At 40.6% G+C, this 62,213-nt stretch overlaps 1 protein-coding gene and 1 non-coding gene across 2 annotated transcripts; one reads left to right on the top strand and one right to left on the bottom strand.

Annotated features, from left to right (window-relative positions):
* Positions 1-16,448: 16,448 nt before the first annotated feature.
* LOC145089249 (uncharacterized) lies at positions 16,449-17,294 on the bottom strand. The gene has a single exon (XM_079027711.1). The coding sequence runs from the start codon at positions 17,292-17,294 to the stop codon at positions 16,449-16,451; it is 846 nt and encodes a 281-aa protein (XP_078883837.1).
* Positions 17,295-18,017: 723 nt separating this feature from the next.
* Positions 18,018-18,125, top strand: LOC145091203 (small nucleolar RNA R71). The gene has a single exon (XR_013702089.1). It is a non-coding gene; the product is annotated as a small nucleolar RNA R71 (small nucleolar RNA).
* Positions 18,126-62,213: the final 44,088 nt, after the last annotated feature.

The raw sequence follows: 62,213 nt of genomic DNA, 5'->3' as shown, positions 1-62,213 counted from the left end.
AGGCAGAGGTTGTTGACCGCTCAAAGTCGCCAGAATAGTTATGCGGACAGGCGCCGGTCCGAGTTCGAATTTTTAGTCGGTGACTTTGTACTCCTGAAGGTCTCTCCTTGGAAAGGAGTGATCCGATTCAGGAAGAGGGGCAAGCTGGGGCCCCGATATATCAGTCCTTTTCGGGTGATCGCGAGGGTAGGCAGGGTAGCCTACCGGTTGGAGCTACCTACAGAGCTAGGTCAGATCCATGACACTTTCCATGTGTCGCAGCTGCGAAAGTGTATAGCTGAGGAGTCGGCAGTAGTGCCATTAGAGGATATTCAGGTGGATGTGGGCCTGAACTACGTTGAGAGACCGGTGGCTATTCGGGATCGAAAGATCAAGGTTCTGAGGAACAAAGAGGTGCCTCTGGTGCAGGTCCAGTGGCAACACCGGAAGGGGTCAGAGCTTACTTGGGAGCCGGAGCGCGAGATGCGTGAGCAGCATCCGGAGTTGTTTCCAGAGTGAGACTTTGAGGGCGAAGTCTGATTCTAGTGGGGGAGAATTGTAACATCCGGATATCCAGATATGGGAATTTGAGTATTTTATATTGGGGAATGAGGAGACTCGGCGAGTTGACGCCTTAACTCGTCGAGTAGGATCGCGTTTTGGGGACCAGTTTAATGAAGGGACTCGACGAGTCGGGTATTTGGACTCGCCGAGTCGGCGCTGTCAAGGAAAACCCTAATTGTCCGGGTTTGGGACCTATTTAAAGGCCCTTATGGCCTTCAGTGGCGGCCACCTACACCTTTGAGAGACTCCTATCGAACCAGAGAGCTGAGAGAGTGAAGAATAGCCATTTTGGAGCATTCTTGAGGTGGTTGTGCAATGGAGTAGTCATTTCCAGCAAAGGGAGGTCAAGAGGGGTGTCGATTCAGAGCTTCTGAGCTTGCATCTTCACCATTGAGGTATCAAATCGTTCTCCCTTTTCTGTTTTGGGTAAGATTGGTGATTTTAGGGTTTTCTAGCTTCTTTTATGGCTTGATTTGTGGAGTATAGTGTCCCATTGAGTGTGAAGCCATAGATCTGGACCCAAAGAGGTCCAGAGAGTCCCTTCCATCCTGCTTTATGCATTCTATTTGGAGTTTTGAGCTAGGGTTGTTATGTAATGGAGGGTTTCACCCAAATGAGCTTGTAGAACCTTGCATGAGTGCCCAAGGTTCGACCTTTTCATGGTTATTGGCTTTGAGGGAGTTAGATCTATGGTTTGGTGAAGCAGATCTGACCTCAGAAGGTCAGATGAGGGTTGTCATGGGAGCAACTCGCCGAGTCCATAGGCAAACTCGACGAGTCGAGTTGGGGTTGCCCCGCGTTTCGTTGCCGAGTAACTCGACGATTGGAGAGGGAACTTGTCGTGTCTGGTCAGTGTTGACCGTTGACTTGAGTTGTCTTATGTTGGCTTTGGGAGTTTTGGTCAACAGAGGTAATAGAGGTCAGGGAGGGGTAAAATGGTCTTTTACCCATTACCTGACTAGAGAGGGAAAGAGTAATCGCCGGTTAATTAGAGTTGGGACTTCGAGTACTAATTAGAGATATTTGCCTTATGTGTTAGGCGGTGGCAATTCTGAGGTTCGCATGTGCAGATAATTGCTTTTCTGATTTCCAGGTGAGTCTTCTCACTATACTTTACCTTGAGTAGGTAACCAGAGTTATGTGACAGAGTATTTGTACGCTGTGTATGTTACGTGTTGTACTGCATTATTTCTATGTGATTATGTTGTGCATGTTTATAGAGTTAGAACCGGAAGGTTCACAGAGTCGGGTCCACTGACCCACATAGTGATAGCCTCAAGTGGCTAATATGTGTTATGTGTGGTATTTTGGGGAACTCACTAAGCTTCGTGCTTACAGTGTTTTGTGTTATGTGTTTCAAGTTTCTCTCGGGATCACGGGACGACACCGACTCGATTGTACACACCAGAGAAAGAGTCATGTTTTGAGGATCCTGGTTTATTATGCAAGTGAAAATGGAATTATGTTTTGTAATTCGATTATGAATGAGATTTTAAGCAAAGTGTTTTTAAGAATTGAACGATTATTTTTAAATGAAAAATTGTTTTGAAATTTTCGGTGTTACAAATTCCTAAATAGAATTTCAAAAATAAAACTTTTTGAGGATTATTAAAGTAAAAGTAAAAAATAAAAATTATCCTAATTTCAAAAATTTAAGAAAAATTTGAAACTTAAGAATAATTAAAAAATTAAAAATTAAAAAATAAAATAAAGAAAAATAAATATAACCTCAAAAATAAAATAAAAGAAATTTTAACAAAATAATACGCGTAAGTAAACTTTTGACTTCATTTTGTGATACTGGGATCAAAGTTGTTAGACAATCTTTATCCACTTGTCGGTACCTTTCATATTCACATCTTTGTCTGGTCGATCGTCGGTATTGTGATCCACTTAAACACGAAAAATTGTGACTATTTTAGGACATACTAATAATTGTAAGACAAAGTGATCCTAAGATCCTAGATGTTATATCTGATCCTAATTCCTTAGATACTATACCTTAGGGACCATTCATCTGACGACGACCAGGGATATTGTTGTCCACCTAAATTGAGCAGCGAGATCTATAGACAATCTTTGAGTGTTCAATTTTAATTGTACTGGAACGTGTTTCCCACTTCCTGATATGCCCCAGCCATCAAGAACTTCCAAAGTACTCCTTACACCGGGTGAGCAGACAATCATTCAGAGAGAGAACAGATTCAGATTGCTATTACTTAATGTTTCAGAGGGATTGAGAAGTAGAAGGTTGCATATGCTGTGTACCAGGTCGGATTAGAAGTCATGCAAAGGAGACAACATATTGCTAACAAATAAGAGGAATTTCATATATATAACATGCAGAGAAATAGAGTTGCATATGTTGTATACCAGGTCAGATTGGAAGTCACACAAAGGAGACAACATATGACTAACAGAAAGAAAGAAAGAAAACAATTTTCTACAGACCTAATTTATCGGAATTTACCAGTTGCCCTATCCAACCGGAATTATGGACAGAATCCGCACATCGAGGAAAAGTTAAACCACGGTTCCAAGTACGAGTTCATTTAATGTGACGAGTGGATTCCCATATATATCTCCCTGCTCAACCTATCCGAGCGTCGTATTGTAAGGCTGAACGGATCTAACTAGGTCAAGATTTGTTAAGACTAAGAATTTCTTAAGTTCAACTCTGCCTAGTCAAGTCCATTTAGAATCTTTCGTGCCTACCGACGCATCAAAGCAGAGCATAGACCCTTCAACTTTGGGTACGTTACGCAGACTTAGATTGCCCGTTATCACATGATCATATCACTTCCCAGAACATATCCCTCAACCACAGTTCATAACCAACATATTTTTGGATTTTCTGATTTTCTAATGTTTTTGGATTTTCTAAATTTTCTAATTTTTGTTTTGTTTTTTTTTATTTCTCCCCCTAAATTTGTGCATAGAAGATAAACGAAAGTAAATGCGCAAATTTAAACTATCCTAAAACAAAAATTAATCCTCAAAAAGAATCCTTTTCAAAAATCCTACAAGCACATCGAATCGAGCTTTGTTAAACGGCTTTGTGAACAAATCCACCACATTATTTGCAGTGGGAACCTGTTCGAGCCGGATGAGAAAACGCTCATAACAATCTCTGATGAAATGAATTTTGATGTCAATGTGCTTGGTTTTAGAATGTTGGACAAGATTTTTAGTGATTTGAATAGCAGCCTCATTATCACAGTGAATTGGGGTTTCTAGATAGTTCAAATCGTAGTCTAACAGCTGATGTTGGATCCAGATAACTTGAGAGCAGCACGCCGATGCAGCAACATATTCCGCTTCTACTGTAGAAGTAGATACCGTATGCTGTTTCTTGCATTGCCACGACACCAGTCTATCACCAAGGAACTGACACCCTCCTGATGTTGATTTCCTGTCAAGCTCACAGCCTCCATAATTACTGTCAGCAAAAGCATATAAATCAAATTATGAATTTTTCGGATACCAAAGACTCAGTTTTGGGCTGTCTTTGATATACTGAAAAATCCTTTTAACAACAATAAGATGTGAAAGTTTAGGATTAGCCTGATAGCGAGCGCATTGACACACTGAAAACATGATGTCGGGACAACTTGCAGTGAGATACATCAAGGAACCGATCATCGATCTATAGTGAGTTTGATCTACGGATTCGCCATCAATATCTGGAGTCAGTAGGGGTCTTTCAGCCATTGGAGTCGATGCAGGCTTTGCGTCTGAAAATCCAAACTTCTCAAGAATATCTTCAACATACTTTGCTTGGTGTAGCAGGATTCCGGTTGAATTCTGTTTGACCTGAAGCCCCAGAAACATGGTCATTTCACCTAGAGAACTCATCTCAAATCGCTTCTTCATCACGCCTTCAAATTCTTTGCAAAGCTTTGGACACGTGGACCCAAAGATGATGTCGTCAACATAGATCTGAACCAATATCTAATCATCATCCACATGCTTGATGAATAAAGTTTGATCAATAGTGTCGTGAGAGTAGCCATGCTCAAGCAAGTGCTTTGTTAGAGTTGCATACCACGCTCGAGGAGCTTGATGTAACCCACACAACGCCTTGTCCAACTCGTAGACAGGATTAGGGAACTTTGAGTTAACAAACCCAGGGGGTTGATCAACATAAATTTCTTCCTTCACCTTGCCATACAGGAAGGCAGTCTTGACATCCATTTGGTAGACCCGTGAAATTCTTGTAAGAAGCATATGCGAGAAAGATTTGAATAGCTTCCAGACGAGCCACGGGAGCATACACCTTAGTATAATCAAGACCCTCGACTTGTCGAAACCCACAAACCAACAACCTTGCTTTATTGCGTACGATTACACCAGAATCATCTTTGCTTATTACGATAGACCCAACGCATGTCAAGAGACAATTTGCCCTTTGGTAACTCAACCAGTTTCCAAACCCCGAGCTTTTCAAACTGATTTAGCTCTTCATGCATCGCATCTACCCAGCTGGGTTCATTTAAAGCCCTTTCAACGTTTTTGGGCTCTATTTGAGATATAAAGCAAGAGTAAAGACATTCATTTACGTCTCCACTCTGACTTCTGGTTTTAACTCCATCACCCAACTGGCCAATGACATTTTCGATCGGATGATTGCATTGAATTCTGGAAGGTATGTTTTGGCTGATATCATTGAGAGAAACAGGAAGAGTGTGAATGTTGAAACCTCCATCATCTGCTGATTGAATCCTATTAGATGATTCTGCTACAAACTCATTTGCAATTTCTTCAGGAAAGAGGAGTTCCATAAATGTTGGATTGACAACGGAAGCATCTCTAGACATGAACTCTCTCTCAACAGGTGTAAGAGCTGTAGCTTCAACATTAGGAGTTTCAATCGGAGCCTTAGACGCTGGACTAGTTAGTTGCGCAGATGACTCCCCCTCAGATGGAGTAGATGACTCCCCCTCAACCGTTGGAGATCTGTAGACAACCTCTTCATCTTCGTCTTCAAAAACATTCTTCAAACTAGAAGGAGATCCACTTGAATTATCTGAAGACACATTGAAAGATCTGAATAGCGATGTGTAATCAAATAACCAGTCGGGACCCACTCGAGCGTCTGTTTCATTCTCCTCCAGCCAACAAACGTCATAGGATTCAACGATCTGCTTAGTCCTTTTGTTGCAAACCCTATATGTGGTGCGCGTAGCATACCCCACGAAATAACAATCATCAGCTTTAGCATTGAATTTAGTGTTGGATTCTAAGTGAAGAAGGGTGCAAGGGCATCCAAATACACGGAAGTGGCTGATAGAAGGATTGTGTCCATAGAGAATCTCGTACGGTGTCTTCATCTGTGCTTTGTTGATTAGAACACGATTTTGCACGTAGCAAGCAGTGTTAATCGCCTCGGCCCAAAAGAAAATAGGTAGTTTGGAATCACAAAGCATTGTCCTTGCGGCGTCTTTCAATGTTCTGTTTGTCCTTTCAGCAACACCATTTTGTTGAGGCGTGTGAGCAGAGTTATATTGACAGACTATTCCCTTTTCTGTGCAAAAATGGTCAAGAACTGCATTCTTGAACTCAGTTCCATTGTCGGTACGAAGCGCCTTCACTTGTTTATTGGTTTGCTTCTCAATCATCACAACGAACTTCTTTATCAGATCAGCAACCCCCGCTTTGTTGGATAAGAAGAAGACCCACGTAAACCGAGAGAAATCATCAATCACAACAAGATAGTACGAGATTCTGTTGATGCTCAGGATGTAGACCGGACCAAATAAGTCCATATGCAATAGTTGGAGCACTTGACTAATTGAGTTGATTTGTTTGGGCAGATGTGGTTTCCGATGATGTTTGCCTTGAGCAGAGGAAACACACTTTTCAAATGTGATAAAGTCTCTGACAGGGAGGCCTCGGACCAACTCATTTTTCGCAAGACGATTCAGGTTTTTCGCGTTAGCATGACCGAGTCTTCGATGCCACAACATTGCGTTGTGTTCGGAGACCTTTGAGAATAGATAAGTGACTTGTTCAGGTAGGTTACTGTTCATATCAATAATGTAAGCATTCCCATCCCGTTTAGATTTGACTAGAATGTAACAGCCGAGATTCAGGTACAACCGATTAGCCCTTCATCTTTATTTATTTGTCATTTTGGGCCTTTGTGTTGGGCGAGTACGCTGCGCGTACTCGCGCGCCTCATTTAAACACGTCATCGTCGGGTACGCTAGGCGTACCCAAATTTACGCCGGGCATAATCGGTCCAGACCCAAAAACCCTAATTTGAGTTGTTGGCTATAAAAGGAATGAGATGGCTTGGTTCCTCAGCCACCATCCTTCAGAAAGAAACCCTAAGAGAGTTGTTCCTTCGTTCATAGCTTGTTTGTGAGTGTTCTAAGCTTTGAGGTGTCATTTCAAGGTAGAAAAAGGAAAGAGGAGTCCATTGTGGAGGCTAGAAGTTGGTGTGCAAGTGTAGATCCGTGAAAAGCAAAGGTTGGAGCTTCTTCCTAAGGTAAAAAGTTCAGATCTTGCCTTGTAGTTCTTATGGTATGCTTCATGGACCAATTTCTAGGGTTTTGGTCCCAAATATGGAGACTTTATGAGCAAGTAGTCTCCATTGGCTTAGATCTACCATATTCCAGGTCCATTTGAGTTGTATGTTCATAAAAATGTGATCTTGGACGTATATATTTAGCCATGCATGAGATCTAGATCTTTGGAGTTGAAAAGGAAGATATTAGAGAGTGTAGGAGCCTTTACAGCCATGCCAAGGTTTAAAGGTTCCGACTTTATGGATTAGGAAGCTTAATGAGAGCCAAATCTAGAAGTTGAAGGAGTGTCTTAACCATTTAAGACAAGAAATATGGTATGGTTGAATCTGGGATTTACGCTGGGCGCAACTCCCACTACGCGCATCGTAAGGGGTTGCGACCCCCGATTGTGACTTATCGATGTACGCCCCACGTACAGAAGCTGGTACGCCCCACGTACTATGGTCAGTTGACTTTCGTTGACTTTTAGGGTTTGGTCAACATGAGTCAAGGAAGGGTAAAATGGTCTTTTACCCTTCTGTGGGATAATGATAAGGGTGTAGCCTAGTCTTGAAAGTCTGTATTAATTAGAATGATATTTCATTATGATTAGGCGGGGTTGGATCTTCGTTTCGAGATTCGGAGATAGCGAGCACGTGAGATTCTAGACTTCCTGCGAGATGAGTCTTCTCACTATACTGTACCCGGAAGGGTATTTATGTGTGACCGAGAGGTCGGATATGTTATGAGATGTATGCATTGAATATGATAAGTTAACCGTTTGTATGTGCTATGTATGTTATGCTTGATATGGGCCGGAAGGCATTTTATGTTATGAGTCGGAAGGCATTGTGATGTAGACCGGAAGGTCGACGTGGGTAGGACCTGAAGGTTTACCGGGTCGGGACGAAAGTCCCCTGAGATACATGGACCGGAAGGTCATGGCCTGGAAAGGCGTATGTGTGTAAGTAGTATTTTGGGGAACTCACTAAGCATTTATGCTTACAGTTGTTGTGTTATGTGTTTCAGGTGCTAGCGAGGATCGTGGGAAGGCGTCGGCGTGATCTGTACACACTGATGGAGGATTTATGATCTTGGGATTTATATGATTTGTATTATGATATGATACATTGGATCTTTATGACTTGTTTTAGATGAAAACATGTTTTTAAGAAAAGAAAAAAAATTTGTTTTGAAAATTTACGTTGCTACATAGAATCCATTGTTCTGGGATGACAATGCCTGTCTTGAGAATCATACACTCTTTATCAGTAAAATGGGTAGAGTAGCCTTTGTTACATATTTGGGAAATGCTCAACAAGCTGTGCTTTAACTCGGGAGCGTAGTTGACATTTTCGAAGCTCAGCACTCCATTCGTAACAGTTCCGCGTTGTGTGATCTTTCCACCATCTCCGCCCGCAAAGGAAACATAATCCCCATTAAAAGATTCAATTTCGCTCAGTTGGGAGACGTCTCCATTCATATGTTGGGAGCAGCCGCTATCGACGTACCAAGGACGAACGACATTCCTCCGCAACTGTCCCTGCAAAATGAGCGGAATAATTTAGACTTAGGAACCCAGTTCATCACTATCTTGGGCTTCCCTTTTGGTTTCTTTGAATCATTTTTCAGTATTTTCAAATTTGGATCTTTATTCGTACTTTCTTCAGAGGATTTCAATGATGAATTAGAAAGGGATTTGGGCTTCCATTGATATTTAGGTTTTACAAAATTATCAGTTGGTTTTGAAATTGGTTTCTTAAAGGTTTGCCTTGAGCCTCTGGATTTTCCACCAGAGGAGGTTGAAGATCCAGAGCTGCCTTTGATGAGACCGATCTTGGCGCAGCCTTGTTCGGTTTTGGCAAACGATTGTGAGTTTTGTTAGTAAAAACCTTTTTATTCTTTTGTAAAACAGTCCTTTTTCTGCCTCTATCACCTTTCCAGTCATCATTTTGAGAGCGAGATCTTGAGGAATTTCTAATTAAAGACCTTCCCTGAGATTCATTCTCTCCTCTTGGTGACAAGTAATTCACAAAGATCCTATTTTGACAATTCCTAGCTATATGACCACCAACACCACAATTAAAACAAATATGTTTATTATTTGAACTTGTATTGCATTTTTCAGATTTATTTTCTTTACATACAATCTTACTCTTCTCAGAAGAACATGCATGAGAAATAGATTGTGAGATAAGTGAAGGTGCCTCAGTCATTTTGACTTGTGGAGTTGATGAATCTTCATGAGTATCAAAAGCATCAGAATTACCAAACAATTCATCAAACATATCGAAAAAAATTAAATTCAACAGTATCAGATGATGAGCCAACACAAGAAACATTTTCAGTCTTAACATCAGAAACACAATCAAAATTGTTCATAACAGAGATATCAGATTTAAAAACAGAAACAGATTCTCCAGCTTCACTCTTTGCCTGATCTAATGGTTGATCCGCAGAGGAAATAGAAACATTAGTACTTTCAACGTTAATAAAACCTCTTGAAACAAAACCAGCTGGTTTGCCATATCGAAGATGTGCATCCCTGTCAATTTCGTCATGTGTCATAGGGATGGATGTGTAGTTATGATTGAAAGGTGGAGGAACACTATCATACCCTAGACTCTTGTTTTGATTTTCTTTGAATTTTAATTGGGTTTTATATAAGGACTCGACTGTCTTACTTGACACAGTATAATTTTTGAAACTAACATCTGTTTTTCCACACTTAATTTTCAAAGCGTCAAGTTCTTTGGTTACAGCATCAAGTTGTCTCTAAGTATAGTCATAAAGCTCACATTTTTCACTGTATTCTGATTGAATTCTTCTAAAGTCTTTTATTTTAGCTTCTAGTTGGGCCTTAAGTGGTTTTTGTCCTTTCCTAAGTTGATAACCCTCATATCTAAGGTCCTCTACTTGCCTACGTAAGACTTGAATTTCATCACGAAGAAGTTTAACATATTCTCTACAAGCAAAAGAACAAGATGGTAGATTTACCTCGCTTTTCTTGGGCTCGGAAGAGGTAGATACCATTAGGGCAAGCTGTAGTTCCATCATCTCTGCTTCGGGATAAGCATCATTTATTCTTTGAAGCAACATCATCAATTTAAGCTAGGTGAGCATTTTCTGGCCCTGAGATATTCAAGGCTTGAATTTGGTCCTCCCAGTGAAATGATTGAGCAACCATAGCTGTTTCTCCATTGGCTGTAGCTCCTGCATTATTGTTTCCCACTGCAACCATCTGCCTGTTGTTGTTGATTCTGCGATCTGGCTTCGGGCAATCGTGAGCAAAATGACCTGGCTCGTGGCAGTTGAAACATCTCAGCATGCTTTTATTGAATCCCACCTTCTTGTCAGCATTCATGGCCCAATTGTTTTTCCCGGTCTTCTTGGCGAATTGTTTGGCTCTGAAAACATCCATGGCAATTTGCCATGTGATGTCCATTTCCTCCACATATTCAGGATGTATTTGGTCCAAATCAGCAAATGATAGCTGAGGTGGAAGATCTCTAGCTACAAAGGCATTGTAGCAGTTAACTAGCCTAGTGGCTAGAGCTAGATTTTCATCAGATTCTTTGGTTTTTGAAGAAGAGGCTTTAGTTGACACATTGGGAGTAGAGACGGTTTGTGGAATGACAAATGGCACATTTGAAGTTTGATGGTGAGGGATGGATGGTGCAGCATTGAAGGTTTGAATCTGAGGTTGTTGAACTGCGAAAGCTTGACCTGAGGAAGTCATGAAAGATGATAGAGCATTGTTGGATGAAACTCCAAGATTTGCAGTAGAGTATGAATTCACATGGTTGATTTCTCTCTGTTTGTCATCAATGTCACAGGCTTTGATGACCGCCATGATATCTGCAAGAGTGAGGCGATTCAAATCCTTGGTTTTCTTAATCACAACAACATTCATATCCCATGATCTAGGAAGAGCATTCAGAAGTTTCTTGTTGATTTCTGACTTGGTCAAGAAAATCCCTGAAATGTTCATGTCAGTTGTGAGTGCAGTGAACCTTTGCAATTGAGCTTCAAGAGTCTCTCCTGGAATGTAGTTGAACATGTTGAATTTCTGTCTCAGCATGTCCTGCCGACTCTCTTTCATATCTTCATTGCCCTCATAGACCTCAATAAGTGCTTCCCATAGAGCTTTAGCTGAAGTGTACTCACGAAAACCTTGAGCAATATCAGGAGATAATGCCATGGTTAAAGTGGCTAATGCTCTTTCCTGTTCCTCAACCAATTCAAATTCCTCATCAGTGTAGTTTTCAATAGATTTGTCAACCAATTGACCTCCAACTGTCATAGTGACTGTGACAGGATCTCTAAGAATGCTTCTCTAGATCTTGAAATCTTTCGGTTCAATGTATTTCTCTATTCTGTACTTCCACTCGGGAAAACCTTCAGCATACATTAACCTTGGAATACGTGTAGTAGTGCCCATAACACATCAAGTTCTTGAAAATGAGTTTGACTTTCAGAATCCATTTGAAATTTAAAGTAATTTAACAGTTCCAATGAGGTTTATGGTTTAAAAATTAAGCTGATTACGACAGTAAATGGAGTTTACGGTTTATGAATTTGGGACCGTAAAATTGGTTTACAGTTTAAGTTCACGGTTTTTGAGTTTACTATTCTTCGATCCTGATTATGGTTCTTGAAGTTGAAGTGTTTACGGTTGATAAGATTCCTCCTTTTACGGTCGTAAGCTAAGTTTACGGTTGGGCAGTAACCTCGCAAACAGCCTTCAAAACACGATTTTAAGATGAAATTCGTCCCTTAAAAGCCTAGAACGTAGAAACTAATGCTCGAACAGTGAGAATGGCAGCTTAAACACTCAAAATCTCGATCGAATGACTTTTTGATACCAGTTTTCGCTCTGATACCAATTGTTAGGTCCGAATCTGGATCCTTTACTAGTAATCAAACAATCACAAGTCGCGAATAACAATAAGATGAATAAGAATTGAGCTTGCACATGTTTATATCAAATAAACGTCTGGTACAACTCAAACACTAGTCGTAAACTGATTTCCATCAAAAAACCATACAAATGACCAACTCCTAGCCCTTATATACTCGACTGGACCGCAAACGGAGTTTGCGGCTGTAAACAAGTTTACGACCGTAAACGTGTTTACGGTCGTGAACATGACAAAACAGTAAACAACTCTAAATAAATCAAAAGTACTATTACAGACTCATAACCAAACAAATCACATTGAAAGCCTAGCCCAAACCATTTATCAGACCCTTCAAAAATTCTTACAACTCTTCTTGTAATTCTCTTTTTTTACATGTACCTCACTTTTTTCTCACTCAAAGCCCTACATGCTTAAGCAAGGGCACTCAACTTCAACCTTTATTGGCTAAAATAATAATTTTCCTGGATACATTTATGGTACACAATGCTAAACATATTGCATCCTTCGGGCTAAGCGAGGTCGTGTTTTTGTCCCATGATTTCACTGGAATAAGGAAGCCACAAATGCACTAGAACGTATATAGGCTCAACTAAACATTTGGGTCTTCATGCAATCATCAACATAATTCTAACATGTAATCCTAATTACTTTTTACCAAAATTTTCTTAATTAAGTCCTACGCAACATTTTTGGTATGCAAAAGATTTTAAAAAATTAAAGTTGACCTAAATTAGGACATTAGGATTCTGAATTTACTACGATGAAATCAAGCCCCTACCCCACACTTAATTTATGCAATGTGCTCATTGCATGTTATGCATGATAAAGAACAATAAAAATAAGGAGATAATTGGAACAAACTCCCCTGGGATAGTAGTGGCGAGGTTGATATCTCTTCTATTAAGCTCTTACTTCAATCGACTTTAGACATGGGAACAGCTCATCCATGTCTTGGGCATCTAATCGCATGTGGGGTAGCTCCAAATGTGTAGGAAAAATACTATAAAATCTTCAGGGATTGATTGCAAAGAATAAGTGGTCAAGTAGTGTAGCTAACAACATCAAATTAGCAACCTTTGTGGTAGATAAATGAGTGACTCGTCGATTCATATAAACGACTCATCGAGTAATAGCGCGAAATTGTTGAAATCATGAAAATGTATTGCGACTCGTTGAGTAGGTTATCTGCACTCGGCGATTCATCGTTGGGTGAAAAATAATTAACTGTATCCTGAATCCAGCTTCTATTAGACTTCAAAAACTTCCCATTGCTTCAGTAAACGTTCACTCATAAACCCTTTCGGACTGGACTCGACACTTAGACTCAATACGTCGACCTTTCTTGACTCGTTTCCATGTTTTTCTCACAAACTATAGACTCCTTATGCAAGCATTTCCTAAACCAAATTCTAAAATAAACCAAGGCAAATAAAACATCAAGCACATAAGAGTTTAAGTCCTAATTAAGAATTTAAACACACCAAAAAAAATAAAAACAAATAAAAATTGTTCAATAAAACATAAAAGAAACTAATCATCATCTTCTTCCTCATCATGGCCATGCACAGTCCGCTCCCACCAGCTCCACTCCGCCTTGCGTTAATGACATCGTCCCAAGAAGGAATGCAGGGGAAGTTACCCCCATCAATATGCGGAATATGAAAATGGTCAAAAAGCCGCACATGGGATTCGTTGCTAATATTAATACCCCTCGCCATTTGATCTTGTAGCCGCCTCATCTCGACATTGTACCAATCCATTGGTACTTCATCATTGTCCACCGGAATCACCGACGGTTCCTCTTTCGCTTCCCGTGCACGTCTCGATCTAACCCTCCATCCCGGTTCCTCGGGCCCGATCACCGGATCGTCATGTGGGATAGCATAATGACCTCCCCCATAATCTTCAATAATGCGTACCTTGCGAAAAAGAATAGGATTAAAGGGAGATGTCAAGATCTCCGTTAGTAAGCTCCAAGCACCACTAGTCATTAACCCATAAGAGTGGGCTAAACGTGTCACGAACATGCCACCATTAATTTTTGAAGTTTTGCGGTCTTTGACCGCTCCCCCCGCCAAGTATGAAGCGATGCACCATGGAATGTTGCAAAAAGTATTAGGTGTATGATGCTCCAAAGAAAGAAAACATCAAGGTTAGAAACCTTGTCATCATCTTTCCTTTGGTTAATGGTGTTCGAAATAAGACGGTGAATAAGGCGGTGTGTAGGTGATCGTATGTTCCCTTCTTGAGCCAACTTTGGAATATAAACTTTATTAGCAATGGTGTTCCACCAACTTAAACTTGTGATCCCATCCGGAAATGCTCTATGGAAATGCTCCAAAAATGTACGAAATGCACCCGTGTTGACCACTTGTTGGTCATATATCCCCAATCTCCAAGCTAGTTCGACCATAGAACAATGACGAACCTCGCCCCCAAGACAAAAACTAATACTTCCGGGGTTATAATAATCATCCACACCCGAGAAATGTATTGTGGAAAAGAACTCCAAGCACAGGTCACGATAAATCAGCTCTTGAATACGGAAGACACGACTCCATCTGTCACATGTAATGGACACTCCATTATGTACAAAGGTCTTGACTATATAAGGGGCCAACTCTTCTTCATAACAAACTCTCCCTAACCATTCCCAATCAATTGTATTGGGAGCACAAATTTCTTTTTTCTGGAGTTCTGCAAGCTTCTTCTTCCATTTAGTCCTCGTTGAATTTGAGTCGATTTGTGGAAAATGCAACCAAGGAAAATCTCCTTGACTTCCTCTAGAGCTTTGTCCCCGTGAAAACATGGTCCCTGCAAAACAAAGAACAAACAACCCAGAAGACACAGAAGAACATTAAAACAGAATCCATCTAGGTTCTCGACCGGACTCGTTGAGTCCATGACCGACTCGGCGAGTCTGATGAACTGCTCGAGTCAGTCGACGAGTCGTGCGAAATTCGACCATAAAAACTCAAAATTTGACCAAGGGTTTGTCCAGGGATGTTCCTATTATGTGTTAGAGCAAAAACATCCATCCAAAACACCACAATTAATCCAAAATCAAAACCCTAAAAATTCACTAAACTTCAAAAACGGGTGTTCTATGAAATCAACTCTTCTAAACATCTAAAAATCACGACTTTAGCAAAAATAAAGAAGAAATTAAGTACCTTGCTTGAAGAACTTTGAGAAATTTGAAGAAAATTGAAAGAAGATGGATGAATGCTTGAGAGAGAATAAGACTAGGCGCACGACGAGTATGAAGGGAATATGATCTCATTAGGGTAAAAACCCTAGTTTTACCAGATGTAAAAATATAATTAATTTTTTTTCAGTAATTAAAACCGACTCGTCGAGTCAGGGTCAGACTCGACGAGTCTAGTCGCGAGTTGAAACTCATCTGGATTCTGAATAGACTCGTCGAGTCAGGGTCAGACTCGTCGAGTCACTTGCAAACATTTTAGAAAATTATATCATTTTGTCATGTATTCATAAAAATTGTTCAATCCACCCCACACTCGGACCATGTGTACTCTCAATCAGTCATGTTTGATGATTTAGAAGAAAAAGAAAATCCTAAAAACGAAAATCAAACAAAAACTAAAACGGAAATGATAAAGAAAGCAAACTCTCATAACGGGTTGCCTCCCACCAAGCGCTTCTTTTTGAGGAGTCTTTAGCTGGACTCCCTCCCGCTCTACGTTTCTTCATTTCCCTGCATCGGGAATACACGCTGAATCTTTTGCAATTTATACTTCGTCTTGTAAGCGTGTATCTTCCTCTTATATGCCCATCTCAATTCTTCTCTCTTTTTCCTTGTGGCCTCTTCTTCACTTGCATGCTTGATCCTTTTCCCCACCTTCTTCTTCTTCACCCCACTCTCTTGAACCCTCTTTTGTACCTCTCCTTCTTTAAATTTAATTACTTCATAATTGGTAAAAACTCGGGCTCAAGGTTTGGTTACACGTGACTCAATGAATGGGTTATCAGCATCATCTTTCCTAACCTTTTCACTTTCCTCTTCTCCAAAACTTGCCTCCTCGTCAAGTCGAATATCTTCCTCTTCTTGCACCATTGTATCGAGGTAAGCCACTTGAACGTGTTGGAAGTCACCATATGCCTTAACAATTTCGCCTTCTGCTGCTCGATCCTCTAAAGAATTAGGAAAAATCTTCATGTCAAAATCAGGCAAGGGACTGGTAACAAGCAAATCAAGATAATCCAAGTTGCTGAAATTTTCGACTGGACTCGTCGAGTCTGTCGAATCGACTCAGTGAGTTGATGCGAATTCCCCAGTTTCCATCGATTTTTCTGAATCAGTTCCCTTCAGCAGCTTCTTTATCTCCTCTAAGTCTTTTTCAACATCACCATTTCCTCCAGAAGATAGTAGAAATTTACTTGGATCTTCTTCTTGTAGGAGTGCAAGTTCTTTTTGTAGTATTTCATCATCCAAATCAATGGAGGAAACTTCTTATTTTCTTGTGTCTTCTTGCTTAATCTCTGGTATAGCTTTAAACACCGCCGACTCATCTCCTACCCTCAATGTTAGTGTGGACTCGCATACATCTATCAATGAACATGCGGTATTCAAAAATGGTCTCCCCAAAATAATTGGAATTTTGGGGTCTTCTTTCATGTCAAGCACTACAAAGTCCACGGGGAATACAAATTTGTCCACCTTTATGAGAAGATCTTCACAAACACCTCTTGGACGAATGATTGTACTGTCTGCCAAATCGATCTTCATATTTATAGACCTTGGCTCCGGTAAATTCAACTTCTTGAAGAAAGAAAAAGGCATTAAGTTAATACTTGCACCTGAATCGGTCAATTCTTGAGTAGCAAGTATATTTCCAAATTGACAAGGAAACGAGATGCTTCCCGAATCGCCCTTCTTTTCTGGTAGTTCATTTAATAGTAACTCTGCCACTTCAGCCATATCTTTTCTAGCAGCAAAGAGACCCTTAAGCAAGTTTAAATACTTGGGTGTTTGAAGCTTCATTTCAACAAATGGGATGTTGACTTGAAGGGCTTTAACATGTTCCATGAAAGCTCTGTATGCTTTGACCTTTTCATCAGGTATGGCTCGAATTGGAAATGGAAAAGGAGGCCTGTAAGGATTTAAAGAAACAACAGATTTGTCATCAGGGCAAGGACTCGTCGATTCCATTAGAGGGACTCGGCAAGTCAGATCGGGTTTAGCTGAACTCGACTCTTTTGTCTTTTCTACTTGCACCTTAGTTGAGACCTTCTGTGCAGGGGTCAGAGGAGTGAAAATTTCCCCATTACTAGATGTTATAGCATTCACATTCTCCATTCTCGTATTATTCTCGGTTTTACTTGGAAGTTCACCCGGTCTTCTTTCGTTCACTTGATGTGCAAGTTGTCCTAGCTATTTCTCAATGTTGAGAATAGATGCTTGCTGATTCCTAAGTATAGTTATGGTCTCTTATATTGCAGCATCATGATCATTGTGTCTTTTCTCGGACGCGGCTATAAATCTTGTGAACATCTCTTCTAGATCGGCTCTTTTGTCCACAACCGGTTCTTCCTCTTGATAGAAACCCCTCTCTTTTTGCTTGTATTTCTCTTCCTTTTCCCTTTTGTATTCTTCATACGAGAGCCATTACTTCTTGGATTTCTGCCAAGTTTCATCGTATCTGTCTTCACTTGAATAGAAAACTTGTGCCTTTTTGTTCCCATTCTCATCCAAGTCACAATCTTTAGTTAGGTGAGGTCCCCTACAATTTTCACATCCCACTCGGATAGCATGGATTGTTTGATCCATCTTCGTCATTCTTCTATCTAAATTTTCTAGTTTAGCCATCATTGCCGCCATGCTATCGTTGACCGTGTTCACCACCCCCTACTTACTTCATTTCGTGGGTTGTGGTATTCTCTAGAATGTTTAGAGAACTCTCCAATCAATTCTTTTATCACCGGGGGTTGCTTTTTTGTGAGTGGGCCTTGCGAGTCAAGTAGTTGCCTTGTTGTGACATTGACTCCGTCGTAGAAGATGGAGACTTCTTGTTGGCTATTAAGGTCATGGTGTGGGCAATTTCTTATCAAACTTTTGTACCTCTCCCACGCATCATAAAGGGACTCTCCGGGGTTATTGTTCAAAGTTAGCAATGGCCTTCTTCAACTTGGCTATTTTAGAAGGTGGGAAAAAATGGTCAATGAATTCTTCTTTCATCTTAGCCCATGTGGTGATGGATCTGGGAGGGAGTGACTTGAGCCAATCTTTTGCAGCACCCTTGAATGTGACTGGGAGTATACGAAGCAGCTGGGTCTCGCGAGGCACATTTGGAACATTGAAGTAATCAGCTACATCATTTACTTCATCCAAATGTTTATATGCATCTTCGTGATCTTTTCCATGGAAGGGAATCTCCTTTAGTTGAGCGAGTATGTGGCCCTTTAATTCGAAAGTAGCAGTAGCGGGAATTGCGGGTTGCACAAGTCCCGGGCCGGTATCATCACGCATCTTCTTCTTCCATTCCCCCATGGGGACTTCATCGATGTTCTCCATGGGAATAGTTGGCTCGTCGTCAAAGTCGGATTCGTGCCCAAAAGTGGGGTCTTCTTCTCCTTCGGATTCGTACTCGGTGTCTTCTTTGATCGGGTCTTCTATTGCTATAGAGGCGCTGGAAGCTCCTGATTTGATGTTCTTCTTCTTGCTGAAAACGGACTTTAGATTCTTTAGTGGCGAGTTCTTTGAAGAAACGGATTCTCCAACGGATTTTCCCTTGTTCTTCCTTAGGGCGGACTCCGGGTCTTCTAGTGGAGGGACCAAAGGTGTATCAGATCCTCGGGTCATGAAACAACTGCAAATAAAACAAGAAAAACGCGTAAAAAGAACAAAAATAAAATAAAAACTAAAACTGTGAACAGCGATGGACTCACCGAGTTGACTCGAGTGCACTCGGCGAGTTCAAGGCAAAAACAGTAAAATTCCTAATTAACTTATTAAAACATAAATTTATCAAAACCTATACTAACTACTAAATTTCCTAAGAATTAACTTTGTGTAAGATAAATCCCACACAAAGGATCGATAAAACTAGAAATTAGTGCTAATTTAGAACCGTTCCCCGGCAACGGCGCCAAAAACTTGATGTGTGTAAAACCAACTAGTTTTAAACCTACTTTTAATTATAAAATAAACACACAAAGGCAGTGGACCTATCAATTGTGGTAAAGCTAAATAAGTAGGGTATCGAACACAGAGAACGGTAAATTAAAACTAAAACTAATTTTTATCTAAAATTAAGTAATAAAAAAGGGTTTTCTCTAGTTTTACAAGACTAGAAACTTATCAACTAAACTAATTAACCAAAAACTAGACAAGTAAAGATTCAACTAAATTCAATAACGAAGGGAACTTCTGTTTAGGTCAACTCAATTGATCCTAAGGTTGATATTATGGTAATAGTGCAATGGATTAATTCTTCTATTGACTACCGATTTAAGTGATTAGATTCACGTTCGCTGCACTAATCCTTAAAGAACAAACTAACTCAAACAGTGGCCAGTTGTCTAATTTAATTCAGTTCACTAGGTTATTTATTCGGGTTAATTTAGACTTGTAATAGTTAACTAATTTGGTCCTTTAGTTAACCTCTTGTTGATGATCATCACACAAGCTCACACATGAATTTACCTATTTTTCTTATTAATTCTAGTTTCATGTTCATTAATCCTAGACATATGATAAAGTGGTCACATAAACATATGAGGTTAACAACTAAGAGATGTTCATGCAGCTTAATTATCTTCCTATTAACAGAAAAATAGTTATCATTCACACATAAGGTTCTTTAACAAGCTAGAATCAACAAAATCACCAATATTAAATTAATCCTACCATAAATCAAACCCTAGTATCAATATTGTCTCCCCAAACAGAAGTTTAATGGTTTTAGCTCATGATTGAGGTAATTAACAGCACAAAAACGAAATCTAAAAGTCTAACCATGATGACAAACAATAGATTAAAGTAAGAATGATGTAAATTTGCCTCAAATCTCCTTCGGGATTGGTTTTAGGGTTGTATCTTCGTTCTCCAGATCTCTCCTGACTTTAATTCGCAGCTTGCCTCTCCCCAAGGGTTCCAGAATTACTTGTGTCGATCTAAGAAGTTATTTTTATAGATTCGACCCGACTCGCCGAGTCCACCCCTTAATTCCCATACACGGTAAGTCATGGAGTCTTTATCTTCTCGAATCTTCGATGAGACTCGCCGAGTAGTCGACCCTACTCGTCGAGTACCTTGCATTTTTGGCGTTTTTTCTTCTTTGTTCATCTCCCGAGCTCCCAACCGCTTCTTCTACTTCCTTTTACTCCCGAGCTTCACTTTTGGACTGAAAACACAATTCAAACACTTTTAAGTATCTTTTGTCCATGATATGCAATAAATTAGCTAATAAATGATAAAAATCTATGCTTATTATAGGGCTAAGTATGCAAATATCAAACACCCCAGAACTTCCATCTTGTACGATTGATCAATTATATCAATATTTAACTCGATTTCGTTGCCTTTTAACGCCGTTTAAGGGTTCGCTTAAGTGTTCTAAGCCTGAGTACAGCTGGGAATGAGATTAGGAATGAGTCAACAAGTCGTATATGGACAAAACCGGGCAATACACCCTCTTGGGAGGTGTGTACGGCCGTACACACGGGTGTGCTGCCGCACACCCATCCTCCAGCCGCACACCCCTACATATATAGGGTGACCCCCTTCATTCATTCCTTTATTTTGGCTGCACTCTACTTTTTCCCTCTCTAGTTTCTCTCTCTAGAATCTTCATCAAAGAACACTCCAAAGGCCCCAAAAACGTGAAGTACTCCATCATTTAGCTTGTTATACTGGTAAGACACCTTAAATCAAAGCCTAAACCTTTCATGTTCTTCATCCTTTGAAGGTGTACGGCTGCACACCTTCATAAATTGGTCGTACACACCTTAAAGACCCTCCAAAGTGAGAGTTTGACCACCTATCTTCTACATGGACTTGGTTTGAGCCTTAAAGCACTTAAAAATCAACTTTTGGAGCACAAATAAGAAGTGTACGGCTGTACACTCCTATGTACGGCCGCACACACCCTCTGTACGACCGCACACACACGCACACTCTGGCCGCACACACACTCTTATGTCCGTACACTCACTTTAAAGCTCATATTTGGCTTTAAACTTGCAATAACACTTAGTATGGGACCTAGAACTCTCCTTGGGTGCTTGTAGAACATTGGAAACAACTCAAAAACACTCCGCATCATGAGTGTACGGCTGTACACTCATGGGCTGTACACCCATGACCGTACACACCCTTAGAATAGCCATACACCTCCCTCATTGATCATTTATGGTTCCGACACTTAGTTCAAGCATTTCCAGGTCATTAGGGTGGTTTTACGTCATGATTAGCCATGAAATACCCTAATCTAATACATGTATGGTTTATCAAATGTTAATAGGATCCACTTACGTACGAAACATCAATTGACACTCATTAGGGTGGTTTTACGTCATGATTAGTCATGAAATACCCTAATCTAATACATGTATGCGTTATCAAATGTTAATAGGATCCACTTACGTATGAAACATCAATTGACACTCAACATCCACGCCAACCTTACACCCGAATCCTACGTTAGTTCATACCCCTATGTTTTCTGTGTTTTTAATATTTTCAGGGGGAATACAAGTCAAATTCAAAGTATTTTATTAAGTTTTAAACTTATTAATACAGTCCAACGATTTCCATGTTTAATAATATATTCAGATATCTTATCCCTTTTTGTAAAATGTTGAGCACAAGGGAAACCTAAATTTGGAAATCTAACTACACAACTTTCAGAAAGGTTTTACAAAGCATTTTCTATATCAACTCTAATAAACTATAATGGGTATAGTTTGGGATAACACTCTAGGCAGTTTCTACCAAATTAGACTTCATAAATGAATATGTATAAACTATGGCAGATTTACTTCATGTTACATATTTTCTCAGGAGTATAAAGTACATTTATTCAGGGATAATTACTGTTTCTTGCTAGTGAACTAGATTATAAATAATTGTGAGGCACTACTTCAAAACTGTACCCTTAGGTGTACAGAGATAAATCCTTTTAGTATAACCATAGTCTCCTGGAGGGAGAGCGTGAGATTTGTGAATAGATCTATTCGAGATTGAAAATCCCACACCTGAACTGCTAGCTACAATTAGGCAGGCATGCCTGGGTTGAACAAATGTCATTTATCATAACGCCTGAAGAACGTTATAATGGTCTCTCGGTCATATCAAGTATGGTTGTACGACTCACAATTTTGGATTACGAACTCTACTCTTCATTGTTTTATTTTGAATAATAAAATTACTTTCATAAATACACCGATAGTTATCAGGGAATTCTAAACTTGCATCTCTACCTCTATATGGATAACCTGTTTTAAGGGAAAATATGGGATTTTCCCAGGATAACACTGGTATTTCTAAAACTGATGGTTTATTTTCTACTATTAGATACTCTCTCCACACTACTTTTCATAAGAAAATATGGGATTTTCTTGAGGAACATTTTTCTAAAGAATCAAATAACATTTTCCACTAAACTAAATACTTATGAACTCACAAGCTTTATGTTGATATTCTTTCAAACTGCTTGTATTCTCAGGTCAACCATAGACAGGTACTCATGCCAACTTTAGAAGAAGACGGAGCATTTTGGAGTAACATCTTTTGCTTTTGTTATATACTGTTATGTACAAACTATGTTTTCAAACTGATGTAAATAATCATATTATAATGTAATGGTTATGTTTACTTGGGTTACTATTTTACAATTATTGTGATACTACGCATGACGTCCTCCGCACCGAACGTTTCCACCGTTCTGGTTTTGGGGTGTGACACTAGTAGTATCCTGTCTTTAATGCTTTAAAATAGAAGGATCTGCCCCCAGTGTGGTTTCCGCAGTCCCCTTCGTGGATGTCCTTTAAGACCTCTACAACTTCGTGATCTTCTAAACACCTGAGGTATGGTCCTTCCACAAAATTTTTATACAACTAACCTTGGATTAGAACGAACCTTGAGATCCTTGTTTTGAATTCTCTTTTGCTTTTTCTCTTCGTTAGTGATCATGCCATTTTGAAGGGACTCCATGATGGGTTGGATCCAGGATCTTGAAGTCAAGGAAGGATCTTGAATGTTGGGATCCTGACGTTGGAGCTGTTTGGTTTTGAGCATTCTAACACTCCTATGGTGTACATACAACCCTAGATACCTTGGATCTACGTTTTCTCTATTATACATGCAAATATCAAATTTCCAAGGTATCATCCTAACTAGCATATTATGGATTATATACAATATGAAATATAGTTGAATGGCATACCTTTTGTTGTAGCTTGATTCCTTGGACCTTAAAGAGCTTACTGCCCTAAGTGTTGCACCTCAAATGGTTCACACAGCACCACCAACAATTGGAATAACTTGAGAGAGGATTACATACACTCAAAATCGGCTAGCCCCCATATGTCTGTCACTAGTCACTCCTTAGTGCCAATTTCATGAGCTATGAGGCTTCTTATATAGTGTTCACATTAGGGTTACACCATGTAACTCATGACTTTCCATACTCCTCATGATCCATGGGTTTTAACCAGCATGGAGTATCCATGGGTCACCACATGGATTTAGCCCAACATGAAGAACTATGGATCATAAACCCACTATATAAGAATGAATGATTTACCAAATCAATCCCCATTTATTTATTTAGTCTCTTTTGATCACAAAATTAATTCCATATTAATTCTTGATCAAAACTAATTAAATAATATGATTTCATATTAATATATTAGAACTTATAATATATTAATAAATCATAAATATCCTCTTCTCACAGAAGTCTATCCAAATTGTTCTGATGTCATGCAACCTAAATGGACCATGCTACTCTCGGGTCAAGTACATACCAATAATAGTTATGGGCTTAGACACCTAATCCAACAGTCTCTCACTTGGATAAGTCTAATAACTATTATTGCAAGCATGACTCCAACCTGACTAGCAATCATAGCTCTTAAAAGTCGCTGTCGAACTCTGATCTAGTCAATGACGTGTCCATTAGATAAGGGATCATATATTCCTCCATTCAAGATATCATACGGATTGAGACATGGATTATAATCATTCTCTCTGTCCATCTGTTGTTTCCTAATTTTTGATTTATGACGACCGACTAATTGAACAAATCAAATCAGTCCAGGCTTGGCCAAGCACTTAGGAGTGTCATCACTAAATCATCAAGGGGACCACATATATTGCTTTTATCCACATGGGGTAAAAGGAACGGATAAACTTCGACCCAAATGATCACTTGTACTAACTCATGAAATTACACACAACAATATGTTTTATAACAACCAAGTTACTGGTGCGTTTACATATGTCAATGTGCAACCGAATCGCAACTACAACTCACACGTCTCCGTTTGAAGAATATAAGATATTATCGTCTCATGATCACTCGTGATAAAATCCATGAAGTGATTCAAATGAGTGTGGGTTGAATCAAATACTCGAATCTTATTCCAAGAGTACTCATGAACACTATAGCCACTTTATCCTAGACAATCTACAAACCCATTCATGACAGTCTTGCCTCAATACCTACTTCTAAAGTATGATCGAGTGTGGATGGTATGAATAACCTAGTTATTCGGGAAGTCAAAACATGCAAAGTGAAACACAAGAATAATACTAATCCTATATGGCCCTAAAATTTTTGAGCCATATTGATTACTCATAATTTATTATATAATGTTTCGAATAATCAACTTAATACTTGAAGTAAAACAATAGTTATGCCATGCTCCGAGCATGCACACTATGTTTGTCTAAACGATTGTTATGTCATGCACCAACCATGCACACTATGTTTGTCTATGGTCCTTAATTTGTGAAATAGATCAATTGAAAACATTCAATGATGCTCATTTCACAATTCCAAATCCTTACTGCTAGTGTAAGAATTCCAAATTCTTGTCACTACCAAAATGTGTTAGATTCTAAACAATCATGCAATGATTCGATTGTAATGTCCAGGTGCTAAAAGTCACAGAGACTTGACCAATGATATTACAAAACTATTCCTTTGGAGATTATTACAAGACAATCCCATGGAAATGACGTCTCAAATTCAAAGTACATTCCTATGAACATCCTTCTTGCATAAAAGTTTCTAACCTTCTCATCTATTCTTCACCTCTCAATATGGAAACATTCCATATTCCCATTTTGACTATCACTTCTGAACAAGAGTTGCCTCTCTTTAGAAAATGTTAATATGGTCCATCCATTTTATACTACCAACTGTCCTTAAGCAACCGATCTTTAGCAAACCTTAGATTGTCCTTAATAGTTGTTTAACCACTTTAGTCAAATCCGGTTCTATTCCTTTTTCCCTCTTAACGCCCAAGGCATTTGGAAAATTAGAACACGAGAATACTATTGCATATGCAATCGATCCTATACCCGAAGCATATTGGATACGATTCATAATGTCTAACATAAAGACATGATACTCAATCAGCCTTTTGCTATAATATTTATATTTGCCATGTTCTCAAAATGTTGATTATGAAGAGGTATGCCGTAATCATAAACAAAATTTGAGAACGCAATTAACCTTTCCATATATATAATTTTTTTATGTTAAACCATTCCAACATAACATTCATATATATATTTGACTAAAATTGATTAAAATCTCAATCTAAGCTTTTAGATTTGAATTGAAGTATGAATTCCTCTCCCTTAATTATAGCAAAAAAAACTTTTCAAACCCTACAACTTTGCAAATTGAAACTTTTATTTTCTATAATTAACTTTGCTAACTTGCAACACTTTCAATAATAATTATACCCCCACTAGCATTATAATTATTATCTTTCTAGCATAACACTTATGCTCCCACTAGCTTTGACATGTACCCAAAATCAACTGGACTTCTATAAATCAACACTTTGTTGACTTTCTTACCAAAGTTCAGATTTCTGATATGAGATGCTTTGATAAGACTTTATCTAGGCTTCTCAAACTTATACACCTTTCCTTAGATAACTCACATGTGTGTCTAAACTATTTAAGAACTTATAGCAATAAGTCTCTAATGTTTAGACCTTTTTTCCATTTCTCACAATTCGAATTATGAAGAGGGATGCCGTAATCATAATCGAATTTGAGAATGCAAATATCACAATTTCTATCTTAATATCTACTTAGTGAAAGCGTTTCCTCACCATCATATTCATGAATCGGAGAGAAACCTTATGTCACTTAGATTTTATGGTGTATGTGTTCCTATACATGTGAATTTGTCATAACCATAATCAAAAGACAAGGTTAGTGACAAATCCAAACTCATATGGACTGAACTTGTTCAATCTAAATTTATTGCCACCTGGCAGCACAAGGGCATGCCATTGCTTCCAAGGTTGTTATGCAAACAACTGAGAACTCATATGCACGGTCAACTTACTGGACTAGGCACAGAGACAAGAATATGTCAACACGATAGGTTACAAACCTCAAGTCGTGTGCTAGTGATAAACAATAGGTTTATTCTTGATTACTTCTTGAAACTTGTCAAGATCTTTAAGACTCCCACTGACCTCTTGACATATAAGACTCTCTTGTCAAGAACCATTCCTTGACAAACAAATATTCAAGAGTTAGTGCGGATTCTTATCAAGAAAAACACTTCAGACAATTTGGTCTTAGTTGGTCTTTGTTTTAACCAAAACATCACAACTTACCAATTTCAAATGTACAAGTAAGAAACATATTACTCTATATTTGATGAGTGCTATAAACCTTCTTAATTTAATGTCACTCAAGGCACAATCTTAGAGTATGACTCTAAGACTTGTTTTGGAAACGAAGTATGACTCATCTTCTTGATTTAACCATTTCAACAATTCACGATTGCTTTTTTGCTTTTCTTAGCCATACAAATGTAGTAAGATATCCTTAGAGGATCAACTGTGACATGGTTATTTCATAATCATTAGGATGGTAATAAAACACGATACTAAAGTACTCTCCAATCTCTTCAGATTGGAGAAACTTGTATCTTTCTACCTAATTTGATTCTTCTCATTCCATCTGTCATATATTGAACCTTTTTCCAATGTTTCAGAATCATACTTAAACTTGTAAGCAGAACCATGTTTACTAAACTTTAGTAAATCATGACGAATAGTCTTATTGATCTTTATGGCGGGTCTTGACCAGCGCACACCTATTGTGCCCGATCCTCTAATCCTTCACTTGACTCACATATACATGTGAACAAGGATTAGTCTTAATTTACCAAAGATGAAAATTCTCATTCATCATATAATACAACTTGCATGATTCCAAGTTTCTGTCCAACTGAAACTTGGGTGATGAGAATCTTTCCTTATTTGGTAAATTTTGACACTACCACAAAGGAAAGAATCAAAATCATATTTCCAATATTCCATACAAGCAACAATTTTTCACAAATGCCATTGTAAGGAAATTTTATAATAAGATAAATCTCAAAAAATTTCTTTATTTGTAAAATTGCAGAAAACTTATCCTTACAATGCAAATACAAGTGGAAAAATGTTCTTATCTATTCCTAAGCAATCTATCATAACTCTTAAGCAGCAGCTCAAGAATCTGATCATCGAATCATGTGATCGAAATCCATTTCTTCGCGATCAGACTCATCATGCTCTTACTCTTAAGTTTCCTCTCTATTCTTCGATTCTACAAAACATGAAGATGCGACCTAGTCACATCATTTATTAAGAATCAAAAATTAGGAACTTAATAGAGTTGGATAGTTTACTTACCTGAAGCAGAATCAAACCTTTCGATTCTACCTTTTCTCAGATCTTTCAGGTAGTCAGGGCAGTTTCGCAACCAACGGCCCTTCTCTTGGCAGTAAAAACATATGGACTCTTTGGGAATAGCACATGGGACAATCTCAGACTTAGCCCTTCTCTTTACCATTTGGTCAACCGGGTTGACTATGGCCGATCCCTTTCCATTGGGAAGAGAAAGCTTTTCTGGACTTCCAATGCTGCCATTGCCAATGTCCATGGAAGTTTAAGGAGTAGATCTTCCAATCAAACTTGCTTTTCTAATGTGCCAAATCATTGTTGATTCAACAACAACAAGAAAATAAGTAAGATCAATAAGGGTCATGTTGTGGTCTGTCACATAGTAGTCCTTAATGAACTCACTCTATGACTCGGGAAGTGATTGAAGAACCCAGCCAACTTCCTTGGGAACACGACACCCAACTCTCTCAGCTTGTCAGTATGTAACTTCATCTCCAAGACATGAGCACATACAAACTTTCCTTCTTGCCAATAGGGATTTGAGTGACCTAAAACTTGTGGGTTAGGGATAATTATTCGATGAGGTGGAAGGAAGTGAAGTTCCACTATAGGACGAAGAAGGGATTAATCTTTCACCTTGATCGCCTTGTGGAAAATCATCTTTAAGAGGAAAGCTTGTTCTTAAAAGATTTGGGAAGACCATAGCTGTATAAACTAGACATCTACAAAAGGGAGAAATTCAAGTTTAGTTGATTTTAGTCCTTAATATAACATCCAAATGAAATATTAAGGCTAGGACCCCACACAATGTTTTACAATTTGGAAGAGGGATGCCGTAATCCAAACTGCAAAATATTTGAAGGTAGGTAAATGACAATTTACCAATTTCCACCACAAAAAACGAAAAATGATTTTAGGTCTTAGGTGGATTGAAACTCCTAGATCCTTTGAGATTCATTGAACAATTTAATGATCTGTTTAAATCTCGATTGTGCCCTTCAATTTTGTGACTGGGATGCCGAGGATCACAAACAAGGTGTGAATAACCATGCAAATTAGCGTGGTACACCCAATGTTACAACCACCTAATCAATGTGCCAGTTAACCACCCACACTCCATTGATCTATAATTGACATCAAGCTACCCTTTGCCACACACTGTCAGTCCCGATTAGTGTGCCGGTTAACCACACACGCTCCACTAACGACTTAACAAGGTGCAAAGTGTAATTTCATGGGTTAGCACCATATTCACATTTTCTTAAGTAACTAAGATTGGGAATTAATAAGTGTTTAGTTACTTTATATTTATCATTATACTTTTATTGAAGGAAGAATTAGAATCCTATCCTACCCATTCGAGTAACGACCCTCCACCAGTCAAGGAAGCGGTGGGTGAGAGTAGACACCCATTAAATTGTCATTTTATAGGCAGTAACCTTATAACCCCTTATAGTCCGGCTTCGAGAATGAGGCCTACTAACGGTAAGACTGACTTTACTCTTTTATATATATATATATATATATATATATATATATATATATTAAACCTATAGTATTATAATAGTATAAGGATTGAATTTTAAACTTTTAAAATATCTAGGGCTTGGAATTAAAGTATTCTAAAGTGTCTTTACAAATTCCAAAACTTGAGGGCAAGTTTTGAACTATTCAAAAACTTTTGGTATCCATAACTTATGAGTTTAATATAGGATTAAATAAAAAGACTCTTTAAAATCCATAACTTGAGGACAAGTTATGAAGTTCATAAAACCCTTTATGAAAAGGAATCTTCATTTTCTATAACCTATGAGTTTTAATGACTTTTAAAAGAAATAGTTTTCACTTTTCCATAACTTGAGGACAAGTTATGGATTTAATCAAAAACATTTAGACCAAAATTGTACCATACAAAAACAATCAAATTGTCTATGATCTAAGTTAAACTCATAAGCACAAGACAATTCATATCAAACAAATTTCATGTAATTAGCCTAACCATATAAACTAATACAAGACATGAAGCTTTGACAATTATCTTTTAAATTGGATAAACATGATCATTACCACATCAAAAATAGGTTTATAAGTTCAAAAAACAGCTTAGGGTAATGATTCTAGTCCAATTCCAGCCAAAAATATCAAAAATCTGTTGTCACGGGCACCAACTCGTTGAGTGTATGAACCAACTCGGCAAGTTGGATAAATTTGTACTTGGACTCAGTGAGTCCCCCAGTGGACTCGGCGAGTCCACTATCCAGAACAACAGAAAATCGATTTTTAAGGCATTTTCAAGCAAGCAACATCAAGTATAATTGAAAACAAGCCTAGGCTCTGATACAACTGTTGGGTTTTGAGCATTCTAACACTCCTATGGTGTACATGAAACCCTAAATACCTTGGATCTATGTTTTCTCTATTATACATGCAAATATCAATTTTCCAAGGTATCATCCAAACTAGCATATTATGGAGTATATACAATATGAAATATAGTTGAATGACATACCTTTTGTTGTAGCTTGATTCCTTGCACCTTAAAGAGATTAGTGCCCCAAGTTTTTCACCTCAAATGGTTCACAAAACACCACCAACAATTGAAATAACTTGAGAAGATTATATACACTCAAAATCGGCTAGCCCTCATGTGTGTGTCACAAGTCACTCCTTAGTGCCAATTTCATGAGCTATGAGGCTTCTTATATAGTGTTCACATTACGGTTACACCATGTAACTCATGACTTTCCATACTCCTCATGATACATGAGTTTTAACCTCCATGAAGTATCCATGGGTCACCACATGGATTTAGCCCAACATGAAGAACTATGGATCATAAGCCCACTATATAAGAATGAATGATTTACCAAATCAATCCCCATTTATTTAATTAGTTTATTTTGATCACAAAATTAATTCCATATTAATTCTTGATAAAAAAATTAAATAATATGATTTCATATTAATATATTAGAACTTATAACATATTAAGAAATCATAAATATCCTTTTCTTACAGAAGTCTATCCAAATTGTTCCGATGTCATGCAACCCAAATGGACCATGCTACTCTCGGGTCAAGTACATACCAATAATAGTTATGGGTTAGACACCTAATTCAAAAGGACCATTGAGTTGAGATCTTCAATTACTACCACATTGGTAGTCTGACTAAGATCGTGAAAGCATTTATGTTACTTGGTGGGATCCTCGATTACCAGGGCTAATATGTGGATTATAAGGATAGTTGTAACATTGTAAAAATTTAAACAATTTTTCACATTTTCAAAAAACATTCCCATTCATAATTATTATAAAAGTCTCAATGTATCACATCTCAATTCATAAAAACATATCCCAAGATCAAAAGAACATATAAAACTCCGCGTGTGTGTATGAATCATGCCGACGCCTTCCCGCGATCGTCACTAGTACCTGAAACACATAACACAAAACACTATAAGCATAAATGCTTAGTGACTTCCCCAAAATACCACATATAACACATATTAGCCACTCGAGGCTATAACTCTTTGGGCCCTTGGGCCCTAACTCTGTGGACCCTTTGGTCCTAGCTTTGTGGACCTTTCGGTCCTAACTCTGATATACACACAGCATAAATCACATAGAAATAATGCAGTGCAACACATCACATAGATAGCATACAAGATACTCTATCACATAACTCTAGTTACCTATTCAAGGTAAAGTATAGTGAGAATACTCACCTCATATGATGTCTAGTAACTCATGTGCTCGATATCCCTGAATCTCGTAACAACGACCTAGCCCCGCCTAATCACATAAAGTAAGTTTTTCAAATCATTAACGGCTCTCAAGGCTAGACTACATTCCTTCCTACAAGTCCACAGATGGGTAAAAGACCATCTTACACCTCCTTATCCCAAAAGTCCAAATGTTGACCAAACCCTAAAAGTCGACGAAAGTCAACAATCAACTTTGACCCGACTCGTCGAGTGCACAAAGGTGACTCGGCGAGTACATGCGGGTCCTCTGAATCCTTTGAGCCTCTTTTGGGTCGTCGAGTCTTTCCTCCACTTAATGAGTTACACCTGCTACAAATCGCGGGCAACCCCGACTCGACTCGTCGAGTCCACTTATGAACTCGATGAGTTCATTCCATGCTCACAATCAACTGACATTTTGAGGTCAGATCTGTTCCTCTAATCCGTGGATCTAACCTTCCTAAGCTCAATAAACACGTAAAGGTTCGAACTTGATACTCATGCAACGTCCAAATGACACTACTTGATGATTTAGCCCCAAATACAACATCCTAAGTCCATTTCTTCCATGACTCCACATAAAGCAAGATGGAGTAAGTCCTCTGGACCACTGTGGGTCCAGATCTGATACCCACGTGATAAGGGACCATATTCTCAATACATCATCTCAATAAAGGGTATATAAAACCCTAGATCCATGGATAATTTAATAAAACAAAGAAAGGATCGATGTGATACCTCAAGGATGATGTCCTCTGATTGCAATCCACGAATAAGCAACCTTCTTGGCCTCCTTTAAGCTGGAACCAACTTCTTCTTGCAAAACAAACCCACAAAGTTCTAAAAATGGCTTCTTCTCTCTTTCAAACGCTCAAGCACTGCTAGGGTTTCTCTCAAGGGTATGGTAGCCGCAAATGGTGGCTATAAGGGTCCTTAAATAGGCCCTAAACCCAGGAGATTAGGGTTTCATTAAACAGCGTGGACTTGCCGAGTCCACGTATGGACTCGCCGAGTCCATCATTAAATTAGACCAACTCATACACGATCCCACTCGGCGAGTTTGAGTGCCTACTCGCCATGTTCATCTCTAATATTCAATATAAATACTTAAAATAAGATACCTGGGAATCCAGATGTTACAATTCTCCCCCTCTAGAATTAGACTTCGCCCCCGAAGTCCTGCTCATCAAACAACTCTAGATGCTGCTTCCAAATCTCCAACTCTGGCTCCCAGGTCAGCTCGGACCCCTTCCGATGTTGCCACTGGACCTGCACCAGAGGCACTTCCTTGTTCCTTAGAACCTTGATCTTCCGATCCCGGATCGCGATTGGTCTCTCAGCATAATTCAGGCTCGCATCCACCTGAATATCCTCTAACGGTACCACTGCCGACTCGTCGGCGATACACTTCCTCAACTGCGATACGTGGAAGGTATCATGAATCTGGTCCAACTCCGCAGGTAGCTCCAAACAATATCCTACTCTGCCCACCCTCGCAACCACCCTAAACGGCCCAATATACCGAGGCCCTAGCTTGCCCCTCTTCCTAAAACGAATCACTCCTTTCCAAGGAGATACCTTCAGGAGTACAAAATCTCCGACCTGAAACTCGAGCTCGGATTGTCGCCTATCCGCATAATTCTTCTGGCGACTCTGAGCGGTCAACAACCTCTACCTGACCTGTTGTATCTGCTCTGTCGTCTGGAGCACTATCTTTGTGCTGCCATCATCCGCTGCCCTACTTCGCCCCAGCAGATGGGAGTCCGACACCTCCTCCCATACAGCAACTCAAAGGGTGGCATACAAATGCTCGAATGATGGCTGTTGTTATAGGAAAACTCAGCCAGGGGTAAATACGTGTCCTAACTCCCTCCGAAGTCCAATATACATGCCCGAAGCATGTCCTCGAGCGTCTGAATCGTCCGCTCGCTCTGCCCATCAGTCTGTGGGTGGTATGCGGTGCTAAAATGCAGCCTCGTCCCCAACTCCTCATGAAATTTCTTCCAAAACCTAGAAGTGAAACGCACATCTCGATCTGAGACGATTGAGATCGGTACTCCATGCCGTGATACCACCTCTCTCACGTACAACTCTGCCAGCCTCTCAGTAGAAGAGCTCTCACTGATAGCAAGAAAGTGAGCGCTCTTTGTTAATCTGTCCACAATCACCCAAATTGCATCGACACCTCTTGCAGTCGTTGGCAATTTGGTGATAAAGTCCACGGTAATCTGTTCCCACTTCCATTTGGGAATCTCCAAAGGCTGCAACTTACCATGCGGACGCTGGTGCTCGGCCTTAACCCTGCCACAGGTCAAAGAATACGACATCCCTCTTCATACAGGGCCACCAATACTCTCTCTTCAGGTCTAAATACATCTTAGTGGCCCCGGTATGGATCGAAAACCTCGATCGGTGTGCCTCCTCCATCAGAATGGTACGTGCCCCTCCCACAAATGGCACGTAAATCCGACCCTGGAAGGTCATAAGTCCTCGGCTAGGTGACGAACTCCGATACTTGTCCGATAACCCGCTCTCTCTTGCGGTTCTCCGGTCTCACGGCCTCAGCTTGGGCCCCTCGAATGGTGTCCAACACCGGAGTCATCACTATCAATCTCATACAAACGTCTCGTATCGGGGCGCTCTCCGCCCTATGACTCTGGGCATCAGCTACAATTTTAGCCTTGCCCGGGTGGTACAGGATCTCACAATCGTAATCCTTTACCACATCCAACCATCTCCTCTGGCACATGTTTAAGTTGGGCTGATCCATCAAATACTTCAAGCTCTTGTGGTCCGTGTATATGGTACACCGAACTCCATACAGATAGTGTCGCCATATCTTGAGGGCGAACACTACTGTCCCCAGCTCTAGTTCGTGGGTGGGATACCTCACCTCATGAGGCTTCAGCTGCCTCGATGCGTATGCTATAACATGCCCTCTCTGTATCAGCACCGCTCCCAGCCCCGATATTGACGCGTCACAATACACCACAAAGTCCTCCATCCCCTCCAGGAGGGCTAACACCGGGGCTTCACATAGTCTTTGGCGAGGTGTCTCGAAGGAGGCTTGCTGCTCTGGGCCCCATGAAAAAGCAACACCCTTCCGGGTCAACCTGGTGAGTGGCACGACGATCTTGGAGAAATCCCTGATAAATCTCCGATAATAGCCAGCCAACCCTAAGAAACTCCTGATCTCGGTGGGTGATCTCGGTACCTCCCAACTCATCACTGCTTCAATCTTGGTCGGATCGACCAATATCCCATTCTGGTTAACGAGGTGCCCCAGGAACTGGACCTCTCGTAACCAGAAATCACACTTGAAGAATTTGGCATAAAGCCTCTCCGATCTCAGAACTCCGAGGATCTCCTTCAAATGCTCCTCATGTTGCTCTCTAGATCACGAATACACTAATATATCATCGATGAACATGATCACCGAACGATCCAACATCGGCATGCACACTCTGTTCATGAGATCCATGAATGCTGCCGGTGCATTGGTGAGCCCAAAAGGCATCACCACGAACTCGTAATGCCCATACCGAGTTCTGAACATCGTATTCTGGATATCTTCATCCCAAACCCTCGTCTGATGATACCCCGACCTCAAGTCTATCTTGGAGAACCAAGAGGCTCCCTACAACTGATCAAACAGATCGTCGATCCTCGGTAACGGATAATGGTTCTTGACCGTCAACTTGTTCAATTCCCGGTAATCAATGCACATCCGGCGTGAACCATCCTTTTTCTTGAAAAAAAAGGATAGGCGCTCCCCACGGTGAACTGGTTGGCCGAATAAACCCCTTCCCCAACAGCTCCTAAAGCTGCGAGGATAACTCCTGCATCTCTAGAGGTGCAAGGCGATAGGTCGCCTTGGCGATAGGCGTTGCCCCCGGAACCAAATCGATACGGAACTCTACCTGCCTCTCGGGAGGCACACCCGACAACTGCTGAGGAAAAACATCTGGGAACTCTCGCACTATCGGAACCTCATCAGCTGATATCGGTCTCCCTGAATCAACCCTCGTATCCATCACATACACCACAAACCAACTGCAACCCCGTTGTAGACTCTGCCTCGCTCTAGCGGCCGAACAAAATGCCAACCCAGAACGCGTACCCTCACCATATACCATAAGAACTCCCCTACTAGGGTCTCGTATGGTCACCAGCTATCGCTCGCAGTCGATAACCGCTCCAAATCTACTCAACCAGTCCATGCCCACGATGACACAACCATCTCCCATCGCAATAGGGATTAGATCAATCGGGAACTCAACACCGAAGATCTCGAGTACACATCCTGGGATCACCTCTGTGGCATAAACCGCCCTCTCGTTAGCTATGGAACCCCTCAGAGGTCGACTCAACACCTCTCGACTAATACTGATGTGCTGAATAAAAGCCAAAGATACAAAAGACTGACTCGCACCCGAGTCAAACAACACCAAGGCAGGTACATAAATCACAAGAAAAGTACCAACACTTATCATAATATAAGCACAATATCTCATACTCAAAATAAATAGATGAAAGAACACATACCAGCCACAACATCGGGCGCTGCGCGGACCTCCTCCGCAGTCAACTGGAAGGCTCTCCCTCGTGCCTTCGGTGCCTCGGCCTTCACTGGCCGACTATTAGTAACTCTCCCTGCAGCAGGGGCGGATCCAGGAGATGATCCATGCGCTGACCCTCTTAACTGCGGAAACTTTGCCTTTCGGTGTCCGTTCTGGTTGCAGTGGAAACAGACTGCAAACCCTTTGGGTCAATCCTTGGCCATATGCCCCTCCTTGCCACATTTGTAGCAAGACCCTGCTCTACACACCCCATCATCACTCTTTCCGCACTTGCCACAAGTGCGACCCTTCTGACTCCTTGTCCTCGAATTGGCGGGCTTAGACCGCTTGGCTGCCGGCTGAGACTGTGCCGGTCACCTATCCCACCCCTGATACTTCGCCTTCTCCCTAGCCTGAGTCTCCAGGTCTATCTCTCTTTTCCATGCATTTGCCTGAAGCTCGGAAAATGTCCGGTATGACGAGTTCGCCGCGAACTCTCGTATATCCCTCCTCAAAATTCTCAAATATCGGCTCATACGTGCCTGCTCGGAAGACACATGCTCTGGACAAAACATCGCCCTCTCATGGAACATCCTGGTAATCATTGTAACAGACTCAGTACCCTGCTCGAGGTTCAGAAACTCCTGGGTCAATCGCTCCCTCTCCACCTGGGGAACATACTCCTCTCGGAACATAGTGGTGAACCTCTCCCAGGTCACTGCAGCAAGCTCAACAGGCGAATAGTGCGCCGTCAAAAACTTCCACTAGTCCTTTGCTCCCAAGCGAAGCTGGTTCAGCGCGAACCGAACCCTCAAATGCTTTGGACACGAGCATGTGAAGAAACACCCCTCAATGTCCGAAATCCACCTCATCGCCGCAATCGGATCCTGCGTCCCATCAAACTCTGGCGATTTTGTGTTCTTGAACTCCCGGAACAGCAATGCATCACCACCCTACGATCTAGCCACAGCTACAGCTATGGTAGCCGCAGTAATAGCAACATCAGAAAGAGCAGAATATCGTTCATTAAAAGTCTCTATCAGCGTGGTTTTGATAGACCCAAACATCTCTGGTATCTTTGCCCTGATGGCCGCAACCACCTCCTTGTGAATGATCCTACAGATCTCCTCATCACTAGCACCGCTGCTTTCTGGTGTGTGGCGTGTCCCAACCATGATGTCTCTGAAATACAACATAAGAAATATCAGGGACTCGCTCGAGTATACTCACACTCGATAACTCAACCCTACTTGACCTCTGGTACCCCGAAGATTCTTACTTGGACTGCACACTGATCCGGTGTCTCCAGTAGTACGGGCCCAATACTACTATCCACACCACATCAGCATTCACCCCAAGTCCTCCTCCCAGGGTCCCAAATCCCAAGTACTCTATTCTTAATAATCATAGGCTATTCTCTAGCAGATCTCTCATAAAGTCTTCGCTGCTATCTAATCACTCTCAAGCTTCCCTAGCAGCAAGACTCCTAGACTAAGGCATCACAAATCAGGCCACTCTAGTCCTAATAAGAATACCCAGTCTACTCTAGCATGCACAACATAACTCATCATATATCATAGCATAACATATCTCATAACACTTATTGTAAGGGTATTTTGGGAAATCACCGTTCAGGCGCTGGCTGATCGTACACACGACTCTGCTCTGTTTGTTTCAAAATTTTTTTACTCTTTAAAATTATTTTATTATCAAAAATTTTCCTCAAATCCTCAGTTTGAGTTCAGATACGTCCGAAGGTGCATCCGAGTCCCTCAAACAAAGGCTCTGATACCAACTTGTAACACCGTAAAAATTTAAACAATTTTTCACATTTTCAAAACACATTCCCATTCATAATTATTAGAAAAATCTCAATATATCACATCTCAATTCATAAAAACATATCCCAAGATCAAAAGAACATATAAAACTCCACGTGTGTGTACGAATCATGCCGACGCCTTCCCGCGATTGTCACTAGTACCTGAAACACATAACACAAAACACTATAAGCATAAATGCTTAGTGACTTCCCCAAAATACCACATATAACACATATTAGCCACTCGAGGCTATAACTATGTGGGCCCTTGGGCCCTAACTCTGTGGACCCTTTGGTCCTAGCTCTGTGGACCTTCCGGTCCTAACTCTGATATACACACAACATAAATCACATAGAAATAATGTAGTGCAACACATCACATAGATAGCATACAAGATACTCTATCACATAACTCTAGTTACCTACTCAAGGTAAAGTATAGTGAGAAGACTCACCTCGTATGATGTCTAGTAACTCACGTGCTCGATATCCTTGAATCTCGTAACAACGACCTAGCCCCGCCTAATCACATAAATTAAGTATTTCAAATCATTAACGCCTTTCAAGGCTAGACTACATTCCTTCCTACAAGTCCACGGATGGGTAAAAGACCATCTTACACCTCCTTATCCCAAAAGTCCAAATGTTGACCAAACCCTAAAAGTCGATGAAAGTCAACAGTCAACTTTGACCCGACTCGTCGAGTGCACAAAGGTGACTCGGCGAGTACATGCGGGTCCTCTGAATCCTTTGAGCCTCTCTTGGCTCGTCGAGTCTTTCCTCCACTCAATGAGTTACACCTGCTACAAATCGCGGGCGACCCTGACTCGACTCGTCGAGTCCACTTATGAACTCGGCGAGTTCATTCCATGCTCACACTCAACTGACCTTTTGAGGTCAGATCTGTTCCTCTAATCCGTGGATCAAACCTTCCTAAGCTCAATAAACACGTAAAGGTTCGAACTTGATACTCATGCAACGTCCAAATGACACTACTTGATGATTTAGCCCCAAATACAACATCCTAAGTCCATTTCTTCCATGACTCCACATAAAGCAAGATGGAGTAAGTCCTCTGGACCACTATGGGTCCAGATCTGATACCCAAACGTGATAAGGGACCATATTCTCAATACATTATCTAAATAAAGGGTATATAAAACCCTAGACCCATGGATAATTTAATAAAACAAAGAAAGGATCGATGTGATACCTCAAGGATGATGTCCTCTGATTGCAATCCATGAATAAGCAACCTTCTTGGCCTCCTTTAAGCTGGAACCAACTTCTTCTTGCAAAACAAACCCACAAAGGTCTAAAAATGGCTTCTTCTCTCTTTCAAACGCTCAAGCACTACTAGGGTTTCTCTCAAGGGTATGGTAGCCGCAAATGGTGGCTATAAGGGTCCTTAAATAGGCCCCAAACCCGGGAGATTAGGGTTTCATTAAACAGCGCAGACTCGCCGAGTCCACGTATGGACTCACCAAGTCCATCATTAAATCAGACCAACTCATACGTGATCCCACTCGGCAAGTTTGAGCGCCTACTCACTGAGTTCATCTCTAATATTCAATATAAATACTTAAAATGAGATACCTAGGAATCTAGATGTTACAATACTGGTTTCCGACAGGATTCTTTAGGAAGATCCTAGATTGGATAAGGCATCCGCTTCAACATTGTCTTCTCTAGGAACCTGGTTTAGGTTGAATGTTCTGAATTATAAGGCCAGATTTTTGAGGACTTGGAGATATAGAGATAGCTTTTCTACTTTCGCTGTGTAGGATCTATTGAAATTAATAGTTAGTAGTACAGAATCAACGAATACCTGAAGATCCTTGATTTGAAGATCCTTGGATAACAGTAGGCCCATGATTAACACCTAATATTCTGCTTCGTTTTTGGTTGCATTAAATTCACAACTGACTGCTTGAGGTAGGATGTTCGCTTGTGGAAATTATAGTATGATCCCCAAGCCAGTTCTTCTTTGGCTCGATGCTTTTCTCTTCTCGAAGCTGTTTGGTTTCTATTTTGACTTCACTTTTATATCATCACTAAAGTCAGCCACAAAATCTGCTAATGCTTGGGACTTTATGGCGGATCTTGATTCATACTTTAAGTCATATGTGCTTAACTTCATAGACCATTTCGCCATTATTCCTGACATTTCTGGTTTTCTCATAACATTCTTAATTGGGTAGTTAGCTTTTACAGTTACAAGGTGTGTTTCAAAATAATGTCTTAGCTTAGTAGAAGTTGTTGCCAATGCAAGTATAATCTTTTCATGATGAGAGTACCTGGTCTCAGGATCCAGGAGGCTTTTACTTACGTAGTATATGGGATGTTGCTTCCCACCAAGATCGTTGGCAAGCACGATGCTTACCGGGTTCGAGGATACTAAGTGATAAAGAAGAAGTGGTTTCACTAATAGGGGTGGAGACCTTAAGTATTTTTTAAGCTCTTGGAAAGCATCTTCATGTTCCTGGGTCCATTTGAATCTCTTGTTCTTTTTCAAGATGTTGTGGAAAGGCTTGCATCCTTCTGAGGATCTTGAGATGAATATGTTTAGTGCTGCCACTATAACATCCCAAAATTTAAGTCCAAAAATTTCATTTTTAATTAAGTTGTTCATAAAACATTCACTAGAAAATGTTGAATCAACACATCATCTCATAAACTCAAGTATCATGTTTCAAACCCACAACATAAGCAAATAACATGTTAGAGTACAATCCCAAAAAACACCATGCAGAAAATCAGATGTGTGTGTGATGTCATGCTACGCCGCCGACTCTTTCCCCTTAGATGAAGAGGTACCTGAAACCAAAACTAAAACCGTAACCACAAAGCTTAGTGAGTTCCCCCATCATACCACATACCATACAATACCATCGGTATCTTTCAACCAGTAATCGCCATCAATATCTTTCAACCGGTAATCGTCATCGGTATCTTTCAACGGGTAATCATCATCGATATCTTCCAACCGGTAACTGGGGACTATTCCACCCCTACCACTAGCATACAATAGCAAGATATAAGCACACAATCAGGCATATCCGGGTACTAACCTACTCCTTGGTCCTAAGGACCACCATCAGGGAAACTATCCCTATCAAGTAACATATCATACAGATATAACTCACAACCAAACGCATACCAGACCAAGATAAATTATCACAAATAAAATTATCTTCTAGATACTCCTCATTGGTGGGCCGGTATTGTGGCCTTAGACGCACCCCTACTGGAAGGTAACTCTCCTCATACAAGTAGCTGCTGATAATCAGTGCGGTAAACCTCCATCCGCTGCTGCTCCGGTAATCCTCCGGCTACAAACCCCACAACCACTCAGTTAGCAACTGATCTCTATACCTATGGTAAAATGACCATTTTACCCTCAACCATGTCAAGTCAAAGTCAAAGTCAACTTCTAGTTGACCTGACTCGCCGAGTTGGCTCGCCAACTCGCCGAGTCCCTATCCTTCCATTAGACCTCATACCCATCTTTACTCGTCGAGTTAGGCGATGACTCGACGAGTTTTCCTTCTAAAAGAACACGGACTGAATCCTCATCCGACTCGCCGAGTTGTATGAACAACTCGTCGAGTTCATCATCAACTGATACTCATGTCCTGCCTTGAATCACCGAGTTGTATGAACAACTCTTCGAGTTACTCTTCATCCTATGAACACGTTCTGTCATCGACTCGCCGAGTTGATGAACAACTTGTCGAGTTCTATGAAGATTGTCTTGGACTCGCCGAGACCGTTCATGCACTCGCCAGGTAACATGAATTTCCAGAACAATTTGCTTAGTCCAGAACGTTGGGTCACTCCCCGGGACTCCCTGAAACCCTTTCACACTCATCTGGTCCTTATGACCCTCATTGATATGGGACCAAAACCCTTAGACTCGCTGAGTCCAGGAATGGACTCATCGAGTTTGTCACATCCCCTCCTAAAAACTTTGATTTCTGATGTACAACACTTAACCAAAGGATAGATCCAGGCCCCTAAACTCGATCTAGCACGTAAAGTTACAAACTTTACGTGCATGCTTGGGACTTTTGAGCTTAAAAGGCTCTAAAATGGTTCTTTTGTTGCATGGGGTCTTCCTTGAGTGCAAAAGCATCCAAAATCTGACTTGTGACTCCAATAATGACATGACCCAGAAGCTCAAACCCCCAACCATGTTTGCAAACATGGTTGGCCACCAAAATTGGATTATAAAAGCCCTAAATCACCCCAAAGAGGGATCTAACAAATGAATGAGCAAGGTTCAGACTTTATACCTTCTATAGACTGCAAATGGTGAACCAAACTCAAATCCTTCAGTCTCCTCTTAATCCTCCTATGCTCTTCCTTCTTCCTTGAGGTCAAAACTCACAAGAATCACTAAAAAGCCTTGGATTTCCTCAAAAACGGATAGGGTTTGCTATGAGAAGTGTTTGGGAGCATAAAGGGGGAAAGGAGGCTGCATAAGGTCGTTTAAATAGGGTGCAAACCCCTGGATTAGGGTTTTTATCCAAACAGCGGCTACTCGCCGAGTCCGCCATTTAAACTCTGCATCTCATCCCGCTTCTACTCGGGGAGTCAGTCCTTCGACTCACCGATTCCAAGGCTAAAATGCAAAAATAAATGAAGATTTAATAACAGAATACGTACCAAGAACCAGGTGCTACAAATCTCCCCCACTTATTTTAGACTTCTTCCTCAAAGTCTGCCGGTCGATCCTGAAACAGCTTGGGGTAGTGCTCCATCATCTCATCCACCGGCTCCCAAGTATACTCCGACCCCTTCCGGTGCTGCCATCGCACCTTCAGGAGTTTTACTCTTTTGTTCCTCAGATCCTTCGACTTTCTGTCAAGGATCGCAACAGGCCGCTCAATGTAATTCAGGCTGCCATCAACCTGAATGTCCTCCAAGGGTACCACCGCTGTATCGTCCACTAGGCACTTCCGCATCCGAGAGACGTGGAAAGTGTTGTGGATTTGACTGAGTTCGGCTGGAAAATCCAGCCTATATGCCACCTTTCCCACCCGGGCTATAACCCTGAACGGTCCAATATACCTTGGGCCCAACTTGCCCCGCTTCCTGAATCGAATGACGCTTTTCCAAGGCGACACTTTCAGGACGACCATGTCTCCGACCTGGAACTCCAAGTCTGATCGACGCTTATCGGCGTAACTTTTCTGCCGACTCTGAGCAGTCTGAAGCCTGGTCCGGACCTGCTAAATCTTCTCTTTCGTCTTGAGCACTACATCGGTGCTCTCCATGACTCTCTTGCCAATCTTGCCCCAACATATCGGGGTCCTGCACCTCTTCCCATACGACATCTCGAAGGGAGGACGGTCGATGCTCGCATGATAACTATTATTATATGAGAACTCCGCCAACGGAAGGTAGGTATCCCAGCTACCTCCGAAGTCTAACACAGATGCCTACAGTATGTCCTCCAGAGTCTGGATGGTCCGCTCGCTCTGGCCATCCGTCTGCGGATGAAAAGCGGTGCTAAAATGCAGACGAGTACCCAACTCGTCATGAAACTTCTTCCAAAACCTAGAAGTAAACCGCACATCTCTGTCTAAAATCACCGAAACTGGCACTCCGTGCCGCGCGACCACCTCCCTGATATAGATATCGGCCAATTTCTCGGCTGAGATGCTCTCCTGAATCGGGATAAAGTGGGCACTCTTGGTCAATCGATCGACAATGACCCAGATTGAATACACTCCCCGCGCGGTCTTGGGAAGCTTGGTGATAAAATCCATCGTTATGTCTTCCCATTTCCACAGCGGAATATCCAACGGTTGCATCTTGCCTTGTGGTCTGTGATGCTCGGCCTTGACCTTCCTGCAGGTCAGGCACCGCTCCACGTACCATGCCACATCCCGCTTCATGCAGGGCCACCAATAGTCCAGATGAAGATCCCTATACATCTTCGTCGCCTTGGGATGAATGGAAAATCGGGATTTGTGCGCCTCCTCCATCAGGACCTGGTGCACGCCTCCATGATAAGGGACCCACACCCTACGGTGAAGAGTCAATAACCCTCGGCTATCATAGTCGAAAGAGGAAACCTGTCCCACAATCCGCTCACAGTTCCGATGTTCCTCCTTCATAGCCTCCCGCTGAGCCTCCCGGATCCGCTCTAGAAGCGGAGTCACCACTGTCATTCTCAGACAGATATCCCTGATCGGCGCTTCCTTGTGGCTAAGCACATCGGCCACGACATTGGCCATTCCCGGATGGTAAAGGATCTCGCAATCATAATCCTTTTCCACATCAAGCCACCGACGCTGTCTCGTATTCAGATTTGGCTGATCCATGAGATACCTCAAACTTTTGTGGTTTGTGTAAATCGTACAGTGAACACCATAGAGGTAATGACGCCAAATCTTGAGTGCAAAAATGACAGTCCCCAACTCCAAATCATGCGTCGGGTAGTTCGCCTCATGAGGTTTCAGCTGCCTCGACGCATAGGCGATAACATGCCCCCTCTGCATCAATACCGCGCCCAAACCTGCGATGGATGCATCGCAGTACACAACAAAATCCTCCATGCCCTCTGGCAGGGCTAAAATTGGCGCCTCGCATAATCTTTGTCTCAATGCCTTGAATGCGGCCTGCTGCTCAGGCCCTCAACGATACATCACCGACTTCTTAGTCAGTCGGGTGAGCGGAACTACTATCTTGGAGAAGTCCTGAATGAATCTCCGATAGTAGCCTGCCAATCCTAGAAAGCTCCGAATCTTAGATGGAGACCTCGGAACCTCCCAACTCATCACGGCCTCCACTTTGGCCGGATCTACCGAAATCCCGTTCTGGTTGACAAGGTGCCCAAGAAACTGCACCTCACGCAACCAGAACTCACACTTGGAGAGCTTAGCATACAAGTTCTCCCTCCTCAAAGTCTCCAGAACCTCCCGCAGACGCTCATCATGCTGCTCTTGCGTCTTGGAGTAAACCAAGATATCATCAATAAACACTATCACAGAGCGGTTTAACATCAGTCTACATACGCGGTTCATGAGGTCCATGAATGCGGCAGGAGCATTGGTGAGCCCGAAGGGTATCACCACAAACTCATAGAGGCCATAACACGTCCAAAACACAGTCTTCTGTACATCCTCCTCTCTGACCCTCATATGATGATACCCTGAACGCAAGTCAATCTTGGAGAACCAAGATGCTCCCTGTAGCTGGTTAAAGAGGTCATCAATCCTCGGGAGTGGGTAGCGGTTCTTGACCATTACCTTGTTCAGCTCCCGATAATCTATACACATTCGATGCGACCCGTCCTTTTTCCTCACAAATAGAATCGGGGCTCCCTAGGGTGAACTGCTCGGTCTAATGAAACCCTTATCTAACAGCTCCTGCAGCTGTGTAGACAACTCCTGCATCTCAGGAGGAGCCAACCGATATAGTTCCTTGGCTATCGGTGCCGCACCAAGGACTAGGTTGATCCTGAATTCCACATGTCGTTTCGAAGGTATCCCAAGCAACTCCTCGGGGAATACGTCCGCGAACTCCCGTACCACAGGTACATAGTCCACCATCGCCCTACCCGTCTCCCGGGTATCCATAACATACGCGACATAACCTGCGTAACCCTGCTGGAGGTAACGCCTAGCTCTCGCTGCTAAACATAAAGCTGGTCCACGTTGTGGCCTCTCGCCCTGAATCACTAGCTCTCCCTTCACTTGGGGTCCTGACCCGCACCAACTGCTGCACGCAGTCAATCACTGCCCCATTAGGGCTGAGCCAATCCATGCCTATAATCACCTTGTTCCCACACAATGGAATGGGAACCAAGTCTACCAAGTAGCGCTCCTCAAATAACCTCAGCACACAATCCTGGAAGACCTCAGATGCTCGCACTGACCGGTCGTCTGCAATCTCGACCTCTAGAGGGCAATCCAACTTGCCCGAAGACTCAGAAAACTTCTTGCTAAGTGCAAGAGAAACAAATGATCGGGTAGCACCCGAATCAAACAACATCAGAACTGGGATGCCGTTCACATGGAACGATCCTAAACAGAGCACATATAAATAACACAATCACAACAAAAAATAGATCAGAGGGAAAGAATCATACCCGTCACCACATCAGGTGCAGCGCGTGCCTCCTCGGCTTTCAGCGGAAATGCTCGGATCCGCACCACTGGAGCCTTTGACTTGACCTTCCGGCCATCTGTAACCCGCGCCGTCGCTGAGATCGGTCCTGCTACTGGCACTGGTGCTGACGCTGCTGTCAATCTCGGGCAATTGGCCCTTTTGTGGCCCCTCTGATTGCAATGGAAGCAAATCAGGTCTGACATCTGTACCGCAGGGGCGGGGGCAGTACAATCCTTGCCAAAATGCCCCACCTTGCCACACTTATAGCAGCCCGAACCCGACCCAGTGCGACAAGCTCCCTCGTGTGACCGACCGCATTTCCCATAGCGGTCCCGTTCTACCTGGCCTTTCGACCTACCATCAGATCCCTTGGGCTTCTTCCCCGAAGCCCCGGTCGTCAGCCCCTCCACTGCCTTCCTCTTCTGGACGTGCTCCAGATCAATCTCCCTCTCCCTAGCCCTGGCAATCATGGAATCCAAGGTAGGGCAAGCTGAAAAACTAACATGCTCCCGAATGTCAGCTCGTAGCATGTCATGGTAGCCGGTCCTCCTTATATCCTCATCACCCGCATACTGGGGCACCAACATGCCCTCTCCCGGAACTTGGCGGTGATCTCTGCCACAGTCTCCGTAGTCTGCCTCATATCCAAAAACTCCCTGGCCAACCACTGAAGCTCCACAGCTGGCACAAACTCCACCCTGAATCTTCTCACAAAGTCTGACAAAGTCATAGCCTTAACAGTCGAGGCTCCCAATGAGTCACCAATAGACTCCCACCAATCTCTAGCCCTGTCTCGCAAGCATCCTGCTGCATATCTCACCTTCGACCCCTCAGGGCAGAAGCTCTTCAGCTGCATAGACTCGATGTCTGCGATCCATCTCCTAGCAGCAATGGGGTTTTTCACCCCATGGAAATCTGGCGCACCACTTCCACGAAAGTCCTTAAAGGACAGTGTGCGCGTACCCACCTGGCTAGACGCCATATCACTCCTGAATGATTGGAGGCGATCCCCCATCAACTCAACAATCCCCTCCTTGATCGACCCGATGATGATAGGGTTCGACTCATGGATGCCTCTCGTGATCTCAGACGCGATGAACTCGCATAGCCCGTCATCAACCTGCTCGGATCCCGAACCTGAACTCGAGCCTAATCCTGATCCTGATCCGGAACCTCCTGCTCCAAGTCGTGTGGTCACCATACTGAAAACACACGCATAAAAGTCAGGATCATACATATACTCGAGAGATCTAACACACTCTCCAAGGTTCCCGGTTTCATCTAGGCCCTCCTTGGTTCGAGTACGGGTCCTCTACTTTCAGTAGTACGGGCCCATACTACCTTCCACATCTACCCGTGCTTTCCTCAAGGATTGCTTCGACTTCACCAAGTCCCTTTACCGATACCCTTTCCACTAACCTCATCCTAGGCTTCCCTAGGGCACTCTCCAACCTACCCTCCGCCATCAGTTGCACCAGGAGCCCCTACCATTTCCCCCTAACTAACTTGCAGGTACTGTTACATATCCACTCCTTAGTTAGTTGGAAATAGCCAGAACCCCCATAGCATAAAGCAAGCAGCATTCGTGCATCGAGTAACCAAACCAGGCATAACCTATACAGGCCATCCTACTGCTGACTAAGCAGTCCTAGTTAACAGCTCATACAATAGGCATATAAGGCATCCTCCTAGATCCTTAGCCCTAACTAGCATGCAATTATCAGAATCATATATCAAGCACACAAGGTATCTTCCTAGATCCTTTGTCCTATTCTAGCATGCAATTCTGAATCAAATCCATAGAGCATAACATAACATGTATGGGTATCTTGGGGAAAACTTACTTGAGCCCGGCCGGTCGCATGCATCACACACCTTGTCTTTCGTAAAATCCTTCCGTTTAGATTTTTAGAAATCCATTTTTTTGTAAAAATCTTTTAGCCCCTTAGTTTGAGTCCAGACACCCCCGAGGGCGTGTCTGAATCCCTCAAACCAGGGCTTTGATACCAACTTGTAACATCCCAAAATTTAAGTCCAAAAATTTCATTTTTAATTAAGTTGTTCATAAAACATTCTCTAGAAAATGTTGAATCAACACGTCATCTCATAAAATCAAGTATCATGTTTCAAACCCACAACATAAGCAAATAACATATCAGAGTATAATCCCAGAAAACACAGTGTGGAAAATTAGATGTATGAGTGATGCCATGCTACGCCGCCGACTCTTTCCCCTTAGATGAAGAGGTACCTGGAACCAAAACTAAAACCGTAACCACAAAGCTTAGTGAGTTCCCCCATCATACCACATACCATACAATACCATCGGTATCTTTCAACCGGTAATCGCCATCGGTATCTTTCAACCGGTAATCGTCATCGGTATCTTTCAACCGGTAACTGGGGACTATTCCACCCCTACCACTAGCATACAATAGCAAGATATAAGCACACAGTCAGGCATATCCAGGCACTGACCTACCGCTTGGTCCTAAGGACCACCATCAGGGAAACTATCCCTATCAAGTAACATATCATACATATATAACTCAAAAGCAAATGCATACCAGACCAAGATAAATTATCACAAAGACAATTATCTTCTAGATACTCCTCACCTCATACAAGTAGCTGTTGATAATCAATGCAGGAAACCTTCGTCCACTGCTGCTCCGTTAATCCTTCGGCTACAAACCCGACAACCACTCAGTTAGAAACTGATCTCTATAACTAGGGTAAAATGACCATTTTACCCTCAACCAAGTCAATTCAAAGTCAAAGTCAACTTCTAGTTGACCTGACTCGCCGAGTCCCTATCCTTCCATTAGACCTCATACTCGTCTCTACTCGTCGAGTTAGGCGATGACTCGACGAGTTTTCCTTCTAAAAGAACACCGACTGAATCCTCATCCGACTCACCGAGTTGTATGAACAACTCGTCGAGTTCATCATCAACTGATACTCATGTCCTGCCTTGACTAGCCGAGTTGTATGAACAACTCGTCAAGTTACTCTTCATCCTATTAACACGTTTTGTCCTCGACTCGCCGAGTTCTATGAAGATTGTCTTGGACATGCCGAGTCCGTTCATGCACTCGCCGAGTACCATGAATTTCCAGAACAATTTGCTTAGTCCAGAACGTTGGGTCACTCCCCGGGACTCCCTGAAACCCTTCCACACTCATTTGGTCCTTATGACCCTCACTGATATGGGACCAAAACCCTTGGACTCGCCGAGTCCAGGAATGGACTCGTTGATTTGGTCACATCCCCTCCTAAATACTTCGATTTCTGATGTACAACACTTAACCAAAGGATAGATCCAGGCCCCTAAACTCGATCTAGCACGTAAAGTTACAAACTTTACGTGCATGCATGGGACTTTTGTGCTTAAAAGGCTCGAAAATGGTTCTTTTGTTGCAAGGGGTCTTCCTTGAGTGCAAAAGCATCCCAAATCTGACTTGTGACTCCAGTAATGACATGTCCCAGAAGCTCAAACCCCCAACCATGTTTGCAAACATGGTCGGCCACCAAAAATGGCTTATAAAAGCCCTAAATCACCCCAAAGAGGGATCTAACAAATGAATGAGCAAGGTTCAGACTTTATACCTTCTCTAGACTGCAAATGGTGAACCAAACTCAAATCCTTCAGTCTCCTCTTGATCCTCCTATGCTCTTCCTTCTTCCTTGAGGTCAAAACTCACCAGAATCACTCAAAAGCCTTGGATTTCCTCAAAACGGCTAGGGTTTGCTATGAGAAGTGTTTGGGAGCATAATGGGGGAAAGGAGGCTGCATAAGGTCGTTTAAATAGGGTGCAAACCCCTGGATTAGGGTTTTTGTCCAAAAGCGGCTACTCGCCGAGTCCGGGACCCGACTCGCCGAGTCCACAACTTAAACTCCATGTCTCATCCCGCTTCTTCTCGGCGAGTCAGTCCTTCTACTCGCCGAGTCCAAGGCTAAAATGCAAAAATAAATGAAGATTTAATAATAGAATATGTACCAAGAACCAGGTGCTACAGCCACTCTTTCTGTTACTCTCTAGATATCCTTCATCGAGGTTGGTGATTTTAGGCCAAGGATGGCCTTCATTTGTTCCGGGCTTTCTTTGATTCCCTTTTTGGTCACCATGTATTCTAGGAACTTACCCAATCTCATCCCAAAGTGGCATTTGGAGGGATTCAGCTTCGTGTTGTATTGGTATAGGATGTCGAAGTCTTCTTTAGCTTTTTTGGACTTAAACACCATGTCATCAATGTAGACTTCCATCGTGTCCCCCATCTTTTCCTTGAACATCTTGTTCACCAATCTCTGGTATGTTGCACCTGCATTTTTGAGACCAAATGGCATATAGTATAACAATAAATACCTTTGGGGGTTATGAACATTGTGTCCTCTTGGTCAGATGGTTCCAATTGGATCTGCTGGAATCCTAATGAGGCGTCCATGAGTGTCAGTAATTTGTGGCCTGTTGTTGTCTCTATCATGGAGTCAATGTGTGGTAAAGGGAAAGGATCCTTGGGATAAGCCTTGTTAAGATCCATATAGTCCATACACACTCTCCATTTACCATTCTTCTTTTGTACGACAACCACATTAGCTAGCCATCTTGGGAACTTCACATCCTTGATCATACCTATTTTGAGAAGTTTTCCTACTTCTTCTTGTATAACTTGGTTTCTTTCGGGTGCAAAAAATTCTTCTCTTTTGGTGTATTGTCCTGAAAGATGGGTCAATGTTAAAAGTATGAGTTATTATGCTTTTTTTCAACACCTGTCATGTCCTTATGTCTCCATGCAAACATTTTGCTTCTGGCCTTGTGGAAATTTACAAGACCATGTTCGATTTGTCCAGGAATTGAGGATCTTATGAGAATTTTGGCTTCGGGATCCTTAAGGTTCAGGCGCACTTCCTTTATATCATGCTCTCTTTCTTGTAACACATCTTGTTCACCTACTTTAATTGCTATGCTTCTCGTGGTATTGTTAAGGATTTCATCGAGATATTGTAGCATTCCTTGGATTCTTGTTGGTCTCCTATGATCTTCACTATTCCCCCATGGGGTGAGCATAATATGACATTATAAGAAGAAAATGTCACGACCTTCATTTCATGGATCCGTGGTCTACCTAATATGACATTATAAGAAGAAAATGTTGTTGGATTAGATGTCTAAGCCCATAACTATTATTGGTATATACTCGACCCGAGAATAGCATGGTCCATTTGGGTTGCATGACATCAGAACATTTGGATAGACAAGTGAGAAAAGGTTACTTGTGATTTATATTAATATATTACAAGTTCTAATATATTAATATGTAATCATATTATTTAATTAGTATTGATCAAGAATTAATTTAGAATTAATTTTGTGATCAAAAGAGACTAATTAAATATATGGAGATTGATTATGTAAATCATTAATTCTTATATATGTGGGCTTGTGATCCATTGTCCTTCATGTTGGGCAAAACCCATGTGGTAACCCATGGATACTCCATGGTGGTTAAAACCCATGGATCATGAAGGAAATGGAAATTCATGCACATTATGGTTTACATGGTGTAACCCTAATGAGCCACACTGTATAAAGGATCCCATGGTTCATGAAATGGCAGTAGTGGATACACAATGAGAGGGAAAGGGCCGATTTTCATAGGGAGAACCAAAGTAACCTTCTTCTCAAGTTATTCCATTTGTTGGTGGTGTTGTGTGACTCCATTTCTGGATTCCACACTATTAGGGCTAAGCTCTTAAAGGTTCAAGACTTCCAGTTCCATCAAAAGGTATGACATATAACTAGACTTTTTGTAGGGTAGTTTCTCCATAATATGCTAGTTAGGATGATGCTTTGGAATTTTGTATATTTGCATGTATAATAGTGAAAACATAGATTCAAGGCACATAGGGTTGCATGCACACCATAGGAGAGTTAGAGTGTTCAAAACCCTTCAGTGGTATCAGAAGCTAGGCTTGGTTTTCAATTATACTTGATGCAATTACTGAAAAAATCGAGAATCTGGCTTTCTGAACAGTCGACTCGCCGAGTCCAAGGCAAAATCTATCCAACTCGATGAGTTTGTTCTTGCACTCGACGAGTTGGGGCCCCTGAGTTAGATTTTCGATCTTTTTGGCTAGAATTGGACTAGGATCGTTACCCTAAGCTATTTTTGAACTTATAAACCTGTTTTTGATGTGGTAATGATCATGCTAGTCCAATTCAAAAGAAAATTGTCAAAAGTTTCATGTTTTGTATTAGTTTAATGGTTAGGCTAATTACATGAAGATTGTTTGATTTGAATTATCTTGTTCATATGAGTTTAATCTAGATCATAGTTTTTCTTGACATGTTTGTTTGTTTATTAGATGATCTATATGGCCTTTAATGGATTCCTTAACTTGTCCTCAAGTTATGGAAAACCAAAAGTCTTTCTTGTTAATGAGTCTTTAAAAGGTCATGAGTTATGGTTTTGAAGAGTTTTTTTTTCGCATAAATTGTTTTTTGACATCCATAACTTGTCCTCAAGTTATGGATTTTCAAGAGTCTTGCCATTAAAAGCCATATTAAACTCATATTTTATAGATTCCAAATTTTTTTGAATTGTTCAAAACTTTCACTCAAGTTTTGGAATTTGTAAAGTTACACTTTTGAACACTTTAGCTCCAAACCCTAGAATTTTAAATAGTTTATAGTTCAACCCTTATACTATTATAATATTATAGGTTTAATATATATATATATATATATATATATATATATATATATATATATATATATATATGTATGTATGTATAAGAGTAAAATTCAATCTTACTGTTAGTAGGCCTCATTCACGAAGTTGGTCCATAAGGGGGGGGGGGGGTATAAGGTTACCGCCTATAAAATGACATTTTAATGAGTGTCCACTCTCACCCACCGCTTCCTTGATTGGGGGAGGGTCGTTAGCCGAATGGGTAGGATAGGACTGTGATTCTCCCTTCATTAAAAGTATAATGATTAATATAAAGTAACTAAACACTTATAAATTCCTAATCTTAGTTACTTTAGGAAAATGTGAATTTGTTGCTAACCCATGAAATTAAACTTTGTACCTTACTAAGTCGTTGGTGGAACGTGTGTGGTTAACCGACACACTAACCTGGACTAGTAAGAGTGGAAAAGGGTAACTTAATTTTTATCATAGATTGGTGGAGCGCATGTGGTTAACCGACACATCGATTAGGTGATAAAAATTAATGGTACCAAGTTAATTTTCATGGTTATTCACACCTTGTTTGTGATCCTCGACATCCATGTCACAAACTTGAGAGGGAACAATCAAGATTTAAACATGCCATTTAAAAGTTCAATGAATCTCAAAAGATCTAGTAGTTTCAATCCAAATTAAAACCTAATACCTATTTCATTTTCATGGTGTAAATTTGTGAATCGTCATTCGCCTACCTTTAAATATTTTATAGCTTGGATTACGACATCCCTCTTCCAAGTTATAAAATATTGTATTGGATCCTAGCCTTAATATTTCATATTGGGTGTTATATTAAGGACATAAATCAACTAACTTGAATTTATCCCATTGTAGATGTCTAGATTAGACAACTATGATCTTCCCAAATTTCTTGGAACAGGCTTTCCTAATGAAGATGATGTCCCGCGATCGGATCATGGAAATCTTACTTCTATTCCTCCACCTCATCCAATTATTCTCCCTGACCCACAAGCTCGAAGACTTGAAAAGTTCAGGATCAATCAAGTCCTATTGGATAGCAAACACAAAGATGGAAGGCCAATGTGTGCACATGTCTTAGAGATGAAGGCACACATTGATAGGCTGAGAATGTTGGGTGTCGTTTTCCTAAGGAAGTTGGCTATTGACTGGGTTCTTCAGTCACTTTCCGAGTTATATAGTGAGTTCATTAAAGATTACTATGTGACAAATCACGACATGACCCTAATAGACATTACCTATTTGCTAATTGATGTTGAATCAACAATGATTTGGCACAATGTTCAAGCAAATTTGATTGGAAGGTCGGCCTCTCAAGCTAACATGGACATCCCAGAAATGATTCCTTCTCCTAAAGGAAAGGAATTGGCCATGATCAAAGGTGTTGATCATAAGAGAAAGGCCAGTACTTAGATTGCACCAAATGAGCTTGCGTGTTTCTATTGCCAAAGAAAGGGGCATTTGAATCGAAGCTGCCCTGACTACCTAAGAACTTTAATCAGAATGTTCAGTTCTGCTTCAGGTAAGTCCACTATCTAACTCTGCTAAGTTCCTAATTTTTGATTCTTAATACATGATGAGACTAGGTTTCATTTTGATGTATTGCAGGATCAAGCAAAGGGAAGGAAACTTAAAATAAGAGTATGCCAAATCTGATCGCGAAGATGGATTTCAATCGCATGGTTCAATGATCGGATTTTTGAGCTACTACTTAGGAGTTATGATAGATTGCTAGGAAATATGTAATAGCATAGTTTTTCACTTGTAATTCCATTGTAAGGAAAAGTTTTTCCGCATTTTATAAATAAATAAAATTTTATTTTATATCTCCTTGCAATGGCATTTATGAAAAATTGATGTTTGTATGTTTTTAGCAATATTGGAAATATGAATTTGATTCTTTCATTTGTGGTAGTGTCTAAATTTACCAAATAAGGAAAGATTCTCATCACCCAGGTTTCAATTCGACTGAAACTTGGAATCATGCAAGTTGTATTGTATGATGAATGAGAATTTTCATCTTTGGAAAATTAAGACTGATTCCTTGTTCACATATATATGTGAGTCAAGTGAAGGACTAAGGGATCGAGTAAACATTCTTGTGCACTGTTCATGTCCACCACAAAGATCGATAAGACTATTCGTCATGATTTACTAAAGTTTAGTAAATATGGTTATACTTACAAGTTTAAGTATAATTTTAAAACATTGGAAAAGTTTCAATGTATGGCGGAATGAATTAGAAGAATCAAATTAGGCAGAAAGATAAAAGTTTCTCAAATATAAAAAGATGGGAGAGTACTTTAGTATCATGTTTTATGATCATCTTAATGATTATGAAACCATATCACAATTGATCCTCTAAGTACATCTTAGTGCATTTTTATAGCTAAGAAGAGGAGATATAAATTGTTGAAGTGGTTAAATCAAGAAGATGTGTCATACTTCATTACAGAACAATTCTTAAAGTCATACTCCAAGATTGTAACTTGAGTGACATATCTTAAAGAAGGTTTATAACACTTGTCAAATGTAGAGTAAAATGTTTTCTACTCTTGTACATTTGAAATTGGTAAGTGTGATGTTTTGGATAAAACAAAGACCAACTAAGGCCAATTGTGTGAAGTGTTTGTCTTGATAAGAATCCGTACTAACTCTTAAATATTTGTTGCCAAGTAATGGTATTTGACAAAGAGAAACTTATATGTCAAGAGGCCAGTGGGAGTCTTGAAGATCCTGAAATAGTTTCAAGAACTAATCAAGAATAAAACCTGTATTTTATCACTAGCACACGACTTGAGGTTTGTAACCTATCGTGCTGACATAATTCTTGTTTCTGTGCCTATTCCAATAAAATTGACTGTGTATGCGAGTTATATGAGTTCTCAATTGTGTGCATAACAACTTGGAAGCAATGGTAGGCCATTGTGCTGCCAGGTGGCAAGAAATTAAGATTGAACAAGTTCAGTCCATATGAGTTTGAATTTGTCACTAACCTTGTGATTATGGTTTTGACAAATTCACAATGGATAGGAACACATACACCATAAAATCTAAGTGTCACAAGGTTTCTCTTTGATTCATGAAAATGATGGTGAGGAAACACTTTCACTAAGAAGATTTTAAGGAGATAGAAATTGTGATGTTTGCATTATCAAATTCGATCATGATTATGACATCCCTCTTCATGGTTTGAATTGTGACAATGAAAAAAGGTCTAAAAATTATGATTACGATATCCTTCTGCATAATTGTTTAGACACACATGTGAGCTATCTAAGGAAAGGTGTATGATTTTGAGAAGCTTAGATTAAGTTTTATCGAAGCATCTTGTATCATAAATCTGAACTTCGGTAATGAAAGTCAGTGAAGCATCGATTTCTAGAAGTCCAGCTGATTTCTGAGTATCTGTCAGAGCTAGTGGGAGCATAAGTGTTATGCTGGTAAGATAATAATTATAAGTAGCATAATTAATTATGGTGAATATTTCAAGTTAGAAATGTTAAGTATAGAAAACAAAAGTTTCAATTCATGAAGTTGCAGGGGTTGAAAAAGTTGTTTTGCTATAATTAAGGGAGAGGAATTCATACTTCATTTCAAATCTATAAGCTTAGAGTGTGAGATTTCAATCAAGTTTAGTCATGATTACATTATTTGCGTTCTAAAATTTAATTATGATTACGACATCCCTTTTCATAATTTGAATTATGAGAACATGACAAATTATAAGAAATATTGTAGCAAAAGACTGGTCAAGTATCATGTCTTTATGTGAGACATCATGAATCGTGTCTCGTATGCTTCAGATATAGGATCGATTGCATGTGCTATAATATTTATCTGTTCTAAATTTTCCAAATGCCTAGGGCATTAAGAGGGAAAAAGGAATAGAAACGGATATGACTGAAATGATTAAGCAATTTTCGAGGACAATATGAGGTTTACCTAAGATTGGTTTCTCATGGACAGTTGGAAGTATGGTGTAAAATTTTGGAAAGGGACCATATTGACATATTCTGAAAAGCGGCAACTCTTGTTTAGAAGTAAGAGTCAAAATGGGAATATGGAAATGGTTCCATAGGAGGAGATTATTCTTCAAATCTGTTTAAGATTAGAAAAAACTTAATGCAAGAAGCATGTTCAAAGGAATGTACTTTGAATGCGAGACTTCGTTTCCATGGAATTGATCTCCATTGGAATACTTTGTAATGTCTGTTGCCAAGTCTTTGTGACTTTTGTGCCTAGTTATTACAAGAGGACCAATGCATATGAGTTTAAAATGTAACAGATTACAGTAAATGACAAGAATTTTATATTCTTACATTTACGGTAAGGATTTGGGATTGTGAAATGAGCATCATTGGAATCATGTTCAATTGATCTATTTCACAAAGTAAGGATCATAGACAAACATAGTGTGCATACTTAGAGTATGGCACAACTATTGTTTAGAAAACATAGTGTGCATGCATGGAGCATGGGACAACTATTATTTTAATTCAAGTATCAAGTTGATTATTTGAAACATTATGCAATGAGTAATGTGTAATCAATATGGTGATCAAATAAATGGTGTTTTATTTATATTCATAAGTTCTGAGACCATATTGGATTCGATTATTCTTGTGTGTCACTTTGCATCTTTTGACTTACCAAATAACTAAGTTATTCAAACCATCCACGGTCGATCATACTTTGGAAGTAGGTATCGAGGCAAGACCGTCATTAATGGGTCTATAGTTTGTCTGGGACAAAGTGGCTGTAGTGTTCATGAGTACTCCTGGAATGAGATTCGAGTATTGGATTGAACCCATGCTCATTTGAATCGCTTCATGGATTTTATCACGAGTGATCATGAGACGATAATATCTTATATTCTTCAAAAGGAGACATGTGAGTTGTAGTTGCGAGTTGGTTGCACATTGACATATGTAAACGCAACGAGTAACTTGGTTTTTATAAAATGTAGCATTGTGTGTGATTTGATGAGTAAGTACAAGTGAGCATTTTGGGTCGAAGTTTATCCATTCCTTTTACCCTTGGAGGGATAAAAGCGATATTTGTGGGGCCCTCAATGATTTAGTGATGACACCCCTAAGTGCTTGGCTAAGCCTGGACTGATTTGATTTGTTCAATTAGTTAGTCATCATAAATTGTAAATCGGGAACAACAAATGGACAGAGAGAATTATTATAATCATGTCGCAGTCCATATGATTTCTAGAATGGAGGAATGATCCCTTATCATGGACACATCATTTGACTAGGTCAGAGTTCGACAACGACTTTAAGAGCTACAATTGCTAGTCGGGATCTTGGAGTTATACTTGAATAATGGTTTTAGACTTATCCAAGTGGGAGACTATTGGATTAGACGTCTAAGCTCATAACTATTATTGGTATCTACCCGACCCAAGAGTAGCATGATCCATTTGGGTTGCACGGCATCGAAACAATTGGATAGAAAAGTGAGAAAAGGTTACTTGTGATTTATATTAATATATTATAAGTTCTAATATATTAATATGTAATCATATTATTTAATTAGTATTGATCAAGAATTATTTTGGAATTAATTTTGTGATCAAAAGAGACTAATTAAATATATAGGTATTGATTATGTAAATCATTTATTCTTATATATGTGGGCTTGTGATCCATTGTCCTTCATGTTGGGCATAACCCATGTGGTAACCCATGGATACTCCATGGTGGTTAAAACCCATGGATCATGAAGGAAATGGAATGTCATGCACATTAGGGTTTACATGGTGTAACCCTAATGAGCCACACTATATAAAGGATCCCATGGTTCATGAAATGGCAGTAGTGGATGCACAATGAGAGGGCAAGGGCCGATTTTCATAGGGAGAACCAAAGTAACCTTCTTCTCAAGTTATTCCATTTGTTGGTGGTGTTGTGTGATTCCATTTGAGGCTTCCACACTATTGGGGATAAGCTCTTAAAGGTTCAAGACTTCAAGCTCCATCAAAAGGTATGTCATCTAACTAGACTTTTGTAGTATAGTTGCTCCATAATATGCTAGTTCGGATGATGCTTTGGAATTTTGTATATTTTCTTGTATAATAGTGAAAACATAGACCCAAGGCACATAGGGTTTCATACACACCATAAGAGTTTTAGAATGTTCAAAACCCTTCAAATTTGTCAATTACACAAAAACGTCAAACAAAATTTACTCCCTCTATGTAGATTGTTGACTTTATGTAACTTCCTGACTCCCAGGTATGATATATATATATATATATATATATATATATATATATATATATATATATGAGTTGATTGATCAACTCGACGAGTTGGATGCCCCAACTCGTTAAGTAGAGATGGATTGGCCATGTGGGTTTTAAGACTAACTCGACCAGTCGAAGGGACCAACTAGACTAGTTGGCGCTATGAGAGGAAACCCTAAATCTCCGGGGTTGGGTCCTATTCAAAGGACCTTAAGCCCTCATTTCTGCCTTACCAACCACCTCACTCCCTTATGTGAAACCCTAATTGTCTAGAGTGAATTGAGAGAGAGAGAGAGAGAGAGAGAGAGGAGCTAACTTGACCATTCTAGTGTACGTTTGGAAGAGAAGAGAAGAGTATCAAGGCTTGGAAATGAGAAGGGACTGTTAGATCCGGTGTTATTTCATCTATAGCTTCTGTTGAAGGTAAAAAGTCCCCACCTTGCTCATTATTTTGATTAGATCTCATTTTTATGGAGTTTTAGGGCTTTTTCCATCTTCCTTTAGGACTTTGAGTGTGTTGAGCTTATCAAGAGATTGAGACTTCAGATCTGGACCTTGTGAGGTCCCTAGAGTCGAAAGGTCCCAGCTTTATCCAGGTATAGAATAGCTTTTATGCTTAAGACCCTAAATGGAAATTGTTTTGGCATTTCAAGCCCTAAGTGCCATGCATAGACGTAAAGATTGTAGCTTTACGTGGTATCTCAGCCTTTGACACCGATCCCATTTTCGTTTGTGTTGTTAGCAATGACTTGTGCCATAACGGCTATCACAGTAGCTGTCAATGCAGCTTGGAAAGTAGCAGAGTCTATCCATAGGATCAGTGTTTTGTCAGTGTGATGGTTTTCTCCATGGGAAGACATGATTCTGTTGTATGATGAGAAGCGAGTTTGTGAGTAACTATGGTTATTTCTTGTTGTATTTCATTTATATTCATAGACATACATTATGTATGCATAGATATAAGTCATATGTTTTGTTGTATGATTCTAAATGTTTCGATCTACATTCTTTTAATGTACTCATGGTGATACGTAGTAGTAGGTATTGGATGATTGTTAAGTTTAACAAAAGAGGATATTGATATCACAATGAGTTGATTTGGATTATATGGGTTCTTGTAGGGCGTACCTCTATTAATTTACTAATACTATTTGTAGCGAAATACATAATAAACCTAGGACATAGTGCGAGTAGTGTAGTGACGCTCATACGCCGAAATAACGCACAAGGTGCTCAACCATTTCACTCATTTCACGAGTGGGCTCTTTCGCCCTCTGCTCTGCGAGGGTTGCTCTAGCTTCGGCTGCAATGAGCTATTGCCTTATGGTGGCCATTTCTTCCTCTAAGGAGCGTAGACAGTTGGCTAGCTCCTCCTACTCAGCATGCTGGTTTGGTATTGCTACCGAAGGGTAAGGCCCGCTAAGGATTCCTTTGGTGCCTTCATCCTCATCTGATTCCTCATCAGAATTCTCCCCCTCGTATTCTATCTCTTGGTATTCTTCAGGACCCACTTCTTGGTTTTCCTCGTGAATCTCTTATGGCTCCTCCTCGTTCCATTCGTTGGCTGCTACATCAGGGTAGTAGGGGTCTTCATGTTGAAATTCAGCCATGTTATCTGCTCGTGTTGGAACATAAAAGTGACCCTTTTAAACTTCATCAATCCACAGCCATCTTTGGTCCTCAATCAATTCCTGATCAAAAATCAAGCTCATCCGAAGTCAAGTTCAACAACCACAGTTTTCGTCATCAACACTTAGTCTTAGTCTTTTATCTTATTATTTCTAAAAGTACTCTCTTTTATCCAATGTGCCTTGCATGACAACGTTAAACAGATAGGACTTTGTAATCTTTGAGACTCTATAAAAGGAGTTCTCACTTTCTGAATGAATACACATCTACACACATCTTGAATCTCATATCTCTTCTTACTTACATCACATATCTTCTTAACTGATTGGAATCTCTCTTCGGAGCAAGTCTTTCTAGAGTTCATCACTAAGTTTGATCTCACTCACTAACTTGGATTGATTAGAATTCTTGTTAAGAATCAACTTATGTGTATACTTGATATAATACTTGTTGTCATTTATATTTTCTTATATTTCTGCATCTAACTATCTAACTTTCTAACTCTAACTTATTATTATTGTTGAGCTTTAATGATCCATTGAGATAAACTTAATTTCCGCAGTATAAACTTGTACTAACATTTGTTCAAATGTGTGACTCAAGTGTTTTTCTCAAAAATTGGTATTAGAGCCAAAGTGGTTGCCTTTTGAATAAATAACTCTGTCTTTTTCAAAAAGCCTTCTATACCACTGAAGCTCATTTTCTCAAAAAAAAAAAAACAAAAAAACTTTTCAAAACACGGAAATATGGAAAAGCATTATCTCTCAATGTTTCCAACAGTGTTGGTGGCTCAATTAGAGCCCCAATACTTGTGGAAAACGAATATCATCACTGGTCACAAAGAATGGAAATGTATCTACGAAGACTTGGAAGAGATGTATGGAGATCTGTGGAAGAAGGACCTCATGTCCCTGTTCTCACACCAGTGCAAACCGATGGTGCCACAGTCAGGCTTGGAGGTGGTCAACCAGCCTTGAATCGTCCCACCAAAGATGATCTCGACAAAATGTAGAATGAAGTTGTTGCTTTTTGTGAGATTTCTTGTGGAGTTGCTCCTGACAACTTCGATATTATCATAAATTGCAAATCAGCCAAAGAGATCTGGGATATTCTCAAAAACTTGTATGAGGGAACTGAACAAGCTCAAGAAAAGAAGCTCACAATAGCACTCAATGAGTTCAACAACTTCAAAGCTCATACTGGTGAAAATTTGGAAACACATTCAAAAAATTCAATCTAATTGTCACTAAGTTATCCAATGTTGGCACGGTTCGAAGCAACCATGAGACAAATCTTCAGTTTCTCAATGGCTTGGGAAGACACTGGACAACTGCCAACATGATAGTCCAAGGAGATAGAAAGATCCATTCTTTATCTCTTTACAAGCTCTATGGTGAATTGTAAGCACAATAATCTACCGTACTCAAAGATTGTGCTGACTTCGGAGGGCCATTAACTCTCATAGCACAAGCACCACATACTAA

Source organism: Lactuca serriola, chromosome 2, assembly GCF_051521515.1.
Source record: "Lactuca serriola cultivar US96UC23 chromosome 2, Lser_US96UC23_V15, whole genome shotgun sequence".
Taxonomy (NCBI): Eukaryota; Viridiplantae; Streptophyta; class Magnoliopsida; order Asterales; family Asteraceae; genus Lactuca; species Lactuca serriola.
The sequence above is the reverse complement of the archived record's forward strand: the minus strand, read 5'-3'. Positions and strand labels throughout refer to the sequence as shown.

What these genes read in the sequence shown, in the direction of transcription:
- LOC145089249 (XM_079027711.1), bottom strand. Translation starts at nt 17,294, where the DNA reads ATGGAGAATGTGAATGCTATAACATCTAGTAATGGGGAAATTTTCACT.